General features: G+C 36.6%; 5 protein-coding genes across 5 annotated transcripts in view; 4 read left to right on the plus strand and 1 right to left on the minus strand.

The window, feature by feature from the left end:
* Positions 1 to 18,811: 18,811 nt before the first annotated feature.
* Positions 18,812 to 24,022, plus strand: LOC113283115. Its single transcript, XM_026532269.1, has 10 exons — positions 18,812 to 19,107; positions 19,221 to 19,347; positions 19,463 to 19,567; positions 19,684 to 19,761; positions 21,114 to 21,169; positions 21,848 to 21,905; positions 22,577 to 22,702; positions 22,826 to 22,921; positions 23,062 to 23,133; positions 23,786 to 24,022. Exons 1-10 carry the CDS (start codon positions 18,989 to 18,991, stop codon positions 23,846 to 23,848), a joined length of 900 nt encoding a protein of 299 aa, XP_026388054.1. The 5' UTR covers positions 18,812 to 18,988; the 3' UTR covers positions 23,849 to 24,022.
* A 657-nt stretch (positions 24,023 to 24,679) lies between these two features.
* Positions 24,680 to 32,243, plus strand: LOC113283116 (PH, RCC1 and FYVE domains-containing protein 1-like). The gene is made up of 9 exons (XM_026532270.1): positions 24,680 to 24,956; positions 25,805 to 25,891; positions 26,534 to 26,623; positions 26,799 to 26,885; positions 26,966 to 27,067; positions 27,687 to 30,074; positions 30,289 to 30,435; positions 31,055 to 31,410; positions 31,822 to 32,243. The coding sequence occupies exons 1-9, from the start codon at positions 24,909 to 24,911 to the stop codon at positions 31,982 to 31,984; spliced, it is 3,468 nt and encodes a 1,155-aa protein (XP_026388055.1). The 5' UTR covers positions 24,680 to 24,908; the 3' UTR covers positions 31,985 to 32,243.
* A 251-nt stretch (positions 32,244 to 32,494) lies between these two features.
* On the minus strand, positions 32,495 to 34,848 carry LOC113283117 (TOM1-like protein 2). The gene is made up of 3 exons (XM_026532271.1): positions 34,197 to 34,848; positions 33,441 to 33,710; positions 32,495 to 33,084 (listed from the first exon to the last, which is right to left on the minus strand). The coding sequence occupies exons 1-3, from the start codon at positions 34,680 to 34,682 to the stop codon at positions 32,671 to 32,673; spliced, it is 1,170 nt and encodes a 389-aa protein (XP_026388056.1). The 5' UTR covers positions 34,683 to 34,848; the 3' UTR covers positions 32,495 to 32,670.
* Positions 34,849 to 57,085: 22,237 nt separating this feature from the next.
* LOC113283118 (cell division cycle 5-like protein) lies at positions 57,086 to 63,583 on the plus strand. The gene is made up of 4 exons (XM_026532272.1): positions 57,086 to 57,572; positions 58,149 to 59,867; positions 61,377 to 61,658; positions 62,339 to 63,583. The coding sequence occupies exons 1-4, from the start codon at positions 57,396 to 57,398 to the stop codon at positions 63,137 to 63,139; spliced, it is 2,979 nt and encodes a 992-aa protein (XP_026388057.1). The 5' UTR covers positions 57,086 to 57,395; the 3' UTR covers positions 63,140 to 63,583.
* An 8,206-nt stretch (positions 63,584 to 71,789) lies between these two features.
* The window catches only part of LOC113283119 (protein LIGHT-DEPENDENT SHORT HYPOCOTYLS 3-like), a 1,285-nt gene continuing 985 nt past the window's right edge, over positions 71,790 to 72,089 (plus strand). The window contains exon 1 of the mRNA XM_026532273.1: positions 71,790 to 72,089. This exon is cut by the window's right edge and continues 985 nt beyond it. Within this exon, the coding sequence (XP_026388058.1) occupies positions 72,026 to 72,089 (64 nt within the window). The 5' untranslated portion in view covers positions 71,790 to 72,025.

Here is a 72,089-nt window from a genome sequence, read left to right on the forward strand (position 1 = left end):
TATTTGGGGATAGATTAGTGTGTATTTTTATTTGAGTTTGTGTGGGGGGAGGTGAGAGTATAAGGAGGGAAAAATATTTTTGGGTGGATTTTTTTTTTTTGTGAAAATGGAAGATGATTGTGAGGAGAGAATTGCAGCTGCTGAATCTTTAGCTCAACTACAACAACAATCATATATTCAATCATCGGTTAATGATAACAACTCATAATTGGAATTATATGATGAACCAACACCCTTGGATCATGATTTTCGTGAGAATTAAGTATTTTTTGAAGAACCGACCCAAGAAAGTAAACATGTTCAACATACAAGCAACCCCAACACACAGGTAATGCTGCTAAGGGTCGAAAATTTGTTGTTTTTTTTTTTTGAAACCGCCATTTTTTCTCTGAAAAAGCTTGGTGCCGGCATACCCGTAGTATGAATACCACGCCGGCACCACCAGAACCAGCACAGTATTCATACTATTTCCATGCCGGCAATAGATTTCCCCAATTCTAAAACAATTTTCGGCGTGGTCTTTAACCAAAAAAACCATGCCGGAACGAAGTTAATTTTTTACCTACCACCGAATATTCCATGGAATATCCAAACCGGCATGGTTCCCTCCTAACTTTCCATGCCGGTACCACCAATAAAACATCCAGGAGTTAGAGAGTTTTGAACTTAAATACCTGCGTCTTATATAAATTATCGAGCACGCCGGAACCTATTACCGACGTGATAAAAAAATTACGGACCAAGCCGGCACGAGATACCGACTTGGAATCTTTCGAAAAAATATTTCTTAGCTACAGGAATGTGCGGTGCCACACCATACGTTGAAGAGTCCAAATATTTGTAGTCCTTGAACAATATTGGGAAGTGTTCATAAGCCCACACCTATGCAAATGAAATATCGTTCCAATGAAATGTATAAGAAAAGAACTAATTGGAAAAAAAAATAACTAGTTCTTAGTACTTGTAATACAGTGAAATTCCCATTAAATTGACAGGCAGTCGCCTTAGAAGATCTACGCATCTCCTCCAATAAATGTGCTAAGAAAGCAGTGCCTCATGAATACTCATGAACCTCTTCCAAGGGATCCAAGTATTGTAAGTTGTTCACATGCACCCTGTTACCATTAGAGTCAGGGAATATTGTGATGCCCAAGAGGAACAACAGATAAGCAGCGATAGTTTGCTGAATTTGTTCGGCATTCAATTCCTTGCCCATCGTATTACCAAACAGCTCTCTGAGCTTGACGACTTTAATAGTCTTTGTCATGGTTTTCTTTGAGACATACATATTTGCTTTTGTCGTTGCGTCATCCCAACCAAACAAATTTTTAGTCATCTCATAGATCTTGGACCATTCTAGGGTCTTACCGTCATCTTCTTTCTTAACGGCTTTTCCAACGATCTCTATACCTAATATTCTTTGGACATCTACAGGGATAATGGTCATCTCGCCAAAAGGGAAATGCATGGTATCAGTTGAAGCAAAAACCCTCTCCGATAAGCAATTTGCCGTCACTTGATCAGTGGACACATAATTTTCTACCGCGGGATACAACCCAGATGCTCTTACTGCCGCTTGAACATCCCCACACTCCCCTTCCAAATCCCATGTATCCATTTGTTGATGGCGGCAAACACGGAAGGCTTTCTTGTGGTCCTATAAAAACACACCAAACAAACATCAATTCACCTGATGTCATATATAAACAATATAATAACAAGATGCAAACGTGTTAGATAAGTTGAATAGATCCAACGAGCCCAAGAGTCCTTGTAGTCAAATAAGAGTTTCAGATCTCTCGACTGACCCCAGTGTTTGCCATCATTACGTTCTGGAATCATGTCATATGTTTTTGGGAGGTGCTTGGTGGGTCCTTTTCCTTTTTCTCACCGGCTTCAACTTCAGGTTTTCCTAACCCATGTGAGGACGAGCCACCTGCTGGATCAGGAGGTACAAATTCCTCCCACTCAGCATCACCATTGCTGCTTATGTCTCCCTCCGGGGGAATCTCCAGAATCATGACCTTACCACGTTCCGGATCATCTCGAATACGTAGAGGCCGAGAAGACTTAGGTTTTCCTTCATCAACAGCTTTTACCTTTCCTTTCTTCTTTTATGAAGCTATGGACCTACGTACAAAAAGAGATTTAACAAAATAAGGTGATCAAAACCGGCATGGTCGGGAAACATAACGATACTGCCGGCATATATGCCGGCATTGTAGTCAAAAAAGATGATATGCCGGGTTTTTGGGTCGGCATTGTAAGCAAATATATTCCATGTCGGTAATATGGAATTGTCTACATAGATTGAACAAAATAAGGTGATCAAAACCGGCATGGATAGTGAACATTACGATACTGCCGGCATAGGTGCCGGCATTCAAATTTATAGGGTTTATATGCCGGTATTATAATAACTTACATGCAACAAAAGGGGGATACATGACATATAAACCGACATTGTATTCAAATTTAATGGTATGCCGAAACTAAATTGGAATTTCAATTCACTAAATTCAGTTTCAAGTTCACTAATTCAAATTTCCTTTTACCTAGTAGAAACAATACAACATGCAATTTTCAATTTGTGTTTTTTATATTATTGAATAAACCCTAAAAATGCTTCAATAAACATACACATCACTTACCTCATCATCTCTGTCATTTCCTCATCATCATCTTGTTCAATAGATGCTTCTGATTTCGATTTACCACCAGGATTAGGTATGGGTTTTTCAGGAGGTTTGCGAGGACCCATTCTTTTTTGGGTTTGAAGGATTGAATGAATTTGGTTCAGAGGATAAAACCAAATAATGTTGTTTAGTGGTTTTGGAAGTTTTTTTGGAATTATCGAAGTGAAAACAAAGAAATAGAGTTTGTAACCGTCAATTTTATGTAATAATGGAGTTTGTAACCGTCACATAAATGGAATGTGGGAGTTTGTAACGGTTACAATGGGGGGTAATTGGTGGGACAGTTAAGGGGTTTGTAACTGCCGCTTGAACAGAGTTTGTAACAGTCAGAGTTCCGGCATAATGATATGGTACAATTTCTTGCCGGCATTCTGAGTATAAGTTTAAATTGGGTGTACAATACCGGTATGGTATTTGATTCTTTTTGAATGCCGGCACCGGAAATAAACTTAAGGAAAAATACAACATTAACCACATAGTCTTAAGGAAACAAATAACATTAACATTAACCTAATCTTAAGGAAATAAAATTAGAAACATTAACCGTATAAACAACGTTACACATGAAATGAAAGATCTTAAGCTAATTGCAACTAACATCATTTCTTGGGACGATATTCAAGAAACAAAGCAGCTTCAAAATGCCTAAAAGGCTCTTTTCTCCACTTGAAATATGCGTCCTGAGCTTGATACCTATTCCCTATGAATTTTGCGAGAAACTCGTTGTATTTGCGACATAATTTTATGAGGGCAATTGTGCGATTCGCTACAAACACATCCCCGTAATCCATTTTGCATTTCTTGCACTTACCGTCCACAAACTTCGGTATATAAGGACCATCCTCAATAAGACCCCAGAAAAGGTTTGAAGGGCGGTGATCTTCCGGGAGATCTGATACTATGTAGTAATTTTTAATCCATTAGGTTTCTTCCTCAACTTCCGCTTCTATCTTCGCTTGTTTTACACGTTCGTATATCTCTTTAATTTCTTTGCGATATTTTGCTTCTATTGCTGCCTCTTCTTCTACTCTTTTCCTTCTAAGTATATCTTCTTCCATTGCGGCAAGTGACTTGGTGGTTTTCTCCTTCCTTCTAAGTTTTTCTAATATTATGGGAATTGAGTTGGTGGTGGATGATGATTGATTCCTTATCGGAGTGGATAATTTTTTCATATAAAAATTCTCTGAAATCGGTAGTTGGTGATTGATTTTCCATTAGAGAAATGTGTTGAAGCTCACCTATTTTTTTTATTGAGGTATCAACTGCAATAGGTGTATCCACTTTAAATAGATGAGGATACAACGACTCTTTTCCACTTTATCATATCGGCATTGTCAGTAACTTAGATCCCACACCGGTAATGGTCTTTACTGGTTTATGGTTTAAAAAAAATAGTCGTTATGGATTTAATGTTCAATGTCGGCAGTGAACTAAGATGTTCCGTTATGCCGGTAGGGAGTACCGGCGCAGTAATTTGTATAAATAAAAGCCGGAACATGGTTTATTGCACACAGAAGTTTGACACTTAATACCGGCATTGAATAATATACAGTTTCTATGCCGGAGATATAACAATATTGAATTATACGATGTAAGCCGGAACTATAATTTATTTCAAATGTAATCCTTGTCGCGGGAAGCACGAATGCACTTAGCACGTGCATCAAGCCTTTAAACCAATTGGTGACCCAAGTGGACGAGTTATAGTCTCGTGAGGGTTTACATAGAGATGTACCCACAAAACCTTATAAAAAACTACCCTAAAAACCTAACCAAATACCACTAAACCTATCAATCTTCTTAAGAAGAATCCGTCTCCGGTTCACCCAGCTGGTGGTACTTCGTGACTTTGCTTACAATGTGGTTCATGTTGGCATCAAACATGAATGCTTCTCCCTTTTCCTGTAAGTAACGCGTTTTCACGGCTTCATGCTACAAAAACAACACAAAAACTTAGTTTTGTTACATAAAATTTGAAAAATAGTGGTTTGTGTCGAATTAATCATAAAGATACTTACAAGTTGTTGGGGGGACAATCTATTGCGGGTAGCGTGCTCGTTCCGGCGTTTCATTTTTAGATACTCAACCACCACATTTAAGATGATGTCCTGCCGTTGCTCGATTTGTTGAGCAGTTCTCCCTTTCGGGTTACCGTAATGGTGAATAAATTTGTTAAAAATCTTCAACCACATGGAATCCCGCGTGCTGTTATCTATAGTTGAAGGACGAGTTTCGGCGTACCATGCTTGGGTGATTGCTAAATCTTCCTCAGAGCCGAACGATGCCATTTGTTGTATGTGGGATTAACTACTATATATACTAAGCTATTTATAGATGATTATTCTAGGGTTTAGGGTTTCTAAGTTAAGAGGCTCAAGGAGATATATAAGAACACACGAGTTTTGGGCTTTTGGGTCCAAGTATTAGCTCTCATTATATAGAGAAAAACCTCAACAACTATTTTTTTTGAAATCACCAAAACACCGACATACAAATAAATGTAACATAGAATGCCGGTACCCAGTTCTGGTAGAGTTTACCGTTAGATGTCCATGCCGGTACAAAGGAATTTCTTCACAGTGAAATATGCAACTATTACTGGAATGGTTTAACAACAAGGTTCAACGCTGGTACTAGATGCTAACATTAAATATATAATTGCGACCATGCCGGTATTTGTGAATTAAAAAAAACGGCTAGTTTTTTGAAAAATAAGACCGTTGGAGATTCATTTCTATATAATAACCCCCATTCCTTTAGAAAAATGTACACAAAGCACCCATCAAATAACAAAAAACCTTCTTTCAAGAAAGGAAGCACCAAAAAATAGATCAATCAAGCACGGTTAAAGTTCACCAGCGATGGGAGATTCATCATCAAACTCTATTTGCAAAGTAAGTAGATTGAAAATTACTAATAATATATGGACAGTTAAAATCTTCACTACCATGACGGATACTAATACAATGTTCTCTTACAGAATCATGATTGTTGGTGTCAAATTTGCAAGTCACCTTCTCATCTAGCCATGGATTGTCCTTTTATTTATTCAAAGTGTAGAAGCTGTGATGGGACACGCCGGTTTTGGATTGCAAAAACTGATGATGCTGAAAATGTAAGAATGTTTCAAAGGTGTTTGAATTACCCAAAATGCGATGAGTTTCAATGGTTTGACAAAGCTGTTGAACTAGCATAATCAAGAGAAAATCACAAAGGCCAATGCAAGCCTATTGATGGGTGTGATGGGTGTTATATGAAGGGAAAGGAATATGTTGAAAGGGAAGATGAACCAATGAAGATTGTCCTTGACACCCCCATTCCAGACGATGTCTTCGAATATATTTGTGAAAGGCTCAAAGGATCCGCAATTGTTGAAAAAGGATGGAAATAGATTATGAGACCATCTTTAACTAAAGTTACTCCATTACCATGTTTTAGTATGTTTTAATTTAAAGTTTGAAATCTAATGTAATAGATTATCTAGGAATAAAATAAATAGAGAATTCGTAACCTATTTATAACAAATACCGGCATACTATATTTATCAATATCCAATGCCGGAATTATGCAAAACTATGCAAGAGTAAGAAAATCAGGTTTCCGGCATAGATCTAATACTTTTTCTGATGCCGGAACTACCTGTAATCTACACAGAAACTTGTTCATTTTTATCCATTGTGCCCGGAATGGTTTTGGAGTAAACAGTTCCATGCCGGTATACATGCCGGCATTGAAATTAAATTGCTTTGAATGCCGGAACCAAACAACTTACAGAGATCTAAACATGTTTAACATAAACCAAACAACTGAATCGTGCTTAAATGTTCTTCATCAAAGTATCATAAACCAAAACTAAACCAAACAAATAAAGAGTTCAACTATAGAGTTCAACAAAGTTAGAAATTGTTCAAAACATAACAACCACCATCCAAATAACGAAACACAACCACAGAGTCATCACTTGGTATTTTGCTTCTTGGAAATGGGCACCTTCCTTGTTTCCCCAAACAAAGTTCTTTCACTTGGGTCTTCAATTTTATCAAGCTTTTCCACTACTTCCTTCATTTCTTCAAGGGATAACACCTCTCCTTCCTCGTACTTGCAACCTAACATCTTCTTCTACTTGCCAAGCTGACGCCGCTAGTTTCATATATACAACACATAATTAGTATATATATGCTAATATAAAATTATGTATACATTAAACGAGTAAGAAATTAACAATATTTACTAGCAATCCGACTGTCTTATTAAGTTGGGTCATCGTAGGTGGTCCCTCTATAGGAGTTGGAACGGGAGGTTTTTTCTGGGGTGGAACTTCGACGTCTTCCGGGCGAACGACAAAAGGATGTGAACATTCCAAGTAATTAGCAATGTAGGTTGGGTCGGCTTCATCACCGTTGTTCACAAGATCCCAATTAGTAGCATCTACCAAATGACATGGTTCCCTATCCCTCCAATGTATTGGTTCTGGAGATGGATCATACTCTACCCTCAACGTTGTGGAACTTTCCATGGACATAGACAGGTCAAGCTGATACCTTTCAATAGAGGATGTCATGTAGCGGGGTAATTGCTTGTATCCAAGTTGTCGCATCACACTTCGAGGATCAGCCATAACGTATCCCTTTGGGTGGAACAAAGGCCCGTTGTAAAATGCAACGTTATGAGACCTCAAATATTGGTGGTTTTCTCTAGCCTCCTTGTAAGGGTCGAACACAACATCTTTGGTAGTCATTGCGTCCAGAGCCAATCTCATATCTGTCAGTCGATGATCGTTACCGGGCTTCGGATGGCTGTTGAACTGGTATATCTTAGCTCTAGGCTCCTCGGGGTCATCAACGGGAATAATCTTCAAGAAGGGGTTGTCCTTGAACAATGTTTGGAAATGTTCATAAGCCCACACCTATCCCAATGTGAAATGATACATATAAAAATCAGTAAATTTTGTGAAAAGGGTACATGTGAACAATATAAATAAGAACATAAGTTTAAAAACAAAATTAACTGGAGTAGAGTGAAATTCTCTACAAATTGGTTTGTAACCGCCAAAGAGGCCCTTATCATCTCCGTCATCAAATGTGCCATTACCACGATGCCCCAAGAATAGCTAAAGACATCTTCCAACGGATCCAAGTATTGAAGGTAGTTTGCACTAACCTTGTTGCCACTAGTGTCAGAGAATACCCTAGTGCCCAAGATGAATAACAGGTACACAACATATGTATAACGAATCTGTGCGGAGTCCCATCCATCCTTCAAACTTATTTCCTTTAAGTTTTGAAACGTATCCTTAAGTAGGGTCAGCTTGATGGTCTTTGTCCTACTAAGCATAGATACTAGAAGCTTTCCACAGAAGTTTTGTAATCCCAACCAATCAACTTTTTAATAAGCTCGTGCAACTTCGTCCATTCTATCTCAAAAGAATGATTATCTCCTTCTGCAATTGATTTGCCGGTAACATTCAAGCTTAGGATGTTCTGAGCATCATCAGGGATCAAGGTCATCTCGCCAAACGGGAAGTGCATGGTATCTGATTTACCATGATAACTTTCGACGAAGCAATTGACTGTCACAATATCTGGTTTCACATAATTTTCAACCAAAGGATATAGACCAGAATACTTAACTATTGCTTGAACATCTTCATGCTCCTTAGACAAATCCCAGTGAGCCGCGGCTTGGTTTCGGCAAACACGCACAACCTTCGTATGATCCTACAATTAAGAGATAATATGATTAAGAGATTATGCGTAAATACAAAACAATACATATGCACGAGATAGAAATTCTTACATAGGTTTGATATATAGTACGAGCCCACGAGTGCTTGTAGCCAAATAGATACCCCGGATCATAAGAAGTTGCGCCCCAAATTCTACCACGATCAAGGTCGGGCATCATGTCATCAACATGAGTAAGGTGTGAACCTTTAACTTTTACTTTTCCTTTGCCTTTGCCTTTGCCTTTCCCCTTGATTTGTGTGGGTTGTTGACTCCTTGGCTTTGGATTGCTAATTGAGTTGGTTCAATCTCATTATCTTCCTCCTCACTTTCCTCTTGCTCATCTTGCTCATCTTTCTCATCTTCCTCCTCAACAACTCCGGTTTTACTACGATCACGACCACTCTCCCAAATTTCCCCTCTTGTATTAGCACCCAAACGCTTTTTGTTTTTCCCTCGAGGAGGCAGAGATTGAGGAGTATCAAGACCATCCTTCCTTCTTTTCTTAGTGACAACATCTTTAGATTTTCCTTTGTTAGCCTCATTTGCTTTAACTTCCTTTGCTTTAGATATATTTCAAAAGAAGAACGAAATAAATATAAGACAACTAACTTTAATTTCTAATACCGGCATAGATAAACCACATTATGGCATAAAATCATAAATATCGGCATACTGAAAAGTATCGAACATGCCGGGATACAATACCGGCATAGTATCTCAAAACGATTACATGCCGGGAGCAGCTGCCGACATTGATAAATAAGTTTCTAGGATGCCGGTTTACTATAGGAAATTCCTGGATAAGAAAACTCAAGTACCGGCAGCTACGTAAAACAAAAATAAATGCCGGAACGGAGTACCGGCATTGAAATAAAATTTTCCAGGATGCCGGTAGTAGTTCTAAAGTTTCTGGATACAAAAACTCTAGTACCGACATGGAATCTAACATACAATGTACGTCGGAACAACTAAAAAAATCATAGGGTTTTCTGTTGATTAGAAGCTTACTACCGGCACACTCGTAAAAGTTCAAGTAAATGTCGATACTAGGTTCAGAAATGGTGTTCATCCTAAATTCAATGCTGAAACTAAGTTCTGGTGCGGTCTTCAACCTAAATTGAACGCCGGAACGGGATACCAGTGTGGTCTTCATCCTAGATTGACTGCCGGTACTAGTCTTCATACTAAAATGAGTGCCGGAATTTCTGAAACTCAACTGTTTAACTTAGGGTTTCACGATTTCGACCTAAACCCATTGCTAAAAATCGATTGAAACACTAATTAAACAGTTTTAAATGACTTACCTTCACAGAAGCCATATTTCTGAGTAGTTGATCGTCCGATAACTCTTGTTCTTCGTTTTCTTGCTCTTGAGCAATCAAAGCAATCCTTTTCTTTTATTTCTCTTGAGCAATCGATTTTGATTTCGATTGGGCATCTGATTTGTTTCGTGGAGGCATTCTTATGGGTTGGTTTTAATCGACGAAGAAATTTTTGGTTCAACGATTAATCGTAGAGTATATGAAGAAGAGGAGAGGAAGATGGAAGAAAAAAAATTCAAAACCTAACCCTAAGTATCGAGTATGCCGGCACAAATCAAATGGGGGATAACTCATTTTGGTTTTTTGGTTTTGATTTTAAATTTTTAATTTAGTGGGGAGGGTATATCAGTCTTTTCATAATATTTTTTAATTAATCTAAGGGTGTTTTAGTATTTTTGCCCCAAAAAACACCCCTTAGCAGACACCTTTGGTTGGGGGAAGTAATTCATATCCCCCAATTAGTTTCCATATCCCCCAATTGCGCGTTCTTTTGAAATGGGAAAAATATCGTTTGGTCCTTTTTTAGGTGGTCCTATGTCTGTTTAGTCATTTGGGAAAACGCCTTTACTGTTTGGTCCATAATTATTTAAAAATATTAAATGGAAAAAAGTACCCATCCGTGTTAATTTCCACTTATTTTTTTGTAGCAGTTCATTCTTCAAAATGAACTCCTGTTAATTTCTACTTATTTTTTCAGAAATCACCTAAAAAAACCATAGTTCATTCCATAATGAACTCCATATAAAAAGCTAAAAAAACAGAGTTCATTCCAGAAATTAACTCCATATAAAAAGCTAAAAAAACAGAGTTCATTCCATAAACGAACTCCATATAAAAAGCTAAAAAAACAGAGTTCATTCCAGAAATGAACTCCATGTAAAAAACTAAAAAAAAAACAGATTTCATTCCAGAAATGAACTCCATATAAAAAGCTAAGAGAGTTCACTCCAGAAATGAACTCCATATAAAAAGCTAAAAAAACAGAGTTCATTCCAGAAATGAACTCCATATAAAAAGCTAAAAAAACAGAGTTCATTTATGGAATGAACTGCAGCATCATCATCTTCATCATTTATGGAAGAAAAACGCGCAGATCTTCATTGTTGTTCATCATCTTCTTTCTCCATCTTCAACATTCAAACACCAGCAGCAACAAAAAAAAAAGTAAAGATTCTTCATCTTTGTCACTGTTTCCACCATCTTCAACAACACTAGCAGCAACAAAAAAAACGCGCAGATCTTCATTGTTGTTCATCGTATTCATCGTCTTTCTTCATCTTCAACATTCAAACACCAGCAGCAACAAAAAGAAAAAAGAAAATGAAAAACAGAGTTCGTCTTCGATCTATGTAATCAAATCAAAATCTTTGTTTCTTATTTCTCTGTAAATCGTCGCATCATCTCTGCAAATCTTCATCGTCGTCTGCAAAATCTTCATCGTCGTCTGCATATCTTCATCATCTCTGTTTCTTGTTTCCACAAAATTAAAACCCTAGAAAACACAGAGAGAAAACTAGATCTGGAAAGAAAAAAAAAATGAGAGAGAAAGTAAATCTAAAAATGATTTCTTTTCTCTTACTCTTTGACTTTATATATGGTCCTAATCTAAAAGGGTATTTCTGCCACTACAAGACGACAATTACATCATCCATGACGTCACCCTAGGACCAAACTATAATATATTTTCTCAAAAAGGACCAAACAGACACATGACTGAGTCAACAGGACTAGACTCTCTCTAATATATTGTTCCTAGGACTATATGGTATTTCCTACTTTTGAAATATTATGCAATTTTATAATATTTAGTTCGATTTAGTTAAAAATATACGTGATTGGACATATTTTCTTAAAAATGTTATGTTTAAGTTTGATAGATGGGTTTTGGTATCTTGTGCATCCATGCACAAGATAACAAAACTATAAAATATAAGAGAGAGAGAATGATTTTTTGAATTTGGGAATGCAAATATTCGTGGATTTTTGAACTTCTCTCTCTTATATTTTATAGTTTTTTACACTTACATAACAACACCCTTGATAATATTACTAAAAATAAAGAAATTGTGGGATCAGAATCAACCAGAGGTTCCGGTTTATGAGAGCGCTCGAAAAAAATTCTGTTTTTATGTAGAGAATTTAGGTTGAGAACAAGGAACAAACAAACTTTCTTCAGCGAGTAATGTTTTCAGTCATCAAATTATTGGACGACGGCTCTCCTATCGAACATTTTCTTGCAGAGTTTATCATTGTTTCTTCAGCTTTTGTTGGTCTCTATGGAACAATGGAAATTCTATTCCTATGGCTTTTTACTGATAAAGTTTTGGTTAAGGTCTCCACCAATGTGGATCAAATGAAGACTGATGAAACGGTTAAGAAGTTGATTGATGCGTTATCTAACAAGATGGCCACTAGTACTGCAGTGGAAGAACTGAATGTAAAGATGGGGGAGATCCTTAGCAGTATGGATGGGAACAAGGAATTAGATAGCAAGGTTAGCAACTTGGAAGAGGCGAACATGGTCTTGGTAGACAACATAGATGCCACGAGTGAAAGATTAAACAGTGTGGAGGAGGTAAACAAATAGCTCAATGATCAGCTAGCTGCATTGTCCCGGAATCCCTAGGTCATATATGAAATGAAAATAAAACTTAAAGAGAGACGGAGATGTCCATCCTAGTGTGTTGGTGGAGATTTTTGTGTTTATCTATTTTATCTTCCCTAGAATCCTAGATACTATTGTTCTTACATTTTCCTGTGGGTTGTCTTTTGTCTCTGATATGGTGGAATACTTCTTTTATCTATTTTGGTTTTTAAATTTATCCTTATTATCTTACTAAACACAATTTTCATGTCTGTTGGATCTTCATTTATTTATTTTTGGTTGAATTATTAGTTGACGTAAAGGGAACTTGACCCCTGTTTTAAGTGGTAGCCTTCTGAGTATATTATTTTAGGAATGTTTTCTAGTTATCCCGGAGCTTGGAATAGGGGAAGTGAATTGTTCCAGAAAATAGATGGTTGTAAACGAACGATAATCCTTGCTTATGCTTTCCTTCAATGCTTAAACTTTCGAATGATTTCAGAAAGAAAATGCCATTAATTGATTAGGTCTGTTCGGTACGGCCAAAACTAAACTAGCTCCTGGTGATTAGGAACTTCACTTCTTGCTTATAGATTGTTGAACTTAGGTAAAAACTCAATTACATTAGTGGAGGCAGATTTTAGGCAAGAAAAGGACTTAGGTATGTACAAGTTCTGTAGTTGCATCTTTATTTTTCTTTTAGGTATTTGCAGGTTCTGTAGTTCTGCATTATTTTGATATGCAATCCTGTAATAGGTTTTACTAGTTTTCTCGGAGAAAATGTTGTAGAAAGATTATTATGGTTTGTTCAAGTAATGTCTAAATCTTAATTATTTGTTGGAAAATTATGAGTGTGTGTTTACCCCATAATGGCCTGAACTGGGGAAATTCTACCAGATGACAATATGTGTAACTAATGTCATCGTAAGACAAATTGGTCTCTCATTCAAAGAGGGAGATTCTCATGAAGGTGGGGTCTTCGCCTCTGGAAAACCCATTAAAAAGTGGACTTACTTACTAGGGCAGAAGATACTAGTTCAACTGGTGTTATTTGAACACCGGATTTATTTGCATAGTAGGAAACTAGTTGTGAGAGTTTTGGGAAGATGTTTTTTCTTCTTCCTTTTATTTTAGCCTTTTGGCTTGTTTTATTCCTGTTTAGTTTCTATTTAAATTTTTAAGTATGCATTTTTTTCTCACCTATTGCAGTTGAACATCTGTTACTATTCAAGAAACTAAATTTATTGAAAAAACTTTATTTGATGCAAAGAAAATTGGTATGCTCAAATAATACATAGAGCTAAAATGTTTCTTAGTTTTTTTTTCTTTTCTGTAATTATCAAATGGAAACTGTAGATTTTCTTTCCTGGATGTGGTTCTGCTATTTTCCTAAATTAACATTATTCATCTGATCAAAGATAAAAGAACTAAGCATCTTAAGCTTTGTTGATGAATTTTAGCAAGATGAGAACTCCCATCTCTCAAGTCTCATGTCATGTTTCCTGCTGGAGTGTCGCCTAGACGTCAGGATCACTTGTTCCTCGTAGACCTCTTTGCTCTTGTTATTGTTGAGTTCTTTTAACCACAGTTCATAAGGTTTAAATATATAGTGATAATCAAGAGGCTCAAAGTCTACATGAGGTTCCATTAAAAAAAAAGTCTACATGAGGTTCACCAACTCTTTTAAACCGAGTTGTTCTTTACCAACTGAACTCTCAACATTGCTCGATATTGTGCTTCAGATTTCATAATGTTCTCCTTTATGTAAATAGATTCTCGATATTGTGATGTATATCTATGCCACAGAAAAAAGGTTGAATATCACACGATCTGGTAGGTGGGTAATACCTTAAAGCATGGACCTTTATGACACTTTTGATGGCACAAATCATCTTCAAACACTTTTTTCACGGTGAAACTACATATGAATTTCTTTTGTTTTATTTAATCATATCATATGCAATCATTTTTTCGTTATATAAGCAATGTTCTTATAAATGGTAGTATGGTACCCCTTTTACATAAGCTAATTACTGAGCCTAAACCAGGCGCAAATCTGGCCAGGAGACCGACAGGCAGAGCAACTGTAGTAGTGCTTGGCTCGTCTTGTTTGACATTAGCTCTTGCATATGTATAACTATCATTTTGATTGGTACCTCCGACAACTGCCCCATCAAGTAGATTAAGATCAGGCTTATTCGACCAATGAGAATACCCTCCTTTGCAAGCAACATGTTTTGGGTTATTCTTGAACAACACAATCGAAGATGGCCCATGGTGAATCATATGGGGAAAATTTGTTCCACATCGGATCACGTACCTCATATTCATTGGGTTATTACCTAAAATATAATCCAATTAAGGTTGAAGAAAATTATAAAGGTCATCTGGAGTAATTTCAGGATCGTTGTATTCCCCTACGTCTAAGATGTGGTCGGGCCACGTGGATTTTGTATATGGCCCTTTTTATTCTTTTGACACCTATTTAACTAAAGAAACCCGCCCCTTCCAAATCCCCTTAACTGTTTTACTTTTTTAGAAAAAGTAGGAAGTTAAAAAAAGAAAAAAGATAAACAATTAGGTAATAAAACTGTTTTGGAAATCTTTTCGTATTTTATACGAGGTGTCATCATTCAAAGAGGGGCCACATACTTCGAGTATGTGACCCGACCACATCGTAGCGGAATCGTTCATATTCAATGTTCTTACCAAACTGTTAGATACTCTGCATAATTAACCATACCAAAAAACTGCAGCAATGCTTCAACAAAAGAAGACAAAAAATGGTGTATTGTAAATTATTCCATTCTTGAAAATATAATAAGCTTCTTGATTCTGTTAACAAAAAGTTTCTTTGATTTCTCTAAGCACAATTGCAGATGTATTCTTTGTCATAAACCAAATAATCAGTCTGTAGCTTGACCGTATACCATCAAGTTTTTCCTATAGTACAAGCTATAATAAAATTTCAACCTTTAAACATACGCGACATCTTATTAAACCGATATGAAAATTGTAAAGTTTAGAGTTTTGGTTGAAACTATGTATCCAAGCAACTGATTAGAGTTTCGTTAAAGTTATGTACCCAAGTAATTGAAATTTGGTCACCGATGTCCTTCTGGTTCTACAAGAACTCGCATCTCCTCGACTATCTCTATTAGCTTGCTAAAAAATCTCCAAGTACTTTTGGTCATAATTTATGGTATAAAGCCACACATCGGTCCATCTCCATTCAAGAATTCTTTTTTTTTTTAGAACGGCTGCTTAGACATTGGATAACATTAAATTAGAATGTTTACCATATAGTTGGTACTTTTATAAAATTGCACCATCTCTGGGATGCTATACTGGTACCTTTCGCGCTGAGGATTTCTATTTTATAAAGTTATAATTGTATGACATGGTAAAAGTTCAGATGTATATTTAGGATCAGATATATTAAAAGCAATGGATACAACCAGATGTTTATCTAGCAAGGTCGGACCCAGAATGTTACACAACTTGTAAGTATATGGTTGCTTATGGCTCATAAATAGTGCAAACAAATACTGAGATCTCGACAAATATTGGACTATTTTTAATCCTCTCCTCCCCCTAAAAGGGTGGAGTTTGAGTACGGGGTTAACACTGAATTTTAAAAGCTTGAATAGTAAATGAGAAAGTGTTTGCTTACATGAAAGTTTATAAATAGAAAGACTCAAACAATTGGGAAGATCATTCCATGACACTTATGTATGCTAGTTGCTTTCTAGAGTCATCCTCTAAGAAACATAATTAAGTTTACGACTTAAAGACTTCACTTAAGGATTCGGGAAGCCAGGTCGGACTATCTTTACCTTGATAGTTCGTGTATCCTGATCTTGTTCTTGTTGACTGTCGAAGTTTTCATCAATCTCCAATCAGGAACGAGATAGAAATCGCAAAGTTCTATTCGTCTTAGAATTTGTGATTCCTCAAGATAGATATATAAAACTTTTCTTTGTTGATCGGTTTACATTGTTACTGAAAGGTGGTTACTAATCCATGCTTCTTAGCTAACTGAATGTAAGTGTTCCAGATTCATGAGGTTTGCTAGCTTTATATATTATAAACAAATTTCCAAGCCTTGATTTAAACTATTTAAAGAAAAATTAAATAGGCTTAGTAGTTATAGGCAGATTCTTATCAAAAGTTTTCACTTAGGTTGAATCAACTCTTAGGCTGTAAAGGATGTCAGCTAAGGGAATCAATTGCGTAGAGCCTTGCGAGGTTCAAGAGATATAAGGAGCACCATTGCAGATGAATTTCTTGGATGGTTAATTTGGTCTAAACTATATTCCAGTCCGAAGTCTGACGGTGTCTGTAGCGTCTTAATACAGTTTGGTATTCAAAGCTGGACGAAGTCTCGAGGCTTTTCTGCAGGTGCAGTTTTCCTCGTTAACAAAACTTTTGGTATCTTGTGTTTTTTCTTTTCCAAATTATATTGTTTTATCTTTATAACAGGAATAACACAAGTAGTACGTATTCAATGTAGGTAATTTAAGCCCTTATTAATTGTGATCAATTACGAGACATGTTCTTGTAGAATTCGTATCTTGAAAGATAAATAAAAAGTTTCATACTTGGCAGAATTGGGATCGTCTTGATTCAGATACGACTAGATTGATCTTGGATATTGATTTTTGAGATCGTCCAAGAACTATTCTACACAACCAGGTTCACGAACTTTTTGTCTAGACATATTGATTATGGAAGAGATAAGAGAAAAATTTATATACATATTGTTAAAGGATCTTAATTATATCTACTTGCAATTGTATTAAGTTTTGTCCATACAGGTTGACGAACGAAAAAACAGGTGTACCTTGTACCCTCTCCTTTTCATGTAAGTTATAACTTCTATTTATCATTAGCAATGAGGTGGATATTCTTGGATTTATTGTATTCCCCTACTAAGTAAGAAACAAAACCCCCTACAAACATACCGCAAGTGACACCCCTTTTTGAGCGGTAAATTTCTTGTCGAAAGCAATTGATGCAGCTACATGAGTGAATAGAAGTAAATATGTGGTGAAGATCTCAAAGAAAAAGATGGTGCATAATAAATGAATTCCAAATATTCTACGGAAAAGAATCGTCAAATAACTGCAAGTGCAATAGGAAATAATAGTTTCCTTCGTTCAAACCAAAATTTATTCCTTCTTCTGGCATAACCTGTAATAACAAAAAATAAAAGATATATTCACAAATTCACAACGACAAATGGAGTAGATTACAAATTCCATTGGTGCATAACCGAATCGGTTTCGGTTCAGTTTGGTGCAGAGTTGTATATATATTTTTTAAACCGACTGGTATCAAGTATGTAACAACTTAATTTTTCTACTTGCAATTGTTTTAGGTAAAAAAAAATGTGTGAACTGAGGGGTAAGCTGAAGTTTGTTGTGAGAACGAGAAATCAAAATCCAATAAGACTCGCCTAAACCAAGAAATAATTGTTCGGGTATTGTTTCAGTCACAAAGGAGGAAAATGGTTGATCTTAGGGAGGAAACCGGAGAAATAATGAGATCAGAGTGTTCAAATTCTAATGAAAAAAATGTAAGTCTCTATAGAGGTTGAGTTGAAACTTTTTTGATGTTAGACTCATGTGTATTTTATTAGTTGAACTCGTCGATATTTCGTAAGAAGTAGAATAACTGGAAAGTGGAGAATGTTGTTGAAGTCATGCCGTAATTGTAGGGAAGACTGAGAATCACATGCCTATTTACTCTATCATCAATGCATTGTTTCGCACGACATGATATTTATCCCATTGTGAATATACGGTTACATCGCACGTGTTGTAGACCACAGAACACAACCTTAAAGGTATCCCCATATGACGTAATTGATGGCTCTTAAAAAAATAATAGCAGAGCCAAGTGTCGCTACTGTCAAATTATTGGTTCATATTAGAGGCTACTCGATCAGTTAACTGAGTCAAGACTCATTATGACAATTCACTAGTGATGAGCATCGAGTCTAATGAGACTAGCAAGTCTCGTGGAGACTCAGTGAGTCAAGTAAGGCATGCTAGCTCTTATGTCAAGTCTCAACATGTACGAGTAAACGCTAGGATACGATGACATCAACTGTCTATGTTGGTTAATGACGTGCATATGGACATGTGATGCCTCTACTAGTGAATGGTCTGAATCTGACGCATTATATCTTAAACAAAAAGTATTACACAATAAAATAATAGAATATTTTTGAATCATATAAGAATTTTATTTAACGAATTAGGTGCATGGTACCTAACTCAAATAGATCCGAATAAGATATAAATGACATGACGTACCTGACACAAGCCAAATTATATTCAAATCACGCAGATGCAAACAAACAATGCATTAGCTAGTTGTGGACTGTTCTGTTTCCCATGGGAGTTGCCACAATAATATAGCCAGCCAAGCCATCTACGAACAGTGTTTCTGAATAAGGGGCATCAGAATAAGGCCGGGCCATTACGGATAAATTTGAGTTTTTCGAGTAGAAGTAGGCAGTACTTATGATAAACAGAAAAACCATAACAAGCCTCTAATGGCCGTTCTCTTTCACTTCTACCCAACAAAACCCTAGTTCCGAAGAATTCCAACAAATCCTTTTCATTTCTCACCACTCACTCACCCACAGAACCCATGGCGACAACTACTACTATATCAACTGCGTTTCAGTTCCCTAAATTACATGTTTCTCGAATCAATTGCTTCAAGAATGCCGCTTCTCCTTCAATTCTTCGTACCTCGTCATCATTAAGGTAACAAGAGCAAATTCTTTCATTCTTATTTCTCAGATAGGGTTTGCATCCCAGGGGTATGCTTTTTCTTATGGGAATTGTAACAAATTGGGTTTTTGTTGTAATGATTTTAGGTTTCCAAAGATACAACAAGTAAATCATAAAGTGGCATGTCCACTGATACGGAAACGGAATGCTGGAGTGGTTTGTGCAGCTGCATCTGCTGCAGGAAGTTCAGATAGTGACGCAAATCCTTATGAGGTAATTTTAAGAATTTAACTAAGGTTATACCATGCCTGGTTAAGATAGGTAGTGTGAGCGACAACGAATTGTTTGTTTACACAGAGTTTTTGATTATTCTGTTTTATTATTAAAGGTTATTGGTGTAAGTTCCATAGAGGGATTTGAAATGATTAAGGCGGCATATACAAGAAGGCGAAGGGAGGCTGAGAGAAATGGTGATGAAGCCACTGTAGCTCGAGTATGTTACTAATGAACTTATGGCTCTATGTTCGTCTATTATATGTTGTTGAGGACAATGAGGGCTGTAATTAAGTTGGAGGTGTAATGGTCTGTTGTTATTTTATTTTTTTCCAGTTAGAAAAGGCATATGATAAAGTTATGATGGCACAGCTAACAAATCGGAAAAAGGGCTTGACAGTTGGTTCCTTTAAGGTATATTTCTTCTTTGCTTTGTTATTCTCATGTCCTTGAGGAGTGGGGAGTACATGAGTGACTTTTAGTAAATTGCCTTAGTTTTGTAGCATGTGAGATAATGATATTTGCCTAAACCCAGATGGCAAGGAATGTCGTTCTATTTGTATCTATTGAGCTGTTGATTTCATTGGTTTAGTTTCAAAGTTGACAGTTCTATTTCATTGGTTTAGCTCCATCCAACATGTCAGTATTTTCAGTGCTGATACAATATCTTCTCTTCTTTACTTCTCATTACAAGAATTTTAGTTAACGTTTAGTATATCACACTGAATCTGTGGTGATGAGATTTATCAGATTTATCTCTTCTTATCTTAAACACTAGCATCTGTTTTCTGTAAATCAACTTTAATGTGTCTGTCGGTTTACATTATTGATAATGTGAAGATTCTACACTGAAGTGTCCGCACATTATTCTGCATGACATTTTGTGGCTATGAATGTCAAGGTTTTCGATGGCTATGATAATTCACATCTAGGACGGCTAAGAGTTACTTTCATCTCCTGTGTCATGATTTAGATTTGCTTGCTGCTGCCAGTAGCTCTTTGTCTTTGATTAGCTTCCATCGATGGGTTATTACCTTTCTTCTGCCCTCTCAGTAGTCGGTTCAGAGTTAGAATGCCACTCTGCTCTTTATGGAGTATTACGTTTTGCATATTACCATAAAATGGCACATATTGACTATTATATTCTTTTAAGTTTTAACTTGTAACGTTGAAGAAAACTGAGGAAACCTTCTGGTGATGTCTGCTTTATTAAAAGAAGCACATTCTTTTCACTGGTAGGTGTAATCAGAGCTCCCTTCATTGCTCGGTTCTTGTTACATTACAAAGTCTGAAGAGTGTTAAAGGCATTTCCTGCGGTACTTGCAATGCAAACCTAAACACTGCGCCAGAACATTGATTAAATATGGAATTTTGTTTTCTGGGGATGCCCTGTCAGAGTAAATCCACTCCAGTATCGAAGAGAACATCCAGGATAATTTTATTAAATTTATTATGCATAAGCGATGAGAAGTTGTGCATCAACTTGGCGAGGTATAGTTGTGTACCAACATGTAACTGGTATGGAAAACTATGAGATTTATCACAACTCACCTTTGCTAGTAATTAGCTCACCAGATGTCAGACTACCAAATTCCCCTAGTGTTACCCTTTTTCCATTTTCATTTGAGCTCTGTTAAATTCCCTTTCCAGTAACTATTCAAAGTTGTTGTGCACACTTGTGTGTATCATTTATGTGTATATTCTTTTTCATATTATTGGCTTCAATTTTTCACCGACCTTTCTTTTTTAAATACCGTATCTTGCAGGTCTCGAAGGACATAAAATATGCTGATAGACAACCAATTGTACCATGGGGCCCAAGGTATTTATTCTAAGCAGAATATCTTTGTGTCAGTTGGTTGGGCATTTGGACTAAGTAACTTGAGCATACAATGTTTTCTAGGCAAGTTCAGGAATAAACAGATGAAAGTCTTTTAAGAAAAATGTGCGCAAATTGTTAGGATAAGGTTTTTGAGCAAGGTAATCGGCAACTTCATTTGATATAAGCTAGTTTAGATACAATAGTCTAGGACTGTCTTTCCATTTTACGGTCATGTAATATGGTATATGAAAGGACATAGTTGAGAGGGTTTAGCCATTTTATAGCATCTCTAACAAGCCTTTCTGATATATAATTTTGTGGATCTAGCTAATATTTAGCTAGTAATAGTTTTGATAGAAATGTCTGAATGTTTCAAATTTTACTGAGGCGATCTCAATGTTTTCATATATGGAGATTTTGGGTAGGCCCCATAGATGAATATGTGCATGAAATTTCCTTAAATGTTTGGGGAGAGCAACTTAAGAGTTTAACCTTTGTATTATCAAATGTAAATCAATTACAAATGTTAAGATTAAACCCATATGTCAGATAAATTTGTTTTTTTTCTTTTTCCATTTAACCTTAAAAGGCATAATTCATATCTGCTGTCAATCTTAATCAGTATAGGTATCTAGTTTGATTGCTCTTGTGCTGATTATGGACTCTGTTCATCCTCAGGTTTTCGAAATCCAGTGTACAGGATATGCGAATAAACCTGGCAATATCTGCTGTTTTTGTAAGTTGCACAGAGTGCTGAAACATGGATCTCAATTCTCAACCTTCTCTTCTTCAGTTCATTTTTTACTGTGACTTTTTGGATTCGAGTATATTGTGATTGCATTCATATGTGGTTGTCGGGAAACAAAATAATGACTAAGAATGCTGGGAACGGACCTTATCCGTGACTAAGTCATATCATGGCTCACGGGCTTCATGTTGTTCTTGTTCTAGAAGATACTACACAGTACTAGTCTCTCCTCGGAGGATGTCTAGCCTCAAAGAACTAGGTGTGTTCTCTGTACGCGAAGAATGGGGAAAAAATAAATTCTGATTAGATGACATAATTAAAGCTAAGAAAGTTCTATTCAGCGAAAACAACTGTATAAATTTGGAAGCCTTATATATGAACATGAGATATGTTTGAAAAAAGTTGTATGGCCTTCGCTTAAGTATAAGAGTATGACAGTGTATTTAGATCACTAGTAGAAAATAGGCACGTAATTTGCCCCGAGTCATGATTATGTTTACCACACACAATGGTCATATTCCTACTTATGCCACCTGCTCTGTTACAGTCAAATGCTACTGCCTTCTCTCAATTTCTCCTCTGACTAGTTAGTGATCATTGTTTTGTCACTCTCTTCTTTGAATGGGGGCTGAATTCGTCATTGTCTTGTTTTTATATAGACCGCTTGGATAGTTATCAAACGGAGTGCTGAATGGAAGCCTCTGCAGTTTTTAGCTTTTGTATTTGTATATCGAATATTTGAGAAGTTGAAATCTTCAGAACCATCTGTTTCTCCTACATTTAATGTAAGTAGCAGTGTTATCACAATTTTTATTTGAGTTACTTTAAGGTTTTTCATCTGCAGAACTGCAGAACCTACTTCTTTCTTGATGCAATTTATTAGAATATTTTGTTACTCTTGGCTGCAGGAAGAAGGTGAGGATGAAGGGCGGGGATTGAGAATGGGAAAACGAATTCTTCGTTCCCTTTCATTAGTTTTTGGTTGTATTACTGTTACTTCACTGGTACGCGAGTCAATTTTCCGATTGGGTTTACCTTCATATTTAAGACCATCCTCAATGCCGTGAAGAAATGAGGTGTTAGCCATTGTTGTTTCCCCTATGAGACTAACTTTAATATGCTCTCCTAATTGTTTATAATGCAGGGATTCACTGGTATTTTAAACGTGATTGAGATGCTTGGCAGTTTCATTCCTTCTTTCCTCTATAATAACCAGGTAACATCACATTTAATTGGCCTTGAGTAGTTTATAAACGGACATGATATTTTAAAATAATTTCCCTAGGAGAATGTTACAGTTTATCATTATGATTTGTGCAGTCTTAAGTTCAGAATGAATCCTAGGTCCACAAAACCATCATAAATCTGGGGGCATCAATTTGGTCATGTCTAGCTCGAACTAATTTTCCCAGTTTACACTGTACATCATTCAGTGCCAAATCCTTGACCGCTTGTAATATAATTTAGAATCATTTCACTTCCTATTGGGGTGTGTATGATTTGGAAGTGATGCACAACTGGACCCAAAGCTGGCAATCCAGCTTATATACGTTACACATGAGAGTTGGACACAGTAGAATCAGAACTGAGTATCCAGGAACACACTGGAACTGGAACATTTTCAATTATGTAGCTGTGTAAGATCTGATGGTTTGCAACTGTATACAACTTAAGGATACACCTATTACTGGCTGTATCAATCTGGTTTATGAATGCATTGATTTCTTCAAATCGGTTTAGACCTTTAGTTAGAGTACTCATCATGGCTGTTGTTGGATGTTATATAAGTTAGGGTACTCATCATGGCTGTTGTTGGATGTTATATAGCATCTGTTTATCTGATTAAACTTACAATTGTGGTGATGCAGGAACTATTTATCACTTCCGCAACTGCTGTTATGCTCTACATCTTGGCCTCATTTTATAGATGATCAGGAAATTTGTATTTCATAAGAAGGGTAGAGTTAATTTTGCAACAAACTATTGCGAGGTTATAGGTCTTTAGCTATTATCTTTGGTGTCAAATTTTGCGAGTGAGGTACAGCTATTACTTCTTCAATAAAGAAGCTTCCTAATTTTTGCTGAAAACCAGTTTTTAGTTTAAACCCATGTACTTGAACTATTGACTTCTTTGGAAAACATGTATGCGAAGTACCTCACAAAAAAAAAAAATCCCATAAGCAACTCTGAATCTTATGAGTTGGTTGTAGGTCTTGAACGAGGTGGTTGCACCATGCAATTGTCTTAGCCTGAGAAGTTTAGGCAGGGTTTCCAAGCTGTATTCTTTCGGATTCTCTCTCTTTTGGGTATACTGTCTATCCTCCCGCAGAACTTGTGCAGCCAATTCCTTGGCAGTGTCATTTGCTAAAACAGGTATAACCCTTTGAGCAACCAGTATCATAATGTTCTTCACAAAGTGAACAGTAGGACCTGACTACCTAGGTCCAGAAGCAATAACAGCTTTATGCACTTCCATACCATTGTATAAGAAATGAGTTTTCAGATGAAGAAATTTTGGGGGTTTGATGAGACTTACAAAGGAAGAAGTAGTACTATCTCCTGTTCCCTGAACAGCTAAACCTTCACATCACATTTTCTTTCACAATATTAGGGCAAAAATATCAGGGACGGGCTAAAGCTCATGTGTCATAGGCACGTTTCATGTAGGATAGGACTTGCCCTTAAGCTTATCACATGACATACACGTGAGGATTAAAAAAGAAACATTCTTTTATGATGAAACAAATTGAGTTCCCATAATTTCCTTGTTTTTGGGAAAATCTTCCGTTCTTCCATGTTTGTTTCTTCTCCAGAGTTGGTTGTCTGAAAATGTGATGATTTGAAACTGAAAAACACACAATCTGGTTGGATTTTGGATATTAATGAACGGCCAATTATTATTATATCATCTATGAAGAAGAAGGATACTGTGTGTTCAGCGCCTGAGAATGATTCTACTTCTTCTTCACAACAAATCATCTTACAGATGGAATGGCAGATCTTGTTAATTATGGAAATCTTGAACGTGATATTGAACAAGTGAGACAAAAAAAAAATTATATATTTTTTTTAATTATTTCCCACTCTCAATTGCATTTATTTATTGGTTTTTTATCCATGTAAAATTCTGAATGCTGGTAGAAAATTTGGAATCATTGCCCCATTGATGTGATCTGTTGGTAAATTTGACTCAGAGAAACGAAACAAGATATAGATTACTCAAAAGGGTTTGCATGTTATGCTAGTGACTACAATTTTGTTTGGATGGATCTTCTAAACCATAATGTGGCTCCTTTAACAAATCTAAATCTCTCCCTATATCGATCCATAGCAACTCCATGGTGTTGTCAAGCAATTTTTTTTAAAAAAAGAATTACATCTCTGGCATATAAAAATCAATTTCTTACTCTTTGTTCATTGTTTGAACAAACTGCACTACACCATCTTGCTTTGCAAGGTTCTATTCAAAAACAGTGTTCTCTACCTAGTTTCTACAAGTCTACATTGGTGGGTTTTTACTAGTTTCTCTTGATGCATAACAAAGCTTAATCTGACATAATTCACTACCTTTATCTTTTTAATGACCCTTTTGGAAGATATGCACTGCGCTCCTATGGTAGTAGAGATAGGATTATATAGTAACGTTGGCTTGAATTGAGAAGTATTTGTGCACCTGGTTATATGGTAACCAATAGAAAGGGAATGAACCTCCTCGTACTGAATTCAGGTCAGAATAGACTTCATAAATGATTTGATATATGTATGTAGCAGAACATGGATTCTCTTAGCCTATTATGATGCTTAATTGGGTTCTAAGTTTTTGTTGTTTGTAGCCATATATTTTGTTCTGTTATTTTGATGTCCCTTTTCTACATTTTCTTGTGAAGGCGCTTATTACTTTGAAGAAGGGTACTCAGTTAATCAAGTACAGTCGGAAAGGAAAGCCAAAATTTTGTCCATTTAGAATTTCTTCTGTGAGTAACTACCTCTATTTTGGGTTAACTTTTTATTTATTTTTGTCTTCGTAGTCTACATATCGCATGCATCCTTCCACCAGTCAATGGTTCTTTTTAGGAAAAATAGATGGGCTGTGTCATTTGCTCGTAATAGTAGACATGTAGAAGGACTAGATTGCGTGAAGTGATACCATTTCATAATGACCCATATGGTAATAAGTCGTACATGGGTATAATTCAACGACTGGTTTCTAATAAAAAGATTCTTCTCGCCTTGTAAATCGTCATCTTAGGAGGTCAGGATACAACATTGATTTCTCAAATTACTGCTAAAAGATTAGCAAAGTTTGGGCATCTTTTTTTCTTTTAACAGTTGCTTACATGATATCCAATGGGATTAGAGGTTTCACCACATGCCGCATTATTTGTGTTCCACATGATTATCTGCACAGTATCAGAACCTCCTCACAGTGTATCAGCTAATATCGTTACTTGTAAATATTTGGGCTTCTCAAAGGAATTTTCAACCATCAAGTACTGATATGTGCTAGCACATGCTCGTTTCATTAGTATTTATTGCTTCGGATATGATTATTTAATCTCTTGGCCAATGGTCTTCTGGATACGTAAATGAGTTGGAAATAACAACTGTACTTGCAGGACGAAACAACACTAATTTGGTTTTCCCGTGGCGAGGAAAGGAATTTGAAGCTGTCTTCCATCACACATATCATCCCTGGACAGAGAACCGTGAGTCGGTGTATTTCTCAAGGATACATTTTGTTACAGTAATTTTTCAATTATGAATTTATTTCTTGTTAGTTTTTTTACTGGTTGTTTTTTACTTCTATTTTTAACCCGTTTCATAGTTTTTACTATTTGTAATATGTTCAGTTTAGTTTGTGTGTTGCTTCTTACACTGCAGGCCGTTTTTAGGAGATATTTGCGTCCTGAAAAAGAGTATTTATCATTTTCCCTTCTTTATAATAATGGTGAAAGATCTCTTGATCTGGTTAGTGATTGAACCTTAAAATTGTAAGTTTAATAGTGGTTGGTACATATAGATTATCTTTAACCCTGCCTACTAATTAGATATGCAAGGACAAAGTTGAAGCAGAGGTGTGGTTTGCAGGCCTCCAGGCATTGGTTTTGACGCGTCAACGTACTAGGCGTAGTAAAAGTGATCTTTCTGATGTGAGTCCTTGTCTCTTAACAGTCTTACGTTTTTTTCATTATGGAATTTCATATCCTGTACTTATTCAGTCATTCTCTATTGGGGGCTTTGGTGGTAAATTTTTTGCAGGTAATTTGCAATACGCACAATAATGGGCCTTCTTACTTGTTGTATTAATGGCTCAATGCAAATTACCATGTAAATTCACTGTGGTTCCCACCAAAAGCCCACAAACTTGAGGTATTTCATCTATTTGCATCATGAAATATAGTCGCGGTATACCAAGCAAAGTCATAATTAATGTTTTAAGTGTTGATGTTAGCTTTAGATGCCTCATTCTCAAAATTTGAGATAGAATGATGTAATTCGTCGCATTGCTTGGATGGTGTTTTAGCTCCCTCCTTAAGGTCTATCTTGCACTCATATATTGCCAGACTTTCTAGGGGCATTAAACCGAGTTTTGTGTCTGGGCGCTCTCTTGAATAGACTTTCTAGGCCCGTAACATGAGCAACGACCGGAGTGGGAATACTTCTGGGTTGTGCCAAGTTGGGGCATGTTACTTAGATCTGATATTGTTGCTAGCATTTGTTTATCATAAAACTGCCAAGTAACACATACCATCTTGTTACAAATATCAGTTCACTGATGGTGGTAGCGTTCAGAATTTTCGTCCTTTTGGTGCAGCGCTAGAGGTTACTTCAAGTATTCCTCGTAGTCTTTACACAAAGTCAGTAGATGACAGTTATCGAGAATCTACTTCGAATTTCAGAAGCTCGGATGTGGGGTCAGACCGTGCAAGTATTCCTCGTAGTCATTACACAAAGTCAGTAGGTGACAGTTCACGAGAATCTACTACGAATTTCCGAAGCTCGGATGTGGGATCAGACCATGGAAGTATTCCTCGTAATCATTACATAAAGTCAGTAGGTGACAGTTCACGAGAATCTACTTCGAATTTTAGAAGTTCAGATGTGGGGTCAGACCGTGGAATTGTTTCTCGTAGTTATTACACAAAGTCAGTAGGTGGTAGTTCACGAGAATATACTTCGAATTTTAGAAGCTCAGATGTGGGGTCAGACCGTGGAAAAATGCAACCGAGAGCAAGTAACGCAGATGGTATACGAATTAGTGTTTCTAGCGCTCCTAGTAGCTCTAGTCAAGGTTCTGGACCAGATGATATTGAATCCTTGGGTGATGTTTATGTCTGGGGAGAGGTCTGGTGTGATGGGAGTTTAGTTGATGGATCTGTGTCTCCTACCCTGTCAAAAATCGATGTTCTTCTTCCTAAGTCCTTAGAATCAAATGTGGTGTTGGATGTTCATCAGATTGCTTGCGGTTCTAGACATGCTGCACTAGTTACGAGACAGGGTGAAGTTTTTACTTGGGGTGAGGAATCTGGTGGCCGGCTTGGTCATCAAATTGATTCCGGTTTTAGTCGCCCTCAACTTGTTGATTATCTGATACTCAATAATGCAGAGTACGTTGGATGTGGAGAATATCACACTTGTGCAATAACTATGGCTGGCGATGTGTTTACTTGGGGAGATGGTACCCAAAATGGTGCACTTCTAGGTCATGGAACTGACATTAGCCACTGGATACCCAAAAGAGTCTCTGGTCCTTTAGAAGGAGTACAAGTTTTATCTGTTGCATGTGGAACATGGCACACAGCACTTGTAACTTCTGACGGGAAATTGTTTACATTCGGTGATGGAACATTTGCTGTTTTGGGGCATGGAGATCGAGAAAGTGTTGCGTACCCTAGAGCAGTTGAATCTTTGGATGGATTGAAGACTGTCAAGGTTGCAGCTGGAGTATGGCACACTGCGGCAATCGTAGAGGTCATGGGACAGGCTGGTTCAAATATCTCGTCTAGGAAATTGTTCACTTGGGGGGATGGTGATACATACCGCTTGGGTCACGGAGATAAGGACCCACGCCTGGTTCCTACCTGTATCCCCGCACTTATTGACTATGATTTCTACCAAGTCGCATGTGGAAACTGTATTACTGTTGCTCTTACAACATCTGGCCATGTATTTACGATGGGAACTACTGCATACGGCCAGCTAGGTAATCCTCTCTCTGACGGTAAATTACCTCGGTTGGTGCAAGATAAATTGGTAGGTGAATTCATTGAAGAGGTTTCTTGTGGTGAATCACATGTCGCGGTTTTAACATCAAGAAATGAAGTGCTCACTTGGGGAAGAGGTGCAAATGGAAGATTGGGACATGGAGATACTGAAGATCGTAAGGCTCCAACCTTTGTTGAAGGTTTAAAAGATAGGCATGTAAAAAGTGTATCATGTGGGTCAAACTTCACGGCGTGTATTTGCATTCACAAGTGGGTATCTGGAGCGGACCAATCCCTCTGCTCTGGTTGTCGTCAAGCATTTGGCTTTACTAGAAAGCGGCACAATTGTTACAATTGCGGACTGGTGCATTGCCATGCTTGTAGCTCAAAAAAAGCACTGAGAGCTGCGTTGGCTCCAACTCCTGGAAAACCACATCGTGTTTGTGATTCTTGCTATTCAAAACTTAAAGCATCTGAAGCTGGTACTCCGACGGGTCTTACTACTAAAAAGACGGTTGCACCTCGTCGTTCACTAGATGGAAGAGACAGGATAGACAAGGGAGACGTAAGATCGTCTAGGTTTTTGTTATCTCCTAGCCCTGAACCAGTGAAGTTCGTAGACGTTAAAATGGTTAAGCCAGGGATGAAATCTGAGTCTTCTCAGTCAACTCAAATTACTCAAGTTCCATCTATCTTTCAACTAAAAGATATTGCTTTTCAGAGTCCACTTAGTGCACTTCAATTTGCTCTAAAGCCAGTTATTACGTCAGCACCTCAGCCACCACCTCCACCTCAGTCAGCAGTTCAAACACCATCAAGACCTTCTTCACCATACTCGAGGAGGCCAAGCCCACCACGCTCTGCCGCTCCTGCGTTTTCTAAGAGCATCATTGATAGTCTCAAGAAAACAAATGAACTTTTGAACCAAGAAGTCATGAAGTTACAAACCCAGGTAAGTTCTCTCTCACTCACTCATTTTTTTGGTCAAGTCCGAATTCATTAAAACAGCAAATGGCATTTCAAAAGAAAAGTGCCCAAAAAAGGAAAAAATAAGTTCTCTCTGTCTCTCTCTCTCACTCACTCACTCACTCACATGAATGTATGACAGTTAATCTTACTCTCATTTGCCAAATCTGAGTTATTATGTGATGTGTTTTAACCTCTAGGTTAAAAGCTTGAAAGTAAAGTGTGAATCTCAAGATGCGGAGGTGCAGAAAGCTCATACAAAAACTCAAGAAGCATTGTCTCTAGCTGAAGAAGAATCTTCCAATTGTAGAATAGCCAAAGAAGTAGTCAAGTCAATCACAATCCAGGTACTTCCATGGCAAACGAAAGCTTAACTGTAATCTACCAAACATAGAAGAATGCAAAATGAGCTTGTCAAGCTAAACTGCACAAACAAAGCTTGGTAAACCTGAAAGTTTTAAGTTACAAAAATAACAGTGGGTGCTTGATCGATATCCCATCTGATGAAATTTCCATCTTCCATCTAATTACAGCATTAAACGAAAATATAACTATGTTCCACTCTAAATTGACTGTAGAGAACCTAATCAACCCTGGAACTGCTGTCTGCAAATTGAACTTTAAAACAAATTATGTGCCTTAGTTCAGGTTTATGCAAGATTTGATCTATCGACCAGAAAAATTGTTAAAATTATTCAATACTCTAGCCTTGGATATAGTGACCTTTATAGCCATCTGTCAATATTACTTGATGATACGTCATGGATAGACATCAAACTGAATGTTCAATCAGTAGCAATAGGGTTGCATTACCGGCATAGCTTCTTCTACTAAGTTAGTTGTGCAACAGTTTCTGTGCGCAGTCACATTTGTTGGTATGGAATGACATGCGTAAATGCATCTCTATCTTAGTTGCTTCTATCTCTAACAGTACTAAAATTATGTTTTCCTTGCTTTCTTGCTTAGTGGAACGACATGACCGAGAAATTACCTCCTGAGTTCAGTGAAAATGAAATTTTCAAAGCCTTCCATGCTCATATGGATTCTTTGCTCAAACCAAATGGAAGCCATTCTTCAGACTTCTCTTCTTCCTTGACAGCAGAGTGTGTGGAGAAGGAACAGCACCAAAGTACCTCTGATACTAACTTATCACAGAAATTGGGATTCAAGAGATCGTCCAGTTCTGAAAGTGTTTCTCATCATAAAGTTGAGAACGGTTCAACATCTCAGAGCATGGAAGTGACTGAGCAATTTGAACCTGGAGTGTATATAACTGCTACTATTGTCGATGGAACCAAAGTCTTCAAACGTGTTAGATTCAGGTATTTTATAACTTATCTGTGAAGTGAGAACGTATCTCTCTTTCCCTTTTCCTTGATTGCATTTTCAGAATTAGTATTAACCTCAAAAATTCAAGAGTCTAGTTATGATAATGATCGAGCGGAATATATAGGGAGCCAGTAGTTGAATGGTAAAAGAATCCACCGAGTCACTGGAAGATTCCATACATGTATCGTCTTATTAATAATCGGGCAGAAATGAGTAATTTGTATGTTAGACATCTTACACATTATAGTTTCGCATATTAAATATAATAACAATACACTTGCATTCCTACAGCTAGTTGACATACTGTACACCAATTCATATGTCATATCAGCATAGCTTATTAATAATTCATGTGTCAATATTTGTTACTATGATTTATCGATTAAATTCCCATGTTTGTGCAGTAAAAGAAGGTTTGCGAACCAGCAGGCGGAAGAGTGGTGGAAGGAGAATAAAGATAGAGTGTTTAGGAGATATAGATCTCCAGATAAAGAGAATACCCACACCAGTTCATCTACGAATTCAACACCAAAAGAGGAGGAAGAAGCCGCACCTCCACCTCCGTGACTTTAGAGTTTAGATTGAATGATTACAGCGCCAAACAATGTTTAGAATTCTTTTTCAATTCTTGATTCTTTCTTTTCCTCTCGTAGAGTTGTTTATACCATTTGCCTCCTACCACTCTAGTACTGTACAGTAGATGAAGTGTTGAAGAGAAAATGCCTTCGCCACTGTAATGTTATTATTTGCTTTGGCATGGAAATTTCCTCTGCATCTAAAGGTTGTCTATTTTGGGGGTAAGCAAACAAACTTAAATTTATAGACAGAGCTAAGTGCTTCTAAAACAGGTGCATAAGAGTGTGTCCCTAATTAGCCATGCCAGCCGGCGCATCCTGTGCCAGGAGTCCAGTTACAACTATACATCACTCCTGATGCATAGTCAAACTGAATCTGTGTTGCTGTTGGCCACTTACAAAAAGCTGGAAACTTTTCCTTTAAAGCACTGGCAGCACACTGCACATGCTCATTATTGATTTGCATATCCTAGTTCAAAACACTTTCAGTCTAGTCTAGAAATAGTGGAAAGAAATATTCAAACAAAAATTAAGAAGAAAAACATACTGTGTTGAGAAATAACTAGCTTAAATACAAACACCATGTTCTTTCGCCACAAAATAATCTCTAATGAACACAGATCTGTACACAGACACAAACATAAAATTGAACCGTTGATTCCAAGGTAACAAGGATATTCAAGTTGATTTCTTGCCTTCATCATCCACTGTTTTATCCTCAGTGCTCTGCCCTTTCAATGAATCTAACTTTTCAGCCTCACCAGCTGTGACCTCAACCTGACTGCCATCAGTTGAAGTTCCCACATGAGTAGTTTTGGACACCTCAGGAATAGTAGTCTGGGACACCTCAGGGGTAGTCTGGGACGCCTCAGGGGTAGTTTGGGACAGCTCAGATACCTTGTGGATTATTTCTGTCTCTTCAACTGTAGTCTCCATCTTTTCATACTTGGAAAGGATTTGTTCAAGACTGTCGTGAAGGTTTAGAGCTTCAAAAAGAAACCCGTCGTCATTGGTGGTAGTTTCTATCATCCTCTGTATATAAGGTTGAGATTGCTTGCATTTCTGCACCATGCTTGCCATCAGATCATCATCCTGTAATCAACATATTGAAAATTGAGCTTTGCTTCAAGGTAGTAGGTAGTAAGGCACCTAGATTTAGAATGTCATTTTGGCAACCAGATATTTCAATAAGTTGAAACTAGACACGTTTTGGCAAAAGCATGCTTGCTTCTGTAACCACCCAAACTCGAATGAAGTATCTAAATCTTCCAGAAAAGGTATAACCACAGAAAGAAAAGAAAAGCCCGGTGTAGGAAAAATGAGTCTTTAGGACATATCCCAAATAGATCTATGTTGCAACTCAAATTTGGTCAAGTAAGGGGTCTAGAAACAACAGGTTTCCAAAATAGTGATGATCTCATGAAATTTCAATACAGGAGAGCAATTACCTTTTCAATGGGCTTCAGTTCTCCCTCATTCAACATGCTAGAGAGAATTTCAATACTATTTCGAGTAATTTCGAGAAATTCTTTTTTTCCCTCTTCTGAAATACCGCCGTTCTGATATGGGATATCGGTATCTTCAAGGGTGTCCATACCCATAGCAGGCATAGGATATCTTTCAGGAGGATTTAGCCGTTCTTGTTCAAGTTCTGACTCCAATGTAGAATACGGAGTTGCAGAATTTGGTTCTACATGTATCGCTCTTCCCTTCACACTCTGCAAATGAATGTGACGAAACAAAAATGGATTCATATCAGTGCTCTTAACTGTTAGTGTTACTTAGTACAAATTGCAAATCCATGCACAAGTCATATATCTGTGTATTAAATAGGACAGATATTTGTGCTTCGTCTCCGTCAACACCAAGATTGATCTGATACTCTAATTTTACTTAACTAACCATCCTACATGATGCTTTCAAAGTGTATCAATGATTTATTCGTGTGTTACCCAACATTTAATGATAAACCTAAAGTTGCATACTTCATTTGCATAAAGCCATTTATACAACAACTAGGTATAAGTATAACCTCCCATCGGCATGCCCAACACCATCTAGACCTTGTCGTCTCGAGGGGTAGTTATTCGAGTAAATACCACCATCCATGATAATCACATAATAACCATCTTAATACAGAAATTAGCAACATACAGAAAAAAAAAGGGTAAACACATTTAATAAAGTCTGAAATGATTGATTACCTCATAAGTCTGTCGAAACACAGGAAGATAAGCAAGGTCTTGAGACTCTCCCCAAGCCCTAATCAACTGCAATCCTCTCAATTTATTACTATGATGAGTCTGTGGATTATCAATCATCTTAACCATCTCATCCAAAACCTTCTCAGATGCAATTTCAGAAAAAACTTTCTCACAATTCATAGCAATAGTTTCTAACAAATCAAGACTTAATCTCTGGCTAGCAGTATTCTTACCACTGATTTTCTTCTTGATAGCTCTAACAACTTCAGTACCACTAAATTCTTCAGAATTTAACCAAGAACATATCCTTAAATTCAAACCCCAGTTTGCTTCTTCTAGATTATCTGATGTAGCTTCATCTACAACTTTTGATTCCTGTGTTGGTGCTTGTAAAATTTCCTTCATTTTACCACTAACCATTCTCCCCATTTGAGCTCCACTAGTTTTCAATCTTTCACCCAATCCAGTTAACTTCAACTTATCCATTCTAAAACCCAGAAATGAAACCCTAGTTTTAGGTTAATTTCAACAGAGAAACAAAGTTTCTGAGAGAATCGAGAATCCCTAATTTGGTGAAACTTGAACCCTAAAAATAGTTATTACAAGGAGAGTCAGAGTGGAGTGGTTTTGATCGTATTTTGAGGGTCTCTATCTTTGAATTGGCCTTTTCTCCCGTAACTATGTCACGACCAGCTTTAACATACACGTGTTCCGCACTAACAGATTTGTCAGGTCCAAGGTTTTGACCATAAAGATAAGTGGTATTGGTGCCCCTACGCATCTGTATCGGTAGGTATTGACTTATACGGACCCGTATCGGCATCCCTTTACCAGGGATAGATACTTTAGATCATTTCTTATGGACTCAGCAATCTTTGATTTGTTTATGAGTCCACTATGGACTCAACAAAACGAAAACAAAAAACGGTTGGGCAAACGAGCAAATTTGTTAGTTTAGCGGTTACGATTCTTGAACTGCCACGTATTTCGTCTTAAACTGCGCGGTTCATCATCAGTCGCCAGCAGATTTAGTAAAGTTGTGCGATCTCAGTAAATCCGTACTGATATTAATCATCCAACGGTTTTATTTTTTTTATATATAAATGCAGCTCGTTTCAAACTTAAAAGTCGAACATTCTAAACCATCTATTTCTAAATTTCAATTTCATACCATCTCCATATTCATTTTTTCCTCATTTCAAACACAATTGTTATAACATCTCGATTTATCAGAAAATTTTCCAAAAATCCCTCTCTACAACAAACATCGCATCCCCTCGCAGCAATCACAACAACAAGCGCAAGAAAGATCCGGTCAAGTCAGTGGTGCCAAGTTTATGATCAGTTTGTAGGAATTATGTATTCTTTACAGTAGATCAAATCAATGGTTGTCAGCAGGAAAAGATTACGTTTTATGGAAATACTTTTCAAAAATTTCGTGAAGAAACCGGTAACATCCATAATCACGATTCGGAAGGGTTGTCTCATCGTTTTCATGCAATTAGCAAGGATGTTACTGAATACGTAGCTTTGATCATGCAAATGTTCCGATGCAAAAGAAGTGGGGAAGGTGAACCGAGCGAAGATGTCGAGAAGAGTGGCAAAGAACCAAAAAACTAGATTCCAACAGGAAAGTTGTTTCAACATTCTGAGGGTGCTTAACAAATTTAATCCATATGTGTTGGAAGGTAATCAAATGCCAACAAGATCACCCCATGGTCCAATTTCACAGGATTTTCAGAATGGTGCACCTACTTCCTCACCGGAAGGAAATGCATCTCCGCATGTTGGGTCTCCAAGTAATCAGGAAAAACACAACACCAATCTGAATGTTAACACCAATATCGGTGTTAACGCCGGAAAAACAACGAGAGACGCGATCCAAAGGTTAGAAAATGGATATTCAAACGAGTTCAACTATTCCAAGTACGTGGAAAACGACCGCTTAGTCGAACAAGATAGAAGCATGGACCGGGACTTAGCAATAAGGAAACTTGTAAAAATTTATCTTTTGCAAGAACAACATTGCATGGATTTTAACAGGAATAATCTACTCTCCAGGAACATAATAGTAATGAATCCACGACAACTTAGATTATGGGAGAAGGAAGTAGATAGGGTGGAACAACAACTGAATGAACAACGAAACCAACAACCTGCCCAGTATGAGAATGAGGAAGACGTTGTCGATGTATCGGAAGAAGATGAAGATGATTATCCCCTTGATTAAACGTGCTAGATATTTTCAGTTATAATTTATAATAGTTAAAAAAAATTAATTGTTAAGTTTGATTTAAATGTACTGGTTTAGCTTAAATGCTTTTCACTTATCAATTAATTTGAACCGTCTCACTACATTACATTGTATTTCAAAGTACATCAATTACTTAAAACATAATTAAAGTAAACAACATTTAATTGAAAAAGACGACTATCTGCCTCGGTTTTAACAACCGTGACCGCGAGAGAGTGCTTTTGCTCTTGAGCCTCTTGCTCCTTTTGTGACCCAAATGTGCTTAGCTTGATCTTCTTGTAGTTGTCTATATAGTCCCCGGTTCTGGATTCTGTCGGTGGAGAGTTTATATTTCATTGCAGAACGACCATGCTGCACTACAAGCCTCAACCTCAAATCTTCGTCTGAAAAACTAGTCCAGGTTGGGTCGCGTCTAGTTTCCACTATGACCATTTTATGGAGAATAATGCAAGTTAGCATAATTTTGTTCATTTCTTGAAGATCAAAAAAAAAAAATATGTCGGCCCAGCTATGATAGCGAATTTCATTTTCAAAATGTCAAAAGCGCGTTCAACATCCTTTCTCAGAGCCATTTGCTGGTTGTTAAAGTCTTTCACATCCTTCGCAGTCGTTGGTCCAAACCATTTCTGACTATAAGCTTGAACCAAAGTGGGCCATTCTGGATAGATCCCGTCTGTAAGATAATACCATGAATGTAGTCATGATCGTTGATGGTGAAATTACGTGGTCTGATCACATGCTTAAGAACTTCAAATAATAACGACTTATGCAAAACATTGATATTATTATGTTAACCCCGGGAGTCAAAAAAAAAATCATGCCAATAGCAACAATCATAAGTAGCCGAAGCTTCCAATATTACAGTTGGTTTTGGATAGTGACCCTTATACTGACCTTCCCATTCAACCAGACACACTTACTACTTCCAAGACTACCTAACATTCCTGGAGAACCCCTCTTTGTGTTTTCGTTAGTGATTCTATCAACATCTATTTGAGTAGGGTTTCTTAAGAAAGTTGGACCAAAATGCTCGACTATCATTTCACAAAACATTTTGAGATACCTAAATGAGATTTTTTTCCCATACATATATACTCATCCATGGAATCCGCTGGGACCCCATAATATAGTATTTGGAGAACTGCATTGACCTTTTGTTCAGGATTAAAGCCTCGTACATGTCGTGCATCATACTGATAATTAAATAAAGGTTATACCTGACAAATCTCAAAACAATCCTTTGAGTGAAGTTGCGGCCCGTGCGGAATCTACGCTGAAAATCTGCATCGGAATACACACATCCATGATTAAAGTAATCATTCATCATCTTGTCGGGATAAAAATGTCAATCTCGCCATGTCCATCTTCTGGTCATAACTTTATGTGGCTGTAAAGGCTTTGGTATCATTCCTGAATGTAATTACAACATAAAACTTCGCCTCCTTCTATCCTGAATTGTGTATTCATCCATTTGACGCAAAATCTCTATATACGTTTCTTGCTCTTCTTCATACAATGTTTCATTTATTTTCATATCTTCCTCAGAAGAACCAAAATCAAGATCTATAGTTAAAAAATAAGAGAGATTGAAATTCAGAGAAATTAAGAAAATATTGATTGGACGAATGATTGTTGTGTTTTTTGAATGAGGAAATCGGGTAGTATATATTTGGGAAAAACTAGCATTTTTAGTGAACGTTACAAAAGTAGCTGTTGGCGGCTTTAGCAAATCCGCCGACGGTTTAATAAAGACCTCCCACGACTGACTTTGTACCGCGCGGATCCTATTAATCCGCATGTCTCATCATGGTCCGCCAACTTGCATTTACCATAGTGGAAAATCCACACCTTGCCTATCCACGTGGCTTAACAAATTTCTTTAAAAGTAATTGCCATATGAAATTCCCTTACTAGTTTGCATTACTCTGATACAGACTAATACGATGGACATATTAAATAAGGTATACTCTCGTTTCTAGAAAAATATGCCATTACATTTTTCTTCTTCTATAAATCATCGTTTCTAGTGATTTCTGTCGTTCTTTCAGATTTAGAGTACTTTCGGCGAGTCATGTATTCTTATATTGAAGTTTTATTTTCTAGTTTGATTTTTCTTTTATATTTTTTGAATGTTCTTTGAGTTTTAGCGGTTGTTTATATTTAGTGTTCTTTGTGCTTTTCAGTTCCTTGTCCCCAATTTATGGCATTTTTTGTGCTTTCTGATATTTCTTCTTGCACCTTCATGTCATTTGCGACTTTAAGGTATATTTTAATAGAGGTTTTAAGATGGTCGACGTCCATGTCTGGTACGTAATAGAACTCCATGAAGATAAATATATAAAATTTCGATATACGGCGTCGTTCTCTAAGATTGGACAAATTATTACCCCGTGTGCATTCATTTTCAAGAAGAAAAATATTTAAAATTGTTGGATTTGAATCCAAGCATCGTTATTCCTCTGATGCAATTGGTCTTTTTAAAATACACAAAATCGATGCATCAGCGATCTTCCGATCTTTTTCTTCTCGGTTTATTATTTGACTATCTTTTGTTGTATTCTTCGTGTTATGTTCTTATCCTTCTGCAATCTGTTCATTTTCTTAAATTAATATCAGTCAACAACCAACTTCATAAATTAAGCAAGTCAAAACCAATAGAAGTTCCAATTTCGACTATTTTTCATGTTAGCAATAAACATTGGTTATTGTCAATCAAGTATTACTGAAACTTAAATCGGGTATACGCTCTGGTTTGTCATTTCGAATATCCCGTTGTATTAGATTGTACTAGGGTAGATACTTTATTACTCTGTAGTATCCTGATACAGACTAATAAATGCTCTCGTTTCGGGAAGAAGAAAAAATACATAACTTTTTCTTTCTTCATAACTTTTTGTTTCTAGTGATTTCTGGTGTTTTTTCAGTTCAGATTTAAATTACTTTCGGCGAATGCAGATTTGCTCCTCACAGAACATCTGAACTATTGTCTCTATGTATTTTTAGATTTAGGTTGTATTTTCTAGTTTTTTTTTCCTTTTATTTTTTTTAATGTTCTTTCAATTTTAGTGGCTGTTTATTTAGTGATCTTTTTGTTTTTGGGTTCCTTATCCCGATTTATGGCATGCTTTGTGCTTTCAGATATTTCTGCTTGCACCTTCCTGTCCTTTGTAACTTTGGGTAGATTTTAATGTAGGCTTTAAGATGGTCGATGTACATGTCTAGTATGTAATAGAACTTCATGAAAATGAAAATCTAAAATTTCGATATATGGCGTCGTTCTATATGATTGGTACAAACCATTACCCCATGTGAATTCATCTTCAATAAGAAAATTATTTAAAATGGTTGGATTTTAATCCAAACACCATTATCTCTCTGATGCAATCAGTCTTTTTAAAATACACAAAATCGATATACCAGCGGTCTTCCGATCTTTCTCTTCTCAGTTTACAATTCATTATCATTTGGTGTATTCTTCCTGTTATGTTCTTGTCCTTTTGTAATTTGTTCATTTTTTTAGATGAATATCAATTAACAACCAACTTCGTATATTAAGCAAGTCAAAACCAATTTAAATCACAAATTATTTTCATGCTATCAATAAACATAGGTCATTTTCAATCAGTATCAGACTGTACATATCACTGAAACTCAGGTCGGGTATTCGTCGTGGTTCGCTATATTGGGTATCAGGTATTCATTGACACTGATATGACACCATGGTGTCAGTGATACTAACTGTTATTGATCGAGACTATAGTTTTTTACCTGATTTAGGTGTTGTCATCACCCGTCATATCAAATTTACATATAGATGACGTTTAAATATTTTTCCATTTTTAATAGCTAAGTTAAATAAAACTCAAACCCGAAACTAGTGTAGTTTTAAATAAATTATTACATTAGATTATAATTGACTAAGCACATTTTACTATAACAAATAGTTGACTTTTCTCTTCAAGCTAATATACCCCTTTGTAGCGGATATGTTAGAGACTTGATGAATCTTCAAATATTTCCTTCTCCTCTATAACAAAATTCATGCATTGAATAATATGGTTGAAAAATATTGACCGTTTAATAATAGCAAAGGCTATCAAATCTCATGATTATTGAGATTGTGTATCATCTTCAAATTATCAAACTTTTCAAAGAAAAACTCAACCTCAATGTTGGAAGCAAATAACAAACATATATATGTACACACACATATCAAATTGATGAAAAAGTTGATGCCATGATTTATCTTTTCTATATCGATATATATTTGTGGGATACTAGTTCATAAGGGTTTGTTCGGTTGATACATACTAATGCAAAACTAAAATAAAATGATACAAAAAAATAATAATTAAGGACCTTGTATCAGTCTCAGTATCTACGTATATACCATAATATGTATCTACTGGCACCGGAAAACTATGATGCACACGTTTTATGACACACACCCCTATGTATACACCTTAATCACCTTTGAGTATGAATCTTGTCTATTGTAACTGCACCTCAGAGGACTTAATGTTTGAAAACACGTTACATCATCGCAAGTAGCGAGAATCCTGATATTTTTATACCATATAATATGTAAGGCTTAGATAACTACAATTTATCTAGTGGATATTAAAAGTGGATGACGTTATCTCTTAGTAAGTTATTTGCATCTCAATTTTAAACACTTTAGTAATAAATTTACTCAATCACTAAAATAGTTAAAGGAAAATAAGATTTGTAAACCTATGATGGTTGGTGGATCAAAGTAAAGACGACTATGTGGAATGTTTGGTTGTTTCAAATGATTTTACATAATAAATTAACAAATATATTTATTTAATTTTACAGAAAAAGCGAAAATATATATTGAAAAATATTCATTATAATAGTGTACCAAAATTACAGCTTCATGGATGTGTAAACAACAACATCCCAATTACAAATTAAGGTTGATAAAGGAAACTCACAAAAATATTTGACTTCAAATCCCAGTTGAATAACAGACAGTTAACTACAGTAATCACTTGCTTGACATTTCTAACATAATTATAATCTATTATTTCTTTCCATCGAAATACTCCACCAAGTAGCAAAATGGAGAAGGCTCCAGATCTTCTGAATTATATTAGAACTCTTCTTAGGTCCCCATTCCCAAAGGGTAGCTTTAATATTATCAGCAAATACCTAGTCAATAACAAAACTCTTTAAGAAATATGACCAAACTTTGAAAGTAACAGTGCAACGCAAGAACAAATGATCATTTGTTTCAGTGTGAGAGTCAAAGAGAAAGAAATTAGAATTTTGAACCATGTCAGCTCTGAAGAGATAATCAAAGTCTGAGCTATCCTATAGAATAAATTTCATACCACAAAAAAACTTTTAAAGGTACCTTAGAATTCTATTATTGAAAAGGAACGGGGTACCAAGTACACTAACTTTTTCGTTCGGCAACCTGTATGGACAAAACCTAATACGATTGCAAGTAAACCAACTTAATAATCCTTTAAGAATATATTATATAAATTTTGTATCTCTTTCTCCCTACAGTTAGAAATTTAAGAAAATAAGATCAGTGAACCTGATTGTATAGAATAATACTTGGACAATCTCAAAAATCAATATCCAAAATCAATCTAGTCATATCTAAATAATTGAATCTGAATTCTTCCAAGTATGAAACTTGTTATCTATCGTAATTGATCACAATTAAGATGGATTTATTTACTAGAATTTAATATATACTGCTTACGCTATTCCTATTATAATGATAAACAATATAATGTAGAAAGGGAAAAACACAAAACCGGAAGTTTTATTAATGAGGAAAACTGCAATTGCAGAAAACCCCCGGGACCTCGTCTAGATTTGAACACCGAATTGTATTAAGACGCTATAGACACTAACCTAATATCAGACTTTGCTAGGGTTTTGTTCTTTGGTAATGGTAATCCCTCAATCTCGAATAGTTTAGTCGATCCGCGCTGCGTTTTCTTTTAGGTTAAAAGCTGCTAGGGTTTGGTTTTTTGGTAAAGGTGATCCAAAAAATTTCATTTGTTATTTGAAACTCTTTGCTCTCTCGCTTATCTTATTATTTTTTATAGGTAGAACATGCCTTTTTCTTTTGCTCCGGTTGTAATGATATATGTATTAAATCCCTACGCAGTACCTTGATTTTTTTGTAGATTTTGATTTTTTTCATGTCCAAGAACTCTTTCACTCTTCTACTGCGAAAGTCTTTCTCTAGTTTTCTGTTGATTTTTAGATTTTTACCTGTTCGGGTGAACCAGGTCCAAGATTAACAATTTTTTTGCTAGGTCCAAGATTAACAAGTGATTAATGTGATATGTTACAAACGACAGTATTTTTGCGGGGATTCCAAACACAGAGGACAATACTCCGTATGTTTAATGAAGCCACATAAAGCTTCACGTGTTGAGCCTAACAATACTCCTTAGATAACCATCGGTAATGCTCGCCTAAAAATTATTATGTTTCTGTGGGATGGAAACATTGTTGTATCATCATACTGTTATAAAAATATTTTTTGATATCTAGGAATGCATTTTCGGCAACAAATCGCGTTTTTACTTTACATGGTTTGTAGGGTGATCAGGTCCAATTTCACTAAATGAAGTTCTGACTATATATCTTAGCTTAGTTGCCTTACCATGGATACTACTGCTGACCCTATTCTTAAACTCCATGGTCATTGGGGTTAGCAGAAGTTTCCATAGGGGACGTCACATATAAAAAACTAACACTTGCATATATTAATCTTTACAAGTGTGTAACAACATTGTTGGTTGCAATGCCACTGATACTTCATCATTTTTCTAAGGTACAAAGTACAAATTAGGAAGAAGAAAATCCAGGTGGTACTAAAATTTATCCATTATTCCAAAGGTACAGTCTTTTTTTTTTTGGCAAATGCAAAAAAGTGCGAGTACTATAATTCATCCTCCGTTTCCTTACTGTTGTATTATTCTTCATCTCCCAGGGTTTATCCACCTCTATGTGTTATGTGAATGGGAAAATTGGGATCCTTGGTCAATTGTTGAATACTACTGATAGTTTCTGAATAATAAATGGAAAGATAAGAAGGTTCTCTTATTTGGTCTCTCCTTTTCATCAACACATGACTGTTTACAACGTTGACAAAAATATTCGACACTTTAGACGGTTTTTTGTACTCCCTCCGGCGCCTATATATAGTCGGAAAAGTGAAATTATCTTAGAATAAGAAAGTTTTTGGTTTTTATAAATTTTCCTTATGTTCTCTGATTTACCCTCATCAATTCCAATATATTTATCTAGGAAATATGGAAAATATCAATTTATTAAGAGTTTTTATCCACTGGAAAGTGTAATTGTTCTTGGGAATTACTAAAGGCATTAACGAAGTTTGTTAATATCATGTTCTTTAGGAGTTTTGTAATGGACATACCTCTAGATGTTCTTTAACAAAGAGCGAAAAATAAATAAAATATTTATGTGATTCGAGGTTTGTCCATTACAAAACATAAATATGATAAAAGTAGTTTGAGTTTTTCATTTGTTGAGGTAGTAAGTTGTACCTTTTATTTATGATGATTTTCTTAGTAAATTACTTTTCTCATATTTATGTTTTTAACCGAGATAAAATATCTTAGAATTCTTTATTATTCATGTTCTCATATTTATGTTTTTAACCGAGATAAAATATCTTAGAATTATTTGTTATTCATGTTTTGAATTGGAATATCTAAGTTTTTTTTGTTTCCCGGTTATGTCAGCATTTTTTTTCCGGTTATGTCGGCAGCGACGGTGTTTGAGCTGGTTATTGTGGTAGCGGGGACATGCGTACAAGTTACAAGTTACAAAGATGGAGGAGCTTCTTCATAATTAACCAACAACTCACATTCATTCACTACTCGGAAAAGATGCATGTGCGGTGTAAAACGTGCCGGCCCGGCACAACCCAGCCCATGAAGTCACGTGCTTAGCGTGCTGCGTGCTGTGCCGGGCTGTGCCAGAGATTCAGATGTGCTATGCTGGTCTGTGCTAAATGGCGTGCTGTGTTGTGCCAGAAAAAGAAACGTGTTGTGCTGTGCCGTGCTGTGTTGTGCTAGCACACTTATTTTATGTTTTCCAAAATAAATATTTTTGAGATATTTTAGTTAGTACATGTATTATTACATAAATAAATTAGCATAACGAAAATAAAATGTCAGAATTGGGCTAAAACAATGATTCTTTTGTGAAATATGCATCAAATGTGATGTATTGTGTAGTATTTTACGCATGATGTGGCGTGCTTTCTTCGCGTGTCGTGTTGTGATGTGTCGCGTGCTAACACGTGTCGCATGCTGTGTTGTGCCACTGTGCCTATTTGTCTGGCACATCAGATCACATTAAACAAACGTGTTGTGTTCAAATATTATTTTAACGCGATGTGTTGTGCCATAAACCTGCTGGCCCGTCCCAATTTACACCTCATGTGCAGACAAGACAAAAGCCACGATGCAAGTAATTGTATGTAATATACAATTTCTTTGATAGGCTACGTTTACTAGAATGAATTGCACTCTTATTTAGGTTGATTTATATATATTCAATCTAAAAGAAAAACATCCCATGATCCAATAATGGCAACTTAAATGAAAGAAGAAAAAATCGAAGATATATCAATCAACAAAACAAAGCAACAGAATAAAAGAGAGAATTATCAGTTTTAATTAATAGCCATGGAAGGAACCTATTTGAAGCTAAGTTTCTTATTTTATATTAAGATATTTATGCAAATTATGGACGGTTGATAAAGCTTTGTAGGTTGCCCGGGTTAGATATTGTCTCCATGAAAATATCCCAAACTCTCGCATTTGCTGATGGAACCTGTATGCTTTGCTGCCAAGCTCATGCACCAAGATGCAATGGTGCAAACATTGATGATTGATGATATATAAGGTGAGGAAAAGATCCATTATGTCCTAGAACGCTGAATTCGGCTATAAGGAACACAATCGAGTGTTAGATACTTGCCAACGTAAGATGTTCGAAAGAGACCATTGCCAAATTATAATATTATTTTATTTTATTTGAATCATCTATGCCAAATATGTATACCTAAGTTGTGGGGATCACTCTATGATTATGATAGAAAACAGTTTTCTTTGATATTAAGGTGTATGATGTAAATCTACCGTTGCGTGTCAATAAAGCTCATGCAACCTAAAAGTGAAAAATACTATTCACGGATTTAATACATACTGGTTGATTTCTACTGATTTACTATTCAATGCTATTTTTTTTAAATGATTTTAATCAACCGGCAGGCGTGCACTATCTCAGTATGTACGCAATTCGTATGTTTAAATACACACACATGATATTTGTATAATTTCTGAAAACTCACATGTAGGCATATTTAAATATCGATATATAGGAAATTCACGGGGTAGCAAAAAAGAGTACATAATGATAGACAAAAGTATAAATACCAGTAGGATTTTCTAAAATTGAAAAACTAATAAATAACATAAAAGATACAAAATACATAAATTTCCAAGAAGATATCGATGTTTGCTGATAGTTTCTAACTTCATGTGTTGAACCATTTTAATTTTGATTATTCGATCTTCAAATCTCCTTGCATTAAAAAAGAGTAATAAGACATCATAATCAGCATTAACACCAGTAGCAATGGATCTTGAAAAAAAATGTGTAGATCTACGTCACGCTGGAGAGAAGCATCCTCAGTTATATACTTATGTATATCTCTACAAGTCAAAAAATCATCTTGAAGGCTATTGAAATATTGTGAATAAGCATATAATAAAGACCATAATGGCAACAGGGACTGAGGGAAGGGGTGCAAGTGAGTTTCAGGTAAAAGGGGTTTGAGTTTTGTGAAATTTTTTTGTCTTTTGGGTGCAAAAACATAAGAGTAAAGCTGAAATTTGTATCATTAATTGGGGTAAAAGTGCAATATATCATCTATAAGTGTCGATGTGCACAATTTCTTAGTCGAGATTAGCATATTCTGAAATGAGTGTTAGCGCGGAAATGGTAGGTTTTCATACCGTACAAGCTTTCATATTGTTTCCAATTTTATCTTATCATATGGATCCATCTTTTCCTTTTATGGTTTTCATACAATGCAAGCTTTCAAATTATTTCCAATCGGAGAAAAATTGTTTGACTCCATAGCGTATAAGTCTTGGTTCCGTCCTTGAATGGCAATAACAAGCCCTTAGACCACTGCATGAAAAGAAAACATAAAAATAAAATGAAATTAAACCTAAATCCTCCTTTTAGATTGGCAATGAAGTTTTATTGATATACTATATCCTAATACTATTTTTCGTCAAATATATTATGAATCCTAAAAATCAAAATAGAGTTGACAACACAAGATTTAATCAAAGAGTTTTAAAATTTTTGTGTAAAAATTAGGGAAAGAACAAAGATGGTTTATGGAGATTTATTAGGAAAATACAATAAAAAGAAATTGTAGAACAAGAGAGAAAAACACCACTCTTTTTAATATATAAACCATACTGCTTATAATTACACAGTATATTTATTTTCCAAATAAAAACAAATTCCTAATATAACTAAATTTTCTTTTTATAAATAGTTTTTTGGATTTATTCTTCACAACAATATAGAAGAAAAATGTGCACTGGAAGTAAAATATAATTCATTAAAACAAAAGATCAACGTCATCTAAACACATACAATGTACAACATGACAGCACAAATACAGATAAATGTTGGACACTCACCAAGTTTTTTTTTTTTTTTTGTAATTCAATTTTCATTAATGGAAATCAAGAATCAAAATTACATGGATCTCAAGTATATAGAATTCAAAAAGCAACAAGAAACAATAAGCGTGTATTAGTGCATGATTCAAAATTTCGACAAGGAAAAGAGAAGGAATTCCAAATACTGACCTAATACAAGAATGTAAAAACCGATTGAATCGGAGAGAAGACGGTTTTCATAATATTTATACACCATTTGATAAATCGTCTTCCTCTTGAAGTAATGCTCCAATGGTATAGGAGTAATCTGCAACTCTGTCGACCGAAAAATCGAGAGTAACGTGAATCCGGCGACGTACTTGAACAAACATATAATCAAGATCAAGTAACCATTAAAATAAAAGAGAATCACCATGAAGGTGAAGATAAAAATCACCCTGAAGGTAAATACAAAAGTCACCATAAAGGTGAAGAAAAGAAGGCAAACAATGCAAAATTAAACTCCTAATAGGACAACATCCTGTTATTCTAAAACCAAAACACAAAAAAGCTAAGATCCTTGCTCAGATCTAGTCCCAAATGGACTAGATCTGAGCAAGAAGATGAAGTTGAGTTTATTTATTTTTCTTTTCTATGGAGAAGTGGAGAAAGAGGGGAGATTAAATATAGTGTAACTACCAAGTCTAAATTTTTGATACAACTGAATGTATTTACTACATTCCAGAAGATTAAACGTGGACGATGTTTCGTGTGGTCTTATATAAACTTTGCAACAAAGGCATGACCTTTTACTATCGCATTGGTTTTCATTAGATTAAATGTTTTATTAGTTCTTAGGGTTGGTGTTGGAAATAATAAAGAAAATTCACATAAAATAAATCTCAAACAGCTGAGTCGCGGACTAGGTCGCTATCTTTAAGGTATTTCGCGACTCTGCCTCTTGATTGTGCTGGCAGTCAAAAACTTGTCTAACACCTATGGGATAAAATAGCTGACTCTCTCTTGTTCGATTTCTCCGCACCTTGAGAAATCGAACCAACTCTTACTCTATCTTACACTTGCTCAGAATACAAATAGATGAAAAAACTCAGTGATTCATCTTCTCCAAAAACCATCTTTTATAACTCAAAGGAAATCAATTCGGTTTAATGAGAATTAAATCAATAATAACTGCATACTTAAAATCCTGCATAACAGTAATAAAACAGCTAGAATATAAAACCAAAATTAATGAATTTAATTGAGAATATTAAGTTGACAAAAAACCGTTATGGAAATTAGAAGTTAAATCTGCAAAAAGTTAACTTTTAAATCAGTAGACCTCCCAAGACTCCAAGGCCCCGCTCTCCCGGATTTTTTTAAGTATATTATATATATATAATATACCTAGCCAAATGCATGGGGTGAGACTTGAACCCAAGTCTATAGTGTGGGAGCCCAAAATAATACCACCACACTAATTCTATAAGTTTGATATAATATTACAAAACTATGTTTTTTAAATATATATATCTCCCAACAGTTGGTTATAATTTCATTAATTTTTTAGTGATATTATATCTTTTCTAATTTTAAAACATTAATCCAATAGTATTTTATAAGGGAAAAATATTTACCCCATATAATTCTCAATGTGGCGTTTACAAATGATGCTTCGACTTACAAGTTTTGATGGCCGAATAAACTAATGCAAATGTTACTTAAAAGAAATAAGTATTCTAATTGTATCGCATGTGCATGAAAGTGTTTGTTGTTTAATTGTACCACATGTGCATGAATGTTGTTATTATTTAATTATATTGCATATAAATTGTAGCTTAGGAGGAAAAGTCGGTTGATGTAACTAATATTTAATATTTATTTTATTAGTTTTATGAGTTTCTTATAGGCTAGTGGAAGAAAATTGAAACTGGATAGTCAAAGTAAATGCCAAAACTAATTTAGTTTGGTACATTTTTGGTAGAAAAATATATATTGTTCTTAATTTGTGTATTATTATATTATAAGAGAGGAGCCAACAAAATAATCAAAAGAAAATAATCCATTATCATATCCATTAGAAATGCAATTAAATCTACTTTAAAGATGACATTAAAGATATGGGTTAACATCCTATAAATGGGATAGCTAATTGAAATTTTGTGCATGGGAAAAGGGGATTCACACCCTGGTTATTGAAAATAAATGTTTTTACTCTTTGATTAGCAAATTTAAGGTAGTTACTATACCTCATCTTCTCATCGTATTTATTTGAGATTTTTTATATCGAAAATATTTTTTTTAATATAAAATAATTGTTGATTTGCTAATAAACATGACTGAAAAGGAGAAGATATCGAGTAAAACACCAACTTTTTCATTTGGACCTATAAGATAAAACCTAATACAATTACAAGTAGACCAACTTAATGATCCTTGATTGTATATATCCTTTATCTTTCTTGTACAATCAGTAGTTTAGGTCAGGGATCCATGAAACCGTTGTGTACAAGAATTCTTGGACGATTATCCAAGAACAATATAGTATGTACCAGAACAGTACACGAACTGAATACCCACAAGAACAAATCTTATAATCTATATATTAAGATACGAATTCCCAAGAACAATTCTTGCGGGTTTTATACAGTTTTAGTTTAAAAAATGTCTAGGTTGATTATCTAATCACTTTCTTTTACTTTAATTATATCAAACAAAAATATAATGCAGAAGTAAAAGTAAAGCAAGACACAGAGAATTTTGTTAACGAAGAAAACTGCATCTGCAAAAAAACTATGGGACCTCGTCCAGATTTGAACACTGAACCGTATTAAGCCGCTACAGACACTTGCCTAATGTCCGACTTCAGACTAGAATGTAGTTGAGACTGAATCCACCCTCCAAGCAATTCGGTTATAGTCGCGCTCCTTACGTCTCTTGAACCTCGTAAGAATCTCCATAATTGATTCCCCTAGTTGACGTCCTTTACAGCGTAAGAGTTGCTTCAACCTAAGTGAAGACTTTTTGATATTCTGCTTTCACAAAACACCGGTTTGATTTCCCTTTAGATGTGAATCAAGGTATTGAAAATCTTGTGTTTGTTTTGAACAATTACCGGGTAAAATTAATATCAAAACAAACTTTATACTCTTCAAAACTTGTAGAGTTACCTAATTATTCTACAACAAGAACAACTAGAATAATCTATAGATATCTTGTTAAAACTTCTTAAGGAGTTTATGACACACAATACATGAAGTTTTCTTTCTAATCCATATTTCAACCAACTAGTGTCCGTATACGATCTTAGATTGAAATCTATCAAATCTAGGGTTTATAATCAACAATCCTTTTAAACAAGGATTATTGAATCAACCCAAATACAAGTTGCGTAAATATCTAAAAATATTATCACCAACTCGTGCTTCGCGATCCCCAAGCAAAGTCTTATTGTCGCACTCTTGTTCTTCAAGAACAGAAGTAGTGGAAAACAACCTTATGAAGCATAAACAAATTTTCCAAGGGATGCATTGTGTAACTTACATAAATCCTTTATTTAAAGTGAATGGTTGCTTTAATCCTAAGCAATTTTGTGAGCTATTTTTGTTTTTCAAGACTCTCCTTATTTTGAGAGTCTTTCCTAAGCTACAACTCTAGCATAAATAAATTAAATAAATAATTACTTAGCATAAATTATTTTTTTGTAAATAAATTACAATTTAACTTAGGAAGGAGTTTAAAATATCACACACACTTTAACATGGAAATCAATTGTGTGCAGAAGAAGAATAGCCATCTTGCCTAGAAGAGGAAACATCAAAAACTCGAATAAAAAAGACAACTAGTCACGTTTTTGCGCTTAAGTATGTGAACCGTTAAAAATAGTTCGCGGACTGTTTCCTATTCACGAACTGCAACACATAATAAGTGTTTCTTTAATAAATCACTCATAACTTCTTTGTTATAACTCGGAATTGAGTGTTCTTGGATCGTTAATTTTGTATGCTTATTCACAACATGAGGACCTTTATAGGGACAAAGGTCATTCTTACTACAGTCTTAGATCGGATATCCTCGAGTCTATACATAAATGTATATTTACCATCATCGGAATTATTCCAGAGAGTGATTACTTGTTTCGATAGATTAAAAATGTAGAATTGAACAAGAATTCCAAATGAAATCAGTCACCGCATACCTTTGTTGATGAAGTCCCTGATGTTTTCTTCGTTTGATCTTTAATCTTTGAGAGTTATTTAATGATGTCTAATACCCAACTACCAACTTCTATCCTAGCCCGAGACTTGATTTTAGTAGACTAGAAATCAAGAAATAGTTTTGTGCATCTAACATCAACCGAGCAGTGCTCTAACAGAGTAACGTGGTAGTTTCTTATGCTTCATGGAAGTTGAGACCTCACGAGTGAAACTATCCTATACAGGACCTTGGGTTGGCAGATGTGGTGTTTGCACTTAAGATTTGAAGACACTATTTATACAGTGAGAAGTTTGAGCTCTTTACTTACCACAAGAGTCAAGTACCTATTTTCTCAGAAGGAGTTGAATATGCGTCAGAGGATATGTATAGAGTTAGTTGAAGACTATAACTTCAAAGTGGAGTATCATCCTGGGAAAGCTAATGTTGTGGCTGATGTAGTAAGCTGACTACCAATTAGAATTATGGCTTCCATGACGGTATGCCATTGGATTATGTTAGAAGAGGTTTCCTGTTTTAACTTCAACATGGGTATAACTGGAGGACAAAATTTGTTCTTTAGTATTATAGTTATAAAACCATCTAATGTTGAGTTGTATAGTGAAAGCTCAAGCTGATGATGAGTGGTGTAATAATTAACTTAAGAAAATCCCGCACTTCATAGATGAGAACTATGTTGTAAGATGGTGGGTTGAGATTCGTGAAAGGTTATGTGTGCCTGAAGTTCAAGATTTGAGACGAGTTATTTTAGATGAAGCGCACTGAAAGAAGTACACTATATATATATATATATATATATATATATCCTGGTGGTAACAAGATGCATAAAGATTTTAAGCGACGATATTGGTGGTCAGGAATGAAGGGCGATATGGCTGAGCACGTTCAAAAGTATTTGAATTGTCACCAAGTAAAGATCACACACTTACACCCAGCTGGTAAATTGCGTCCTTTACATATTTATGAGTGGAAGTGAGAAAACATATCCATGTACTTTATAACTGGGTTACCACGATCAAGTAGGGGCCACGATGCAATTTGGGCGATAGTTGATAGATTGACGAGGTCAACACATTTCCTACCAGTCAAGACGACTGATGCTGGTGAAAAACTATATATCTTGGTGGTAAAAAGATGCATAAGGATTTGAAGCGACGGTATTGGTGGTCAGGAATGAAGCACAATATAGCTGAGCACGTTCAGAAGTATTTGAATTGTCGCCAAGTAAAGATCGTACACTAACACCCAGCTGGTAAATTGTAGCTCTTACATATTTTGAGTGGAAATGACAAAACATATTCATGGACTTTATAACTAGGTTACCACGATTAAGTAGGGGTCACGATACAATTTGGGTGATAGTTTATAGATTGACAAAGTCAATATTTCTTACCAGTCAAGACGATTGATACTGGTGAAAAACTATCTCAGTTGTACATAAGTGAGATAATCAAGCTTCATGGTGTGCCGATATCAATTGTTTATGATAGAGATTCATCTTTTATATTGAGGTTTTGGAGGAGTTTTCAATTAGCATAAGGGTCTTCATTGAACTTTGGTACAAACTTTCATCCTCATATTGAAGGGCAGGCAAAGCACGCGAATAAGGTGCTTCAGGATATGTTGAGATGCACCATTATTGATCTTGGAGGTAGTTGTCAGAATCACTTAACCTTGCTAGAGTTTGCATATAACAAGAACTATCATTCTAGCATTGGCATGGCTCCATTCGAGGTGTTGTACAGTATACCATGTCGTTCACCCTTATGAAAGGCAGAAGTTGTGGATGCCAAGTTACTGGGTACAAAAAGTTATTCACGAATTATCCGAAAAGATTTCAATAATTAAGGGAAGATTGCATATACTAGAGGGTAACCAAGAAAACTTTGTGGATATGAAACGTCAAGAAAAAGAGTTTAAGGTGACCTAGTGCTTCTCAAAGTGTCACATATATATGAAGGATGTGTTGCGTTTTGGTGAAAAGGGAAAGCTTTCTCCTCACACATTGGACCGTTCCCCATTATTGAAAGGATTTGAAAGGTCACTTGTCGTCTTGCTTTACCGAAGAAATTAGATGGAGTTCATAACGTGTTTCACGTATTTATGCTTCAAAAGAATATGCGTGAAGCGGATCATCACTCGTTGATAGAATATCATGATCTGGAGTTATAAAAAGATATATTTTACGTGGAGAAGACGTATAAGATTATTGACCATATAGAGCATGTTTTTCAAAGGAAAATAATTTCAGTGGTTAAAGTTCAATGACACCACCAAATGACAAGGAAGTCACTTGGGAGCACGAGGAAGACGTACGAGCTCGTGATCCTAATCTTTTTGATGATCCAATAAGTGAAGTTTAATTTCGAGGACGAGATCCTCTTTTATTAGGGGGGCAGATTGTAAAATCCCTTATCCTATAATTCATGTTGATTAATAATAGTCTTATACCACATATTCAGGGTTTGCCAAAAGGATATCTTAACACTGCATCCGAAGTGCGCTTTCCATACCGCACAATCAAGAACCCCCAAAGTTCACAGTTTGTCAAGGGTCATAAAATATGACAAGTATTTCTTAGCGCAGTACTGTGAGGACCAAACTCTAACGCTGGGGCAGTCCGATACAAGTTTACTGTTATCATATAAACTACCTTTCGGGTTGCCACTCATAAGTGGGAGCTAGCCGGCTGGACAATACACCAAACATGTGAGGATAATCAGTCACATCGTCTACATACCATTCCGAACGGTCTTTAGGGTCATCAATTATATGGTGGGTCACCATTTAAGAGATGACAAACTCACAACACTCGACTAAGTATAACACGATTCAAGTAATCAATATAACAGTTATGAACTTTCTTCACGCGCAACTGTTGGCCCACTCTTACAACTTATAGTTTCGCTTTTCCTCGTTGTTATAGAAAGTATTTTGTAGTCACATTACAAAATACTTATTGATGAGCCTAATACTCACGGTGTTATCTCAGAACTTGCTATGATACAGATTTTTCAATAGAGTTTGATTAATACAATTTATTTTATTAAACTTGGTTTAAATTTAATTAATTATTATTTATAGTAGCGAAACAAAGTCCGATTAATTATCCTTATTCATAATCAGTATTCCTCGGAAAATTTGAAGTCTAAACAAACTACCTTTCTTTATTACCCGGTGCATTATTTTGTCTTGTCACTTGAAGAGACAAATCAACCCACATAATAATAACTTGCTACAACAGTTTATCAAACAACTTGCATGTATAATAACTTTTGTTTTTTACTCGCAATGTAATAGTTCTAAATTGTCACGCAAGTCTCCAATCTTGTGTGTAGAAGACTAGAAAGGAGAGATAATTTGTATCTACGGAGAAAAATATAAGGACAAAAACCGGACACATTAAACCTATGATAACGCTTAACCAACCTTACAAAACAGGCATTATGTGTAAGGTAGACTTTGATAAAGCCTCCGATAATGTTAATTGGAAATGTTTGGATTTAGTAATGGAGAAGTTTGGGTTTGGAGTGGTTTGGAGGAGCTGGATTAGGTGGTGCATTCCCTATGCTAGATTCTCAATCCTTATCAATGGAGAGGCAACTAGTATGTTTAAAATCCAAAAGGGAATTAGGCAGGGAGACCCTATTTCCCCTTTTTTATTCATAATGGTGGTTGAGATCTTGTCTTTAATGATCAAGAGGGCAGCTACAGATGGTCTTATTTCTGGATTTCAAGTTGCAGAGGGGGAACAACAATCAACCATTTATAGTTTGCTGATGACCTGGTGGTTTTCTTGGACGATTCTGAGGAGCAGTTAAATAATCTCAAAAACATTCTTTTTGCTTTTGAGTTAATAGCTGGTTTAAAGATTAATTTTCGAAAGAGCGTAATAGTGGGAATTGGTAATGGTAACGATGGTGCTTTATGTGCTGATGTCTTTGGCTGTCAGTTAACTAGCTTTCCTATAAATTACTTAGGAATTCCACTAGGTAGCAAATCAAAATGTAAGGCAATTTGGGATGTGGTGATTCTAAAATGTCAGCAAAAGCTTTCCACTTGGAGAAGAAGATATCTGTCAAAAGGGAAAAGACTAATTATGATAAACAATGTATTGGCAAGTCTTCAAATTTATTATTTCTCGATGTTCCAAATGCCGGTTTCAATCATGAAGATTATTGAAAAAATTATGCGTAATTTTTTATGGGGTTCAACAGACTCTACAAGAAAGCAAAGTTGGGTGGCTTGGAAGAAGGCTATCTTACCTAAGTCAAGAGGGGGCATCAGTATCAAAAAGCTAAAGCTGGTAAATAAGGCTCTGCATTGTAAATGGATCTGGCGATATGGACAAGAAAAGAAAGCTCTATGGAGACGGATTTTCAGAGAGAAATTCGGAGAAAGGTATGATTCTTTTTTCCCAAACAAAACTTCGAAAGTTGTGGGTCGTAGTCTTTGGTCTGGTGTTCTAAAGTCTCAAAAGTTTGTCAAAGATAATACAATGTTGACTCTCAAGAATGGAAAGAGTATTGATTTCTGGACTGATAAATGGATTGGCAATGATACATTAAAGAACAAATTTCCTGGAATTTATAAAATTTCCAGAACTAATAAAGCTTCAGTAAGAGATATGATGAATGAAGATGGTGCGTGGAATTTCAACTTTAGAAGATATTTACATTAGCAGGAGATGGCAGATATTGCTGAGTTGTTACAAGTTTTAGGTGTGGTTACAGGATTACAACTCTTTCTGATGAAATTATTGAAGATTGCAGGAAATGGCATTTTGGTCCGGAGTTTTCAATGGCAAACTGTTACACTTCTCTAGATGTGGATGGCTTGCTTGTCTTCCCTCAAAAGCAGGTATGGAATCCAAGAGTACCTTTAAAAGTCGCTTTCTTTGTGTGGACAATGTGTCATGATGGTACTCATACTCTTGAAGTTCTGCATAAAGCTGGTAGAGTTCAATCTAGTTTATGTTTTTTCTGTGGTATTGAACAAGAATCACAAAATCATCTTTATCTTCATTGCTCTGAAACAAGGAAGCTCTGACATTATTTCCTGGATAGTTTAAAATGTTATGGGTTTTCTCTGACACAGTAAAGCAAAATGTTTATGAATGGGGAAAAAGAAAGAAGACTAAAACATTCATGTATCAGTTGTGGAGCTTATTACCATTTGCCATCTGGTGGGTTATTTGGAAAGAAAGGAATTGCAGGTTATACAAGGGTTACAAGAGGAACTTTGATCAGTTAATAATTTCCATCAAGTGTACACTGTTTAGTTGGTCTGTTAACACCAAATTATTTCATGGTTATTCTTTAAGCACACTGATTTGTAATTGGGATGCTGTAGTACCAACAGGTAACCCGGTTTTCTTTGTTTCTTCACTATTTTTCATCTTTCCGATGAAATCTAGTCTTTTATAAAATTTATCCTTTTGCTTTAAAAAAAAAAAAAACCTTACAAAACAGACACAATTACCAAACATAATTTATACACTCGGTTGAAATTTGATAATCTCTTGGATCAGCCTTGAAATAAAGACTCGTTCTCGGACCGCGCGTCGGCTTCGAAATAAAATACCCAGCAGGGAGATCTGTATAATACTTGGCCCTTGGACTGTAATTCTCAAAGATAGAAACAGAGGAAAAACCCCTGTATCGAACCGTATATATATAAGCGCAAAGACTCCTTGACTTGATTCGTTTCTCATAGTGGTTTGTGGATTTTTTTTATTAATTATATTATATTATCAGCAACAAAGGGGGAAGACAGAAAGCGAGTTGCTGCGCTCGGTAAAAGAAGTTCGCACTTTGGAAACCCTAGAAGTCACGAAATCGAGATTGAAGAACACAGGCAAAACTTAAACCCTAAGAGGAGATTTGCAGAAGAGGGTATCCTTGATTAGCGTCTGTGAATGGAGAAATAGTTGAATTGAAGGAGGTGATTTGAAGGAGGATTTTGGTACCATCTGAAAAACCCTAGAAGGAGCGGAACGAAAAAACAGAAGACAAGATGAGGATTATGATTAAGGGTGGTGTTTGGAAGAACACCGAAGATGAAATTCTTAAAGCTGCGGTTATGAAGTATGGTAAAAATCAATGGGCTAGAATATCATCTCTTCTTGTTCGTAAATCTGCTAAACAATGTAAAGCTAGGTGGTATGAGTGGCTCGATCCATCTATTAAAAAGGTACGCTTTCCTGGGTTTATTCACTTTAGTGTCTTCAAATAGTTGTCTATTGAAGCATACGGAGTGTTGTTTTTGGATAACTCTTTTGGTTTTGTTTTGATGTGAGATATTTAGGTTTAATTTTGCTGCAATTTTGTGTTGTTTTAATGAAAGTTCTGTCCTCAGTAGTTTGTGGTTTTTGGGGCCTTCTGCAATTGATAATAAGAAGTTTGCTCTGTTGGTTATTGTTGCCTCTTTTGGTTCAAGATCCAAATTGAGTGTTAATAAACTAGGATATGATTAAAAGCATGGTTTGTTTTATTGGGATTTCTAATGTGATATGAATACATGATTGATGTAAAACCCGAAGTGAAAAATTGGCTTGAACAACAGCAAATTGGTGTTTGTTACAGAGCAACACACTGTGCCTAGATTATGAACCATTATTGTCTTAGTTCTAGTGTTTTTCAAGTTTGTTACAGGTATATCTGGTTTGGTATCATATGTTATTTGATTCGGCATTGTGTATTTTTTGACTAATACACTGTTATTTATTGCTTAACTTGTCATGACTTTTAAGTTTTTTTACCTGTGTAGACCGAGTGGACCCGAGAAGAAGATGAGAAACTGCTCCATCTTGCTAAACTTATGCCAACACAATGGAGAACAATTGCTCCAATTGTCGGGCGAACTCCTTCTCAGTGTCTTGAGCGTTATGAGAAGCTGCTTGATGCCGCTTGTGTTAAGGATGAGAATTATGAACCCAATGACGATCCAAGGAAGTTGCGTCCTGGAGAGATTGATCCTAATCCTGAGTCAAAGCCCGCTCGTCCTGATCCTGTCGATATGGATGAAGATGAGAAGGAAATGCTTTCTGAAGCACGTGCTAGATTAGCCAACACTAGGGGGAAAAAAGCAAAGAGAAAAGCCAGGGAGAAGCAGCTCGAGGAGGCGAGGAGGCTTGCTTCTTTGCAGAAAAGGAGGGAACTAAAGGCAGCTGGAATTGATAATAGGCAGCGAAAGAGGAAAAGGAAGGGTATAGATTATAATGCCGAGATCCCCTTTGAGAAGAAGCCTCCAGCAGGGTTCTATGATATTGTGGATGAGGACAGACCAGTGGAACAACCTCAGTTTCCGACCACCATCGAGGAACTTGAGGGCAAAAGGAGGGCTGATGTGGAAGCACAGTTAAGAAAGCAGGATGTTGCCAAAAACAAAATTGCTCAGAGGCAGGATGCCCCATCATCAGTATTGCAAGTTAACAAGCTAAACGACCCAGAAACTGTTAGGAAGAGGTCAAAACTGATGCTTCCTGCACCACAAATAACAGATCATGAATTGGAGGAGATTGCGAAGATGGGTTTTGCTAGTGATCTTCTTGCAGGGAGTGAGGCGGAAGGAAGTGGTGCTACACGTGCACTTCTTGCAAATTACTCTCAGACCCCTCGACATGGAATGACACCTTTTAGAACTCCCCAAAGAACACCTGGTGGGAAGGCGGATGCGATTATGATGGAGGCTGAGAACCTTGCTAGGTTGAGAGAGTCCCAAACCCCATTACTTGGTGGTGATAATCCAGATTTGCATCCATCTGACTTTTCAGGTGTTACACCGAAAAGGAGGGATATCCAGACGCCTAACCCGATGGCTACTCCTTTATCTACTCCTGGAGCCAGTGGTGTCACCCCCAGAATTGGCATGACACCATCAAATGATGCGTATTCATCAGGTATGACACCCAGAGGAACTCCTCTTCGAGATGAGCTTCACATTAATGAAGATATGGATATGCCTGAGAGTTTGAAGCATGACCTCCGTAGACAGGCTGAGTTAAGAAGAAACTTGCAATCTGGTTTAATCAACCTTCCACAACCCAGAAATGAGTATCAAATAGTAATCCAACCACTTCCTCAGGATAATGACGAACCCGAGGATATGATTGAAGAAGACATGTCAGATAGAATAGCTAGAGAGAAGACTGAAGAAGAAGCAAGACAGCAGGCATTACTTAAGAAGAGATCAAAAGTACTTCAAAGGGAGCTTCCTAGACCTCCTTCTGCTTCACTGGAGCTTATTAGGAACTCATTGGTGAGGACTGATGAAGACAAGAGTTCTTTCGTTCCTCCTACTCCGATTGAGCAGGCTGATGAGATGGTGAGAAAGGAGCTTTTAGGTTTATTGGAGCACGATAATGCCAAATACCCACTTGATGAGAAAGTAGAGAAGGAGAAAAAGAAAGGGGGAAAACGTGCCTCAAACGGAAAATCAGCCTTTATTCCCGAGATTGAGGACTTTGAAGAAGAAGAAATGAAAGAGGTATGCGTTCTATGATTTGATTATATATTATTGTTGTATAGTTTGTGACGTCCTTCAATTTTATTTACCCTTTGGCAATCAGACATCTTTCAGCATGCTTGCACTTTTTAATCTGTCCTTGTTCATCTCATTTTGATGGTCAAGGAACTTGGTGATTGGGCTGATCCTTTCATGCAGAGCAAGCCCAGACACACACATAAGTAGTGTTACATTTTTACGAGTATACAATGTCAGAACTTAGCTAACGAGGTTCATCTTTGGATGTTGGACTTTTTCTTTATAAATCTCGGTAATAAGGAAAATCCCTTTCATGTCCATTCCATTGTTAGGAAAAGCAGTAACATGGCTGGGTTTTATCTTCTGGATTCATTGTTCATCTTATGTGATCTGTAGTTAATCAGATTTCACATTTTTTCATATCCTTAGCTTTAGTTTATAAATCATCAGTGGGTTTTTGTTCTGTATACCGCGCGGTCCAACATCCCACTGAGATCTGTCGCGAAGACTAATTGACATCTTGAACTCTCTTTTATATTAAGCCGTTGTTATAGATGCTTTATTAAGCCGTTGTGTTGTTGTAGATTACTTCACATTTCATATAGTTGTCTAGGCACAGGAAATTGTCTGCATGCATGCTCAGTTAGAACTGACTTTCGTATCCAATATAAAATAATGAACACTATAGAATTTTTCAGGATCTTTTAGGTGGTGGTAGTTCTAGGTTCTTATGGAAGTAGTGCAGCAATGAATATTGTCATTTCTCCCAATTGAACATACCACTTTCCATCCCTCGAACACACTCCTAACCTTCCAAGTTCGAACTTTATATCAAGCACCAAATGGAGACTCACAAGTCTACAGTCAAAAATTGGCAGCAAGTGTCACCACTAGCTGGCTGAAAATATGAAAGATCTAGTTATTAAAGTTAACTTTAGTTTTAAATGCTTATTTCTATATACATTTTCCGTATTGGATAGAAGTGTCTTTATCTTCCTTGTCTAGATGATTGAGCAAACAGGTAATGTCTGAAGAAGGCTAGCCTCTTGGTGGTGTTTTTAACTCTAGGATCTCTTCTACATTTGTCTGCTCATCTCTAGTAAAGTTGTGAACTTGCTGAGGGTTTTACCTTTTGGCTTCGTACTGTTGGGGAAGGGTTCATACTTGTTTTTCGTCCTCTTTAAAAGCTATTAGGTAATTCTATGGCTGTTAAAAGGTAGTTTTTTTTTTGCTGTTGAATTTAAATTTTGGTTCATGCAACTACTCCAGATTTCTTTTGTTAGTATGAACATGACCTGTCATGTCTCAGTTGAAATGAAGCAAATTTGAGTTTTGAGTTTCATTCTTGATCCGGCCATGACATAGGTTTTTTGTCTGTTTTACTCTTTGTTTTGTATTTTTCTTCGATGTTTAATCTGTAACCTATATCAGGAAATTCCTTTCCTTTGAGGCTGTGTACTTGTATCTTCTTATCAGTAATTGGGATTTATTTGTATTTTTTCATTCTTGCAGGCTGATTTATTGATAAGGGAAGAGATTCAGTTTCTCCGTGTGGCAATGCGGCATGAAAATGAACCGGTTGATGAATATGTCAGAGTTCATGATGCATGCCTAGAAGATATCATGTACTTTCCTGCTCGTGGTGCCTATGGTCTCTCAAGTGTCGCTAATAACATGGAGAAGCTGGGAGCCTTGCAGAATGAGTTTGAGAATGTGAAAAAGAGGATGGATGATGAAACTAAGAAAGCACAACGCCTTGAACAGAAGATAAAGCTGCTCACACATGGTTACCAGGTATTTAAAATTTTCTTAATTTCCATCTCTTTTATCTTAATGAAGTAAATTATTACCCATGTTTTTACATCTTTAAGTTAATTGATCGCGTGCTTTATCTTCTTCGGAAGGCCATAGTCAGTTTTAGGCCTAACTCAATATTCTAAAGGTCACAAAGTAGGAACATTGCTGTTAGCTCTGTTATATTTTTGAGGATCTTTGGACAGGCTGTTAGTCTTGGTGCCTTTGGAGGTAGCCACACTGGACAGTTTAATGGTGTGTTTAGGTGAAGCAGTAATGATTCCTGATTCCATCAGTCATCACCTGGTGTGATGGTTCATTAGAGTGGTAAAAAGCATATAGTATTTGATTTCATCATTCATCTCCTTGACATAAGAATTGTAGGATGTGTGGAACCCTTGTAGGGTTAAGCAAAGCATGTTCTGTCAGTGCTTCTGTTAATCTCTCCTGGCATGCATGTGTAAGATTTCCACCAAATCATAGGGCTAGTGCAAGGTTCGGTTTGGGGGATCTGCTAGGAATTATGTTTCCTGAAAATCTTTGTGGCCAAACTGAGACACAACATGAATCTCTAGAGATCATGTTTCCAATCTCTAAAATTCCACATCTAGATTTACCATTAAGTTTTTCTCGACTACATGGAGCTTATAGACTTTTAAATGTGTTTTAAATGATGACAGATGCGTGGTGGAAAACTTTGGACCCAAGCAGAGGCCACCTTTAAACAGATGGATACTGCTGCTACAGAACTTGAATGCTTTCAAGCTTTACAAAAGCAAGAGCAGTTGGCAGCGTCCTACAGGATCAATGGCTTGGAGGAAGAAATCAAGAAGCAGAAGGAGCTTGAGAAAAATCTTCAGCACCGATATGGGAACCTCATTGCAGAGCAGGATAAGATTGAAAGGCTTTTCGAAGAATATCGATCACAAGAAAAATTACAGGAAGAAAGTAATGCACGCGAGTTTGATTTGCCATCTGCTACGAATGAAACAGATAATGCTCAGTCCAATGGTGAACAGAACTCAACTGCAACCATGGACGTAGATACATCTATTGCTGCAGTAGAGGAAGACAAAGAAGTTCAATTACAAGGAAGTAACTGCGAAGGCCCTACTGATGAGATGAAGATCGATCCAAGTACTGACTCAATGGCAGTTGATTTAGGGGGCAGTGCTGAAATTTCCGAGGAAGAAACAAATGGGTTGGGTTGTGATGGTAATCAAATGTCTGAAATACCAAAGGAGAACGAGCCTGAAATACCAAAGGAGAACGAGCAAATTATTGATACAATTTCTGATCAAAACAGTAAAGCAGATGATATTTCTAGCAATGGAGATGGTATAACTCAACATGCAGCCGATGATTTATCAAAGGAGGCTCCATCTGCAGATGAGAATTTGATTCAAAAGCCTACTGAAATGGTTGATGCCGTCACTGATTTGGTCTCAGAAACTACTGAAGGTGGGGATGGTAGGGAGTGAGGTCTGAGTAGGATGAAGATCTGGCTAAGAAACATGCACCAAATGAACAAATTCTTGATTATGCGCATCAGAGCAGGGATGGTTCTGATGGAAGAGTCGATGGTATTGAAAGGTGACCAAGTGGTATGAGTTCTTTCTGCAGGTGTGAACCTGAAGCCCCTTTGTTTAAGTAGAAAGATTTGTAGAATGAATTTGGGTTTCAAATTCTTAAAACTGGGGAGGTGAGGAGAACTTTATACACTGTCATACTTATTAGGGTTGAGAGATTTAGTATTGGTTCTTGCTTAAATAGATAAAAGTAATGGTACCAGATATTTTCTTTCCTCGTTTCAAATCTGTTTCCAAATTCTGTAAGCCTATCAAATTTTGACAATGTCATTGAAGTTGGGAATTTCTTGTATCATTGTAATTTGTAGTTATGGTAAAAATGGCAACTTTTTATTAGATAACACAAAAATATGGAAACAGAGGAGCATCACTTTTTTACTCGGTCAATAAAATAGAATAAAAAAGCGAAAATGTACAAGGATCAGGCTAATTTAGTGCTAAGCCAAGAAGACCGCACACTAAAAAGCCTAAAAACGATAGTAAACCTCTCCAGGCCATTCAACAGAATGAATAAAACCTGGCCTACCCTCGTAAAACTCATAATGATCCTCAGCCAACAAACATGCTTGTTTGGCCGAGACATCCGCTGAAAAATTAGCCTCTCTGTAGCTATGAATATAGCTAATATTGTTATAAAAACTCTTCGCTAGTCTCCACCTCGGTATAAGCTGCCATGGCAAATCGCCTTTTTGAAGAGCATATAAACAACTCATCGAATCAGATCTGACACATAGGTTCTTCACATTCCATCTTTGAGCAACGACAGCACCATAAATCACCGCACAAACTTCAGCATAGAAGTTAGTCTGCCAGCCCAGGCCAACGCACAGAACTCCCAAGACTATCGAGCTAGAATCACGGAAGACAACACCAGAACCAGCCTGCCCCGGATTACCAAGAGATGCACCATCACAACAGATCATAATCTCACCAGGATTTGGTGGGCTCCAAGTAACTTCAACTGGGTTAGAGTGATCGCAAGATCTATGCGTCACTCTAAAGAAATTAACAATACGCAAATCATCCAAAGTATTATGCATATGGCCCTTCAATCTAATAGAGTTATCACGAATTACCTGATGAACTCTACCTTTAAACTCCAGCCAACGAATCTGCTTGTTCTCAAAATAAGCTTTGTTACGCATCTTCCACAGCTCCGTGACTATTGCAAGATTTGCAACCAGCCATAGATCCTTAATCATTCGACTCCGGCCTTTTGCAGCCTTGTAGGAGACCACCAGGTCTTCATTCGGCGTCAAATCGAAAATTTCAGCTGCCCACTTCCAGATTCTTTTGGCAATTTTGCAATGCCAAGTAATATGGCTAACATCCTCACAGGCTTCTCTACATAAACGACACATAGAAGGCATTTCCCTACCAGTCTTCTTCATAACATTATCATCAGAGGCACAACACTGTTTATAAAATAGCTTCCAATACTGCACACCCAAAGTAGGATGTATAACACTTCTAGAAAAGAGTGCCGCAGCTGGCAAAATTTCAGTTGGCCCACGAATAGCAGCCTTGGCTGACTTGACAGTGAAAACACCTTTACAGTCCAAGTCCCAAATTTTATAATCATCTCCACCACCAATAAGAGGCAAATTATCAACATCAATATTGCATCGTAACATCAATTCGTTAGTCTTTGGAGGAATAGCCCAAGAGCCATCAACAATAATATCACTCACCTTGGCCTTAAAATCATTAGGGCCTCTTGTTGTGATGCCAAGTCGTTGAGCAATTGAAAAATCAGCACACCAATTATCAAAAAATAAGGAAGTATTAGCACCGTTACCTATAATTGAGCGCGTGTGTTTTTGAACAAAGTTATGCACCAATCTAATGCCAGGGAAAACCGAGGAACCCAATTTATAATCAATCAAGCTGCCATTGACCTTGAAATATTTTGCCTTCAAAAATCTAGCCCAAGTCTTATCAGAGTCTCGAATCGAAATCCACAACTTCATAAGCATGGCCCTATTAACATCATTTAACTTCTTGAGGCCAAGCCCACCTTCACGTCTAGAAAGGCATAAAACATCATAAAGAACCGTGAAGTGTTTGCGCCTCTCAGCATCTCCAGACCACAAAAAGTTGCGAATGGCCCTCTCAACAGATTTGATGGCCGTGCATGGCCATTTGTAAACAGCCATTGAATGAAGCAAATAGCTAGAAATAACTGATTTGATCAAAACTAACCTGGCCTGAAAAGACAATAGCTTACCCTTCCAACCTGCCAGCTTGTCCATAATCTTCTCCATTACCTGACGTACATGAATATGACGCACAATACCAGGTTTCAATTGGATTCCCAAATACTTATCCGGGAAATGCGCCCTCTCCATGCCCATAAAGTTTGCAATAGCAATAGCACGAGATTGTCTATCTCCACCATAATAAAATTTGCTTTTGGCGTAACTAACATACTGACCGGAAGCACGTTGATACATGCCAAGCATCTCCTTCAAGTTCCGCAAGCTATGAAGATTACCCTTACATAAAATAAGAATATCATCCGCAAAGAGTAAATGGGTTGGAGCCACACCTTTCTTACTCACCATGTGATGCATACTTCTAGCAGCAAACAACTTAGAGAGATTGCGGCTCAAAACATCTTCAATAAGAACAAAAATCAAAGGTGAAAGAGGATCACCTTGACGAAGGCCTCTTGTGATACTGAAAAAACCTTCAGGGCTACCATTAATCATAATAGATATACGGGCAGAGTTAAGAATACTCAGCAACCACGAACACCATGCATCAGAAAAGCCATATTGACGAAAAACTTCAACCACAAACTCCCAACTCACCGTGTCAAAAGCCTGGGCTATATCCAATTTAAGGCCAACGTTACCATGCTTCCGTTCAACGCTAATCTCATTGATCAGTTCCGAGGCCAAGGCTATATTCTCATGAATGTTTCTTCCTTTCATAAACGCCACTTGCTCTTCAGAAATCAATTTGGTCAACACCGTGCCAAGTCTGGTCGCCATAATTTTGGTAATGATTTTGAAGAAGAAGTTGCTTAAACCAATTGGCCTATAGTCTTTAATAGCATCAGACTTATTAGCTTTTGGAATGAGCACAATAAAACTAGAGTTAATGCCATTAGGAATCTTCCTCATCGCCCAACAGTTTGCAATAGCATTAAAAAGATCTCTAGAAATAATGTTCCAACATACTCGAAAGAAAGAACCTGTAAATCCATCGGGGCCAGGAGCAGAATCCGCTCCAAGATCAAAAACAGCCTCCTTAACTTCATCCAAGGTAGGAATAGCATCCATACAAGCACTCTCAGCAGCTGATATGCTTTCATGCTCATAATCAAATAGTCTCGGATCAATATGAACAGCTCCACCGTTGAACTTTGCACGATAATGATCAACAATGTAATCTTTTATTTCATCCTGCAAAAACAAAGTAGAGTTAGTAGAAATCTTCAGCTCGGAAATTGTGTTTTGGCTCCTCCTCATTCTTATTGAATTGTGAAAAAAACGAGTGTTCTGATCACCATCCTCCAACCAGCTAGTTCTCGATTTTTGCTTAAGCATAGTGGCCAATTCATACCGCACATCATCAGCAGCCTTCTTAGCATCGGCAACCTTCAAAAATTGGACTTCACAACTAACATTATGGTCCAAAATATCATTCTCCTTATCAAGATTCAATTCCGCTTGCTTTAAAAACGAAACTGAACATCTCCAAACACCAATCTATTCCAAATCTTCAAAGCCTCCCTCAACCGCTTCAACTTTGATGAAAAACAAAAGGAGGAGCACCATCCAGCCTAACACTCCAATTGTCTTTGACGAAGTCCAAAAATGATGGATGAGAAAGCCACATCTTCTGAATTCTAAAAGGAGCTCTCTTCCCTAGGACTGTCAAAAGCAAAACCAAAAAGAGGAGAATGGTCCGAGCAGATTCTCGGCAAAGCTTTGCACCTCCAGTTAGCAAACTTATCAAGCCACGCACCATTAATCACGGCCCTATCGTGTTTAGAAACAATTCTATGCATACCACTCCGACAATTGGACCAAGTATACTTCTTCCCAATAGCATCGGCCTCAACCAAACCATTGTCAGATATCCAACTTCGAAACTCATTTATATAAATTTCTTTGATCGGCCTACCACCCTTCTTCTCATCAAGACGCAAAACACAATTGAAATCCCCCAACACCAACCATGGAACGGAAATATATCCCAGACCCAATTGACGCCAAAGAGATCTCCTTTCAACCGCATCAAAAGAAGCATGCACAGCCGTGACAAACCCAGAAAAATCCAAAGTGATAGCCTGCTTAGACGAAGATAAATCGGCCTTGCAGAGTATTCCTCCAAAAGACCCAAATATTACCTTTCTGACCATGCACTCATTAGTAATAACATCTTCACAAAAATCAAGCAAATTAAGCTTCCTAACAAAACGTGTAGTGCAACGAACCTGAGGCTCCGCAATACAAATAACGTCAGGTTTGTGCAAGTAGTAAAGCTCATTCAACTTGGCCCTTGCACCATCCTTGGCCAAGCCTTGAGCATTCCAATAGAAGACACGCATTAATTAACTCTATTCTTTGAAGGGCTTGCCGAACCCTGTCTAGAAGATTTTCCACTTCGAGTTTGAACTTGACTCACCGTAGCCACAGCAGCAGCTGTCTTCTTCTTAGGAGCTTTAGATTTTTTTCTTCTTTCCGCCAACTCCTTCTTCTCATGATCAGCTAACTCTTTATTAGCAAGAATCTCCAAAGTTCTTGCATCCTCCTCAGCTATGCTTGAAGTGTTAGTTGCAACTACATCTTCAATCACATCATCAGCTTCAACAATCACCTTATCAATCTCCTCGGTCCCAGTTTCAAATCTATTAGAAAGTGTTAAGTTTTCTAAAGATCTAGCTGGTGAAGATCTTCTTGAAGTCCTAGTGGCCTCACTAAAACTAGCTTCCTCGGTAACAGCCACATTGGAATTTAGCCGGAGATGATGCAAGTCCAAAACCTGCTTCCTCAAGTTCTCTAGCTTAGCTCTAGCAATATCTTGTTGAATTTTGGCAGCTTCAGCATCAGCCTCCCGTTGCCTAGTTGCCTCCTTCATGGCCTCATAATTTCTATAAGCTTCCATCTCTTGATCTCCAAATCAACATCATCTTCCTTAGATAAATTATCATGCACCAGCTCCTCAAGTGCTGCACCAACACTTCGCAAAACCAACTCCGCATCATCATTGCGGACATACTCCGCATCTTCTGTACGCAAACCAGGTAAAGCTTCTTCACCAGCATTAGCAACATCTCCTCGGTGCTTAGATAAGCCACCATCCTCCATTAGCTGCACGGACTGGATATCACTGCAGCTTCAGCAGTTGCAGCAATATGCGGCACGGACAAGGCATCACCTTCTGTGATCCGATATAGAATCATCATCTTCTAATGTAGCACCAGCACTCTCACTGTGCTCAGAAAAGATAGTACGTGTTCCAGCTATCTCAAGGATAGATTTCTTCTTCTTCAACGTTATGGCCTCCTCACCATGTTTAGATTGTTCAGTTTCTATTGGAACATCCGATGGCATATGCTTCTTACCTTTAGGATTCGTTCCTTTTGCCAAAAATTCTTAAGATCATCCATATCCGCCTCAATTGCTTTTTTAATCTCAGGATCAGTTCAACTTCAACTTCAGCCCTATCCTTCAAATCATCAAACTTTTTTGTTCTACAATCAGATTTTTTATGGCCAATAGATTTACAATAATCGCAAAAGCTAGGCCTGTTTAAAATTTCATATTCCTGAACAAAAATTTCATCATTCTCTTCACCATCAATCAAAATTCGTCTCAAAGGTTGAGAGAAATCTATATCAACCAGGGCTGCAGCAAAGTAACCATATTCATGGCGTAAAGTACGCGGATCAACCGAAACCGGCCTACCAAGCCCTCTTGCCAGCCTAAAAATCGTCTCTTCATCCCAAAACTCCATTGGCAAAGCTGTGAAACGAACCCAAACTGCAGCTCTAGTAATCTTATCTTTCCCAGGATCAAACATAGGTGTCCATGGATGAATTTTAAGCTGTTGAATTCCGTTTGGAGAGTGAATCTTCCATGGACCATCATAGCTTACACGTTTACGATCATCTTCATTGTCTAGTTAATAACAAAATATCCCTTCTTCCATGGAATAAATTGAACCGAACCAGATAGCTTCCATTGATTCAATAATTCTCTTTTAACATCATCAAATTTTAGGGTTTTGAAAAAAACCAAACGACCAACCAAGCTGAATCTCCACACAGCCTTAATCCTTGTATGAGTGTCTCGTGGGATCTTGATCAAAACATCATTATTTGTTGAAGAAAAATTGGAGGGTGAGAAAGTGTCTCGGCATCAATCTTTGATAAAACATGGTTTTTCGCTTTAATATAGATGCATAGGATCCTTCCATAACACCATCATCACCCGGTTTCCTAAACGAGTTATGATTTCCATCTTCCTTCCTAGACGCGCCATGAATCTCCGTCCCCATCACCTTCCTAAACGCTGTAGGAATAGCAGCATTAGGGTTTGCACCATGATTCCTAAACGCTTCAGGAATTGCAGCGTTAGGGTTTGAAACTCCATCTTCTTCGAGCTGCCTTCCAAACACGGAAGCATTAGGGTTAGCAGCAGAATTCTTAGGGAGATAGATAGTTTTTGATTTTGATTGATTCCCTATCCTTGTTGATTGATTATCATAACTATTAACAAAAACTGGTGGATTATTGTTTTGATTTTGCGCCATTATAGCGCAAAATCAAGAGAAAACTTGTGAACGCCAAGAAAAATTTGAGGGAGAGAAAACCGGAGCCCAACCACGTGAAACCCTAGCTTTTTCGCTTTTAAACAGAGGAGCATCACACAAGTAACCTTAGACGAGGAAGAAGATAATATTTCCTTACATAGTATTACCTAGAATCATTATTTCTTATTTAAATTGCCAAGTACATTGCAAGTCCTAGACAATTAAAAATATTGAAGTTTTGGTATATTATTCGGGAGTTATTGTTTGTGACTGGTCTCAATGACTAGTAATATCTGAGAGAGAGGAAAGGGTTTACTCACATGTCAACACTATCTGTTTATGGATGAGTCAAGAGAAAGGTTCTTACAGCAGGGAAAGTACTGTTTAATCACCATTAAATCTGTCTAACTAATTAAAACGGTCTTCAGTAAAGTGTACGTGAGTACGAACTACTATTGTTCTCGAAACACGCACGGTTGCAAACAGGCACCCTGGGACATGACAATTTTTTTCAAGAAGTAGGATACAAATTCGTTAATAAATACTAACATTTTCCACTAAAATATACTCCATCTTTTGAACTTTTGTCTATTACTTGGGCAGTGGCACACAAAGTTTTAATACTGGTTACTAGGGCTAAAAATAATAAATATATAGGAGATTTTTTTAAACATTCACGGTTTCGGTAATTTTTCAATTTGGACATTTATATATATATATTTTTTTTTGAAAGAGGGACATTAATATTTTATGACTTGGGTTCATATATTCTTTATACTTCCATAGTACTAAAAATAACAATAAATTAGTCCTTGTTACACACTGTAAGTTAGAGGTGTGGCATAAATACCAACACGTGAGTGGACTGAAAGTTTGTCAAAAACTTTGAAACTTTAGGGTCCTAGAGCCGGTCTTGGCTGGTGTTGAGAATCATCAAGTGATCCGGTGATTCTCAAACTTCATCCGCATGAAAGGTTGAGAATCGAAACTATATAATAAGCATACAATTTTAAGAGTGGATTTGGACAGACCGTCCTTTTGAACCACTTTAAAACCGTCAAGACACTGAAATGGTGGGCCCTGTTCCGTTGGAGAAAACAACGGTCCCTTCTTGATATCTGTTAATGTCACCACGGTGTTTAGGGAGTTTAAAATGGCTAAAATATTTAAGATTATATGCAGTAACTAAGAAGAAGAAACTAAGCTGAAACAAAGTATCACATACACAATTAGGCTTGAACATTTTTCCATGGCTTGAAACAATAACATCTTTTAAGGTCAGTAAAATATGTATCACATACACAATTTAAGATGTACCTCAATATAACATATTCCAGTCGTTAAGAATATCTGCAATTTTAAATGAATGGATTTAGGAGTAGTATTTGGGACCACTGTTATATATAATAAAGCCCATGTTTCTTGGCAGGGATGGAGTGAGGGATGCATGTAGGAGTTTACGACTCTACACGATTTTAGATTTGAGTAAGAATAGGTTTGAGCTTAGAGGTGCAAATTGTAGGGTATAACTAAATATTTGTTGACCCAACACTGAATTCCCTGGCTCCGCCCTTGGTTTGGCCCGTGATCCATGGTGTGTCTTTGGATGACACGCGCGGATGTGGACATGCCACTATTTTCAAAGAGTACTCCTTGCTTCCCAGCTATTGTCATGTGACTATCAACTCTTTGCCTCGTCTTCAAATAGTATTTCTCAGTGATCTCTCTTATACCAAGTTATAATCATGAAAACAGAACTCAAGTACATCATTTTTAAATTTTGTGGTGTACAATTTAATCGGTCAACAATTCTACTTCTAAACATTTAAAACAAGGAACCAAAGCAAACCCTAAAAGAGATACTAAAAAACCACAAACCCTAGAAGTGAAAATAAATTAAAAAATGAAAACAACAGTGTAAGCAGAGTAACATCACAATCAAGGTAGCTAGCTAATTCTCACTATTAGTTGGCTTCACGATCCAAGAAGTACACACCGATCATTTCATCCATGGGCACGGAAGCAGGAGGAGATGATGCAACCACTGATCAAAACGCCATGTCCAACAGCAGTA

This window comes from Papaver somniferum, chromosome 5 (genome assembly GCF_003573695.1).
Source record: "Papaver somniferum cultivar HN1 chromosome 5, ASM357369v1, whole genome shotgun sequence".
NCBI lineage: Eukaryota > Viridiplantae > Streptophyta > Magnoliopsida > Ranunculales > Papaveraceae > Papaver > Papaver somniferum.

What these genes read in the sequence shown, in the direction of transcription:
- LOC113283115 (XM_026532269.1), top strand. Translation starts at nt 18,989, where the DNA reads ATGGCGACAACTACTACTATATCAACTGCGTTTCAGTTCCCTAAATTA. An exon ending in ATTGTACCATGGGGCCCAAG is followed by an intron (nt 21,170 to 21,847) that starts GTATTTATTCTA and finishes GTTCATCCTCAG; the next exon opens with GTTTTCGAAATCCAGTGTAC. An exon ending in CTTTCCTCTATAATAACCAG is followed by an intron (nt 23,134 to 23,785) that starts GTAACATCACAT and finishes GTGGTGATGCAG; the next exon opens with GAACTATTTATCACTTCCGC.
- LOC113283116 (XM_026532270.1), top strand. Translation starts at nt 24,909, where the DNA reads ATGGCAGATCTTGTTAATTATGGAAATCTTGAACGTGATATTGAACAA. An exon ending in TCATGAAGTTACAAACCCAG is followed by an intron (nt 30,075 to 30,288) that starts GTAAGTTCTCTC and finishes TTTAACCTCTAG; the next exon opens with GTTAAAAGCTTGAAAGTAAA. An exon ending in TCAAGTCAATCACAATCCAG is followed by an intron (nt 30,436 to 31,054) that starts GTACTTCCATGG and finishes TTTCTTGCTTAG; the next exon opens with TGGAACGACATGACCGAGAA.
- LOC113283117 (XM_026532271.1), bottom strand. Translation starts at nt 34,682, where the DNA reads ATGGATAAGTTGAAGTTAACTGGATTGGGTGAAAGATTGAAAACTAGT. An exon ending in TGTTTCGACAGACTTATGAG is followed by an intron (nt 33,711 to 34,196) that starts GTAATCAATCAT and finishes ATTCATTTGCAG; the next exon opens with AGTGTGAAGGGAAGAGCGAT. An exon ending in AACTGAAGCCCATTGAAAAG is followed by an intron (nt 33,085 to 33,440) that starts GTAATTGCTCTC and finishes TGTTGATTACAG; the next exon opens with GATGATGATCTGATGGCAAG.
- LOC113283118 (XM_026532272.1), top strand. Translation starts at nt 57,396, where the DNA reads ATGAGGATTATGATTAAGGGTGGTGTTTGGAAGAACACCGAAGATGAA. An exon ending in AAGAAGAAGAAATGAAAGAG is followed by an intron (nt 59,868 to 61,376) that starts GTATGCGTTCTA and finishes TCATTCTTGCAG; the next exon opens with GCTGATTTATTGATAAGGGA. An exon ending in TGCTCACACATGGTTACCAG is followed by an intron (nt 61,659 to 62,338) that starts GTATTTAAAATT and finishes AAATGATGACAG; the next exon opens with ATGCGTGGTGGAAAACTTTG.